The sequence below is a fragment of the Cynocephalus volans genome, chromosome 8 (assembly GCF_027409185.1).
Source record: "Cynocephalus volans isolate mCynVol1 chromosome 8, mCynVol1.pri, whole genome shotgun sequence".
In the NCBI taxonomy this organism is placed as follows: Eukaryota; Metazoa; Chordata; class Mammalia; order Dermoptera; family Cynocephalidae; genus Cynocephalus; species Cynocephalus volans.
Genome location: NC_084467.1, coordinates 18497876 through 18568642, shown reverse-complemented (window position 1 = coordinate 18568642; position 70767 = coordinate 18497876). Strand labels below are relative to the sequence as shown.

The following is a 70767-nucleotide window of genomic DNA, read 5'->3' as shown; positions in this document are numbered from 1 at the left end:
TCGCACACACTGTTCCTTCTGCCTGGTATGCTCTTCCCTCTGCTTTTTGGAAGATCAGCTTCTTCTTGTCCTCTAGTTGCAGCTCAGATAAAGCTCTTTATGAACTTTTGGGGGCCCGCTCTGAGCCCCCAACTCAGGTAACCCCTACTTCCCTTGCCCCCTGTAGCCCCGCACCCTGTTGATTTCCTTCGTGGAGCTTATCATAATACGTATCTTTATTGGGCTGGCCAGTGAGCTCACTTGGGAGACCGTGGTGCTGGTAACACCAAGGTTATGGGTTCAGATCCCCATACCAGCCAGCTGCCAAAAAAAAGTGTTTATATTTTTAAATTTCTTGACTCTCCCACCAGAATGTAGGGTTCGAAAGGGCTTCTTGCTCATTGTTATGTCCCCAGAGCCAGGTACTTAGAAGATGCTCCATAAATAGTTAAATAGATAAAGAGATGAACAAATGAAACCCTGTAATAATGTCATTTACACCCTGTGCTCTATAACCTTCTTTGAAGAGAACAAAAGGGGAGTCTTGCTCTTGCACTGAGGATTGTAAAGCCCCAACCCACAGTGAGCAAGTGGCTGTCTCCCAGGTCAGCAACTACTATGGTTACAAATCATTTCAGGGCTTTCTTCCCCATAACAATTTTTGAGTTTCTGGGGCCGGCCTGTGGCTCAACTGGGAGAGTGTGGTGCTGATAACACCAAGGCCACGGGTTCAGATCCCTATATAGGGATGGCCAGTTGGCTTACTTGAGAGAATGTGGTGCTGACAACACCAGGTCAAGGGTTAAGATCCCCTTACCGGTCATCTTTTGAAAAAAGAAAACAAAAAGGCCGGGCCGTGGCTCACTCGGTAGAGTGCGGTGCTGATAACACCAAGGCCACGGGTTCGGATCCTATATAGGGATGGCCGGTTTGCTCACTGGCTGAGCGTGGTGCTGACAACACCAAGCCAAGGGTTGAGATCCCCTTACCGGTCATCTTTTTAAAGAAAAAAAAAAAAAAACAATTTTTGAGTTTCATTAGAATCTGGGTGTGTACACAAGGGAGGCCATGCGTGGGAATATCCTATGTCTAGCATGCCTCAGTGGACACTGGGGTGGACAGGGCTGGTTCCATCAAACCCATTCACCTCAAAGGTGGGAAAAACAAGTCCCCTAAATGCCAAAGTCACACACACATCAGCCTAGAGTAGACAGCTCAGTAGAGCTGCCTCTTTGTTGAGCCCTGATTCATTCATTCATCTATTCATTCCTTTATTGTTTGTTCATTCATTTGACAGATACTTATTGAGCAACTATTATGTGTCTGGCGTTGTGCTATGAACAGGAGATACAGCAATAGCCAAAGGCTTAGACACTCAAAGGAATTAGGTAAAAGGCCCAGCCTACCCAACGCTGAGCTACTTCAGGATCTCTGCCAAGGGTGAGAGTTGGGCCTGCAGTGAAGGAGAAGAGCTCCAGAGTCTTAGAAGGCAGAGAGAGAGAGAGAGATTTGATTTGGGAAAGGCTAAGGTGGGGGGTTGAACAGAGAGAACTCAAAATGGAGGAACATGTTGATTCTGACTAAGAAGCTAGCTTAGCCGGGCGTAGTGACCCTGCTTGTGTGTCTGCTGGAGCAGTTTGTGCCATCTCAACAGTGTGGGGACCAGTCAACAAAGAAGTCCAAAGGCCACTCATTTATTCTGAAACTCTCATTAAGCACCTGCTATATGCTAGACCCTGTGCTGGGCCCTGGGGTTACCATGGTCAGGGAGACGCAGTCTGTCTTAGTCAGTTCAGGCTGCTATAACAAAATGCCACAGACTAGATAATTTATAAACAACATAAATTTATTTTCTCACAGTTCTGAACGCTGGGAAGTCCAAGATCAAGGCACTGGCAGATTTGGTGTTTGGTGAGGGCCTGGTCTCTACTTCCAAGACAGTGCCTTGTTGCTGCTTTCTCTGGAATGGAGAAATGTGGCCTCAATGGCAGAAGAGATGGAAGGGCAAAAAGGGCCTAGCTAGTTCCCTCCAGCCATTTTTTTTTTTTTTTTTAAATTTTATTTTGTCGATATACATTGTGCCCTCCAGCCATTTTATAAAATCACTAATCCCATCCACGAAGGCAGGGCCCGCGTGGCCTAATCCCCTCCTAAAGGCCCACCTCTTTTTTTTTTTTTTTTTTTTTAAGATGACGGGTAAAGGGATCTTAACCCTTGACTTGGTGTTGTCAGCACCACGCTCTCCCAGCTGAGCCACAGGCCCGGCCCTAGGCCCACCCCCTAATACCATTGCACTGTGGATTAAGTTTCAACATGAATTTTAGAGGGGACACAAACATTCAAGCCATAACACAGTCCCATCCCTAAAAGTCCTCAGTACTGGTAGGGGCACACAGATGACAGGCCATTACAGTCCCAAGATCATGGCCACCTCAAGGCAACACAGATCAGCAAGAAAATCCACTAGCAGAGGCTCCCTGACTCCTCCTGTCTATACCAGCAATGTCGAGGGGACATTAGAACATAATAGACACACCACAGACCTGGGTCTGATCCCAGCTCCACCTCTAGATCAGCATGTGACCTTCAGCTAGTGACTTATTTTTTCTGAACCTTAGTTCACTCACCTGTGAAATAGGGATAATAATAGTACCCACTTGTGTGGTGCTGTCAGAATTGGATGAAATAAGCTGCAAAGCTCTTGGAGTATAGTAGGCACTTAAGAAACAGTAAGCCAAAAGCCGGCTTCTTTTTAGGGTAGGAACTGTGTGCGGTTTGGTCATGACACCTACCTTGGTGTCACAGATTGGGCTGCCACCAGTGAATTCCTTAGTCTGACTTTTCCAAGTCTAATTCATTTAACTCCCCTCCCGCTTCTGCTCAGCCCCAGGCCTGGACTTGCCTGGTTCTCTCCAGCTCAAAACTGGGAGCCCCACCCCCCCAACCCCACCCTGCGCTGCCTCCAGCAGCTTTAAATAGGTCCTCTCAAGCTGCTGGATCCAGTTCTGGGTGTGTATAGGCCATGGTTCCAAGGGCAGAACTTTCCAAGCTCCAATCCCCCAGGGCCAGCCCCAACTGGATGTCTCTACACCTGGCTCCTCTAGCTTGGTCCTTCCAGTGTCTTGCTCTGCCACCATGTTGAGAGCTCTAAAACACATCTGCAGGGGTCACTCCCCTGCTCAACAACCCTGGAAGACTCCCCATCCCCCTCAGGATCAAGTCCAAGCTTCTGAGCTTGACATTCATCACCATTTACTCTCTGGCTCCAGTTTTGGCTTTACCTCTCCACTCACGCAGCCGTGCTCCTGCCCCCTGAACATTACACCTCCTTGCCTTTGCACATGCTGTCCCCACACTTCCTGGCCTGGTATACTCTCCTTCCTAGCTCAGCTGGAATGGCAAGAGTCTCTGTGACACCTTCCCTGATGACCCTCTCGAAAGGCCCCTCGCTGCCTCCCAGGAGGAATGAACTGCCCTGTCCTTCAAGCTTCCAACATTCTTTGTACCCAACTCTGAATCAGCACCTGGCACCTTGCACTGTAATTAGGTGTTCATATGCCTGACCCACCTCCATCTCAGATAGCACCCCCTCACACCACCCTCTCATCCTACTTTATCTTTCTTCAGAGCAGTTTGTATTCCACTTATTCATGGTCTGCCTCTCCCCAACACTGGAACGTATAACCACCGAGAGCAGGGGACTTTGTTTTATTCATCTTTTTGTATCTCCGGTGACTTAAAACAGAGCCAGGGACCATAGGGTGTCACTCGATAAATATTTGTTGAGAGAATGAATGAATGAATGAATGAATGAGTGAATGAGGTGAGAGGGAGATGGTCAGGGCTATTTTAGGAAACTCAGTTGGATCCAGGGTGAAAGATGGCCTGGAGGAAGATGAGGTGGGGACTTGGAGAGGACATTGGGTGAGGGGGGCCAGAGCAGGGGCGGGGTGATGTCCAGTTAGAGAAAGTTCCTTGCGAGAGGCCCCAGGTACCAGGATAGGTCTGGGGGCAGGAGAACCAAGTTCAAGTTCTCTCCTCTACTCCACAGCTGAGTGCTCCTGGGTGAGTGCCTTCAGCTCTCTGGGCCTGCTTCTGCATTAACAAAACAAGGAATGTTTAAACAAAGCCTACTTCGCAGTGTGCCTTGAAGACAGACCAGGATGAGAGGTACCTAAGGGCCATATGGAGCAGCCTCAGGGGACAACAGCGCACTGAACACTGATCTCCTGCTGGCTCCTCATTAGCTGTGCCTCTTGGGCACATGCTCTGTCTACAGAGGCCTCAGGTTCATCCCTGTGGCTTGCTGGGGCCAGGGCCAGGGTACACTTGATGGACTGCCTCCACTGACTCAAAGCATGACTGGGTGACCCCAGGATCATCTGCCTTCTGCTTCTCACTGAGGAGTCTGCTCACAGAGGTCAGGCCATGGCCATCTGCCTCAGTCAGAGGAGGCTGAGCCAGAAGGACACTTGGGCCATTGGGTCCAAGCCCTTCATTTTACAGATGGGAAGTTGAGCCCAGAGAGGTTGAAGGATTTGTCTACAGATACTCAGCCATTTGGCTTCAAAGTCAGTTCCAGAGCCCAGGTTTCTTCATTCCCAGTCCAAGCTCTTTCCATTCCACCCACTCAAATGGCTGATACTTGTTGATCAGTAACAAGCCTGTTCCTCTTCCACAATATTATAGGTGCCTCCATGGGCTGGATACTGTGCTGGGCACGTTGCACAACATGCCTCTTTTAATGCTCACCATGGCCTTTACAATCATCACTCCTGTTTCACAAAGAAACTGAGGCTCAGAGAGGGTGAGTGATTTGTCCAAGGTCACACAGCAACGTAAAAGCAGGTCCAGGATTCAAGTTCATGTCCTGTCTTGGAAGCCTCTACTCACTGTGGCCCCCCGACCCAGGAGAAGCTCACCATCCAGGAAGGAGCAGATATGGTAATAAATACCTGTAACAAAATGTGAACAATGTTATTACAGACATAGTCTGAAGCTGATATATGAGTTTTCTGTGGTACCTCATTTGTACCTCACAACGGTCCTTAACAAGGTACACATTGGTATCCCCACTTCAATGATGAGCAAACTGAGGCTCAGAAAGGCAAATTCCCCTGCCCAGAGTCCCATAAACCCTTTCTGTCTGTCTGTCTCCAGTGCTCATGCTCCACCCACATGAAAAAATCCTGTTTCTCTAAAGTCCTGTACAAATGTTGGTTTGTTCAGTCAGTGCACATTTATTGCATTCCTCCTATGTGCCAACCCCTGTCGTATAGTGGGAATGGCAGTGAACAGGACATGGCCCTAGCCTCCACCTCCAGCCAGTAAAGAGGTGGATTTGGGGTATATTAGGGCTCTGTCCCCATGTCCTCTAGGTGACATTGATGGGGGACCTTTTAGCAAAGGCCCAGCCTTCCCCCATTAAAGTGCCCATAGGAAAGACTGAGGGAGGGAAGCTGTGACAGCTTCAGGTCCCCAGGGCCGCCTTGTCCTCTGAGCCTGGCTCTGACTCACCGCCCTGCACCTGGCAGTGGCCTCAGGCAGCTACGCTGGAAATAGACAGGGAGGGACAGGAGGTGGCACCTGCACTCTTGGCTGCCGTTCCCACCCTCCCTGCCAGGAAGCAGAGAGCCCACCTGAAATTGCTGGGCTTGGGGATACTCCTGGGAGCTGAAGCCCCCAGCCTACCTGGAAGACTGTTCCAGTATCAATGAGGATTACAATAAAAATCATGAGAATATCTCACTCGTGGTTCTTGAGCACTTGCTGTGTGCCAGACACTGGCCTAAGTAAGTGCTTTGCATGTCTTAATTATCTCATTGAACTCTCACAGCTCCCCAGGAAGCAGTACTGTGATTAAGCCTACTTTACAGATGAGGGATTGAGACTCAGAGAAGCAAAGTAACTTGCCCAAGACCACACAGCCCCTGGATTAGGCAACATGGACCCACCCCAAACTCCCCACCCAATCCCAGCTCAAGTGGCTCATTCCAGGTTATACATGCCAGCTTTGTCCCCATCTGTCCCTCCCACATCACCTTCCCTCTTTGCCAAGGTGAGGTCTCCTTTCTTACCAGAAATCAAACCATCATCCTCCTTTCCTCCCTCCCTGTCTCAACCCTGCCCAGCTTTCAGCCCAAGTCTGATCATGTTGCCTCCCCATCTAAAACCTGCAGAGGTTCCCCACTGCCCTCAAGATAAAATGTACTCAAGGCTCTTCGTGTACTGCCCACTTCTCCAGGCTCGTCACTCACCCATCTCTGCTTGGGTAAGTCAGGACACCTCCAGGGCCTCAGTTTCCTGATGGGAACAATAACACCACACAGTGATGAGGATAAACGGGGCTGACCCACATGAAGTAGCCAGCAGGGCACTTGGCATCTGGATGGCGTTCACTAAATCTTCCTGCCCTGCTACTAGCTCTGAGCCAGATGCTGGGCAGTGTCGTGGTGTGTGAAAGTCTCTGCTTTCAGCCAGGCTGGGATCAAGGGCTTCATGGTGGGCTGCCCAAGGGCTGTCAGTGTTACTGGAATCCATCATTTCAAGAAATTCTGAAAAGCCTCAGGGTAGCAGTAACTGGAACTTAAAAAAAAAGGCAAAGGAAACCAACTTTCATGACTTTTTATCTTTACCACAATCTAGAAGGTAGATATGTCTACACTATAGAAAGGAAAACTGAGGTCAGAAGGGTAAAGATTCACCAAGGATATCAGGGCCAGGGCCAGATCTGGCACCAGCTCTGGCAGGCTCCAAAGCCCGTGCTCCTTCCTCTCCTGCACCCAGCGTCCCCAGCCTGGAGGATGGACAGTGTTTGCTCAGGAGAGGAGGTACCGGCATGTTGAGGGGCAGGAGAAGTGGAGATAAAGAGCTGGAAAGGAGACCTTGAGGCAGGACAGGTTCCAGAACTCCGGGCAGACGTGAGTGTGTGAGTGGAGGTGAAGAGCTTGGGTGAGGCCATCTATGACAAGCAGAAATGCCTGGACTTGATTCTCAGAGACTTTCAAGTCCAAACCCTTTGCACACCCCCACTTCCCAGATGGGGAAACTGAGGACCTATGCCTTACCCAGGCCTCCATAATGCAGAGGACAGTGAACGGCTGGAAGAGGGTTGAAGGAAGAGAGGAGGCGGCCCAGGTTGGGCAGCAGCGACCACCTCTCCCCGCATGCCCTACCCCTCTCAGGACCATTCCCCCACCCCCAGGCTTGGCCTGGTCACCTGATTTACAGGTGGCAGTGACTCAGGCTGGAGTCCTGCTCTGGTGGCCCTGGCCGCTGGGCCACAGCGGCGCTCGGGGCCTCTCAGCTGTGATGTCAGTGAGCCCTTCCTTCCTCCCGCATCTGCTTGAAAAGGTCACCTATTTTAAACTCTTTCTCACCCCACCCTGCCCTTCCCCCCAAAAGAGGATGAGTTTTTCTAACCTGTGTCAACAGCTCAGTTTAATATCCAAACATCTTTCTATTCTGATGCCCAGCCTCCACCATCAGAAAACCCCAGCCCCATCAGATCCCCCCAGGTTGCAAGAATCCACCCTAGAAGCTTTTAATTTAATAAATATTCCTGAGCATCTGCTGCAAGCCAAACTCTGTCCTGGGCCCCCAAGGGATAGATCCCTGCCTTCTTGGAGCTTTCAGTTTAATATAGGCAAACAGACAACAAACAAACAAGTTAATAAATACAGTAACAAGATAATTTCTTTCTTTAAAAAAAAAAAAAAAGATGACTGGTAAGGGGATCTTAACCCTTGACTTGGTGTTGTCAGCACCACGCTCTCCCAAGTGAGCTAACCGTCCATCGCTATATAGGGATCCGAACCCATGGCCTTGGTGTTACCAGCACCACACTCTCCCAAGTGAGCCACGGGCTGGCCCCGTAACAAGATAATTTCTAATGGTGGCCACTGCCCTAAAGAAAATAAAACAGGGCAAGGAGATAGTGACTGAATGGCTACTTTACAATGGGTGGTCAAGGAAGCCTTCTTGGAGTAAGTGACAAAGATTTTGGGAAGAGCACTTTAAAGAGAGGGAACAGGAGGTGCAAAGGCCTTGAGGTGGGAATGGAAAGGTAGGTTAGAGCAGTGGTTCTCAAAGTGGGGTTCTCTAACCAGCAGCATCATCATCACCTGGGAACTTGCTAGAAATGTAAATTCTCAGGACCTACCCCAGACTTACTCCTGCTGCCTCCTGACTGACCCTGGTGCTTCTCCACGTGGCCCTTACTGAGATGTGTGTCCCCACACATGTCCTTTTGGGAACTGTAAGTAATAAAGCTTTTTTCAATGGCATTGACCCAAAGATTTTGTTGTGGTTTCCACAGAAAGGAATGGGCATGTGGGGTAGGCAAGTTTGAGCAAGTTCAGGATTGGATAATTTGAATAAAGTCAGCAGGCTCTGGGCTGTACAGGTGGTCTCTAAGAAGAGAGAGGGTTGGGGGTGTGTTTTGCCCTGGGTCCCTCCTCCCTGCTGGGCTGGGTTGACCAGTTGAGTCCCTCTACCTAAGGCCACACCTCCTATCTGGGAGCTACAGCATCAGGCTAGTGGTGCCCAGGGTTTCCCACTATAACTATTCCCCGGGGTGCCCCTCCATCCCTTAATCCTGCCAACCCCTTTATAGACAAGTCCCTTCACTTAACTCTCTTTTTCCTGTTGGCCCCTTGAGTGCCCCTTTTCCTGCTGGAACCTTGACTGATGCACGGAGCCAGTTTCCCTATTTTTATCAAGGTGCTTTCTCTCTCTGTTCCTCACTGCAGCTGCAAAAAGGAGGTCCCCAGATCCCAAAGGATAGACTAGACTTGGGGATCATCTCCAGAGGTGTGGATGGGACCTCAGTTGGGAGGAAAGGAGTCTTGGCAGAACTTCCTGCCCTAGCTGAGCCCCACAGGTAGCATGCCCTAATCCTCCTCTTGAACTTTGCAAGATCAAGGTCTTGTCTGTCCCACCCCTTTCCACCAGCCCAAGTGTCTAGGCTCTGGGACTCTGACTCACACAAGTACACCCATCCAAAACCAACGAACACAATAGAAACCAGCACATTCATTGATCCTGAGAGAGACAGAGGCTGAGCAGCAGGAATTCTGAGGTTAGCTGGTCAGGAGGTTCTCTTTCAGGAATTAGTAGTAATAATAAGAACAGTGACCAGATACTGAGCACCCACTATGTGCCAGGCACTGTGCTAGAATTGTCACTCATTTGTTCAGCAAATATTTATTAAGGGTCTACTCTATGCCAGCTACCATTCTAGATGCTGGGATACAGCCACGAACACAACAGACAAAAATGCTACCTTCTTGGAGCTAAGATTCCATACAAGCCTTAGGAAGTGAGCATCTGGAGCCCTAGTTAGTTGTGAATAAGAATATTGAGGTCCAGAAACTTGCCAAGGGCACCAGCTGGTAAGTGGCTAAGTCAGGATTTGAACCCGGACCTGCCAGCCTTCTCAGCCATAGCTATCACCTTAGGAAACTACAGGAGGATCAGGAGGCAGCTTGGGAAAAGCCAAACCCAATCCTCAAGAGAGAGAGGACCTGGGAGGAGAGGGCCTTGAGTTCGGGGGAGGAGGTGCAAGGTTCCCGCATGCATTCCAGATGCCTGCCATGACTAAAGTGCAGGGTCAGGGGCTCGCAGTGACACAGCTGGGGAAGGACGCTCTGTGAACGATGCTCCTAGTTATTCCTTGTTTGTAATTTCCTTCTTGACGTAAAATTTCTGAGTCATGGTCTTAGAACTTGTCTAGATTTCACAATTCACATAGATGATTGCAGACACTATCGCATCTCATGCCAGTGCATTTTCAACAGTCATTATCCCCCCACCCCCCGCACCCCCACCCCACCCCCGCCTCTGGGACATCAGGGATTTATTTTGGAAGATTGGAGGGAGCAAGGCAGGGAAAGGTGAGCACAAGACCTCATGCGTGACTCAAGGAGCAGTCATGCCAAGGGTCTGCAATGCTCTAAACAAACCAGAGTTCCCTCTCCCCAAACACAGGCAGACATCCATTTCATTGAGCATCTACTATGGGCAGTCAGTGGACCAGGCAAAGCTGGGCAATGATTAAAACCATGGTCCTGTATTGGCTGAATTCAAAGTCTAGCTCTGCCACATTCTGGTTTTGCAACCTCAGGCAAGTCAATTCTCTTCAAGAGAATTTCTCTGAGCCTCAATTTCCTTTTTTATAAAATGGTAAATAATGGTTAAAAAAATTGTAAAATGGTAAAATATTAGTGTCTCCTTTACGGAGTTGCTATGAGAATTAAATAAAGCAACATATCTAAATGCTTAGAAGAGCACACATTGGTGTGCAGAACATGTTAACAGTTGCTACCACCATCAAACTCAAGTGGAGAAACAAACATGCACATTACATATGTGCATTCATAATAATAATTCAATTGTAATAAAAATGAGTGCTAACAGTAATCAGTTTTATCCTTCACGCTAGCTCTTCAGCATTGCCACAGCACCCTCACTTTGCATTAATTTGTTTGGTGCTCACCTCACTGAGGTCTCAGTTCAAATATGGCCTCTTCAGAGGATCCTCTCCAACTGCCTGATCTAATCAGAAACACACTCTGTCTCACCACCCTCTTTCTTTACTTTTGGCTGCTGGCGGGTACTGGGATCCGATCCCATGACCTTGGGGTTATAAGGCTGTGCTCTAACCAACGTGAACTAACCAGCCAGCCCCTTCCTCCTTATTTTCATCATAGAACTTATTGTCCTCTGACATTTTCTCGTTGACTTATTTGATCACCTGTTTATTATTGGCCTCTCCCACAAAAACGTAGCTTTCCATGAGAGAGGCATTCTGACATCCATCCTGATCCCTCCTCGATTCCCAAGCTGAGCACACTGCCCAGCATACAGTAGGTGCTTTCAGAATATTTGTAGAAAGAACAACTAATAAATTAGAGCGTCTCAGGAGCCCTCTTTATGCACCAGTATCTCCTTTTAACAGAGGAAAGTGGCTGAGGCTCCAAGAGGTGAGATGTCCTGTGTTTCGCCTCAGGCCCACCTTTCTTAGTCACTGAGTTGGGCCCTCTTTGCATCTGACCCATGCCCCACAGAGTGACGCCATTGAGGTGATGTTCACCAGGTGCAGGAATCAGAGCTATCTGCCCCCCACCCAACTCCTGGTACCATACGGTGCAGAAACAGAATCTGGCTTCAGCAGGAGGCCTGGTTCCAGAATCTGACACTGACACTGATTCTCCAGGTGACTGCAAATGAGCCTCCTCTCCTTGCTTGGCCATAGTCTCCCATCTAGAAAGTGAAAGGAGTAGAATAGATTGTGGGATTTTTTTTTTTTTTTTTAAAGATGACCGGTAAGGGGATCTCAACCCTTGGCTTGGTGTTGTCAGCACCACGCTCAGCCAGTGAGCCAACCGGCCATCCCTACATAGGATCCGAACCCGTGGCCTTGGTGTTATCAGCACCACACTCTCCCGAGTGAGCCACAGGCCGGCCCGATTGTGGGATTTTTTTAAAACTGAGATGTAATTCACATACCATATAAGATCAGAGGTTTTTGAACTTTATTTTGTCACAGATTTATTTCCCCCAAATTAAATTTGATAGGAAGACCGAGGCTGCCCTGAGGAGTGGAGGGCGTGGCTTGGAACTGAGGGTACCCCTCTCTTCCTCCATGTTCCACCTGCCCCACCCTTGGGGTCCCTGAGGCACTTCCACAGAATCCCAGGGCTTGGAGGAACCCAGTTTGAAAACCAATGGACAGGAGTCACTCTTTAGGGTTCCTTCTAAGGTGCAGGAGCCCCAGGGAGTGATGAGGGGCCTCTGCTCTTCCAACTTGCAGTTGAGTGTTGTCGTTTGAGCTGCAGTCCAGCTGCCTCCTGAGGGTCATGAGAAAGAAGGCAAGGGCAGGCTCAGGGCACAGGAAGTGGAGCCGGCCAGCTGGGAGGCAGTCACAGGCGCTGGTACCGTGGCCTCCTGGATAGGCTGGTGACATCACAACCCCAGGAAGCAGCTGCCCAAATGGCCCTTGCTGTCTCTCATTCCTCCTCTGGGAAAATCAGCCACCAGCTGTTGCAGTCCTCTTCTTACTGGCTTGATTTCCCTAGAGTGTCCCCTCCTGATCCATCTTCTTCAGCAGTAGTAGTCACTTCCTGTCTTTGGCAACCTACTATGTGCCAGAACTGTGCTATCCTTTACAGCACAATTCATAATTGCATGCATCCTCTTCTATCATTTAATTTAATCATCATATCAACATGAAGTAGGGACCAGTATTGTCCCCATTTTACAGAAAATGAGAGGTTCAGTGGGGCAAGACAGGTGGCACAAGTTCACCCAGCTGGTAAAGGCCAGAGCCATGATTTGAACCTGGTTCTCACTCTACCGTCCATGCTCTTTTCACGAATTATCACATTGTCATATTCAAAGCAAGATAACACCAGCTGGAGATTTCTTCATATGTGGCAACATGAGATTGTAAATTTCAAACACAGTTTCTTTATTAATGGGATTCCTGACCTACTGCCTGGTACTCTACAAATGGTAGCTATTATGACTCTCCCCGTTTACAAAGGTGGAAACTGAGGCTCTGGGAGCAAAATCAATTGTTCAAGACCACAGAACAGGTAGGTGCCAAAGCCAGGTCTATAAGCCCCAAAGTCAAAGCTGTTTCCCTTAAGCCCTGAATCTCTTAGCCAGAATTATCCTACTTTCTCCCTGAATTAGTCTCCTAGGACTGCTATAACAAACTTGGTGGCTTAAAATGACAGCAACTTATTTTCTCACAGTTCTGGAGGCCAGCAGTCCAAAATCAAGGTGTTGGCAGTGTTGGTTCCTTCTGGAAGCTCTGAGGGAGAATCTGTTTCATGTCTCTATTCTAGCTTCTAGTGGCTGCCAGCAATTCTTGGTATGCCTTGCCTGGGGTCTTCATAACTCCAGTCTCGGCCTCCATTTTCATTTGTACTTCTCTCTGTGCCTCTGTGTCTTAAATCTTACTTTCCTTTCTCTTATAAAAACACCAGTCCTTGTGTTTAGGGCCCACCCTAAATACAAGATGATCTCATTTCAAGATCCTTACTTACATCCATAAATACCCTATTTCCAAATAAGGTCACATTCACAGATACTGAAGGTTAGAACTTGGAAATATCTTTTGGGGAACACAGTTCAACCCACGTTGTCACCACGACCACTCTAGTTCAGTAAATCTTCATTGAGTGTGAACAGTGTGCCAGCCAGGGACACAATAGTCACATTGCATCAATGCAGCCCACAGTCTAGTGGGAGAAGCTGGCAAGGCACAGGTAATGATGAGGTGGTTTTTAAACTAATTGTAGAAATAAAGAATGTGAACTCACAAAGGAGAGGGCAAGTAATACTGCCTGGGGTGGGGTAAAGCAGGGAGCGTGGTGTGTTCTTCATCTGTAAAATGGGAATACTAATAGCATTTGCCTCACAGAGTTATTATGAGGTTTAAGTGAAATCATCCAATGATTCATTCAACAAATTTATCGACTATCTTCTATGCACTGGGCACATAATGTACAGCAAGGGGTAGCAAAATGCCTGGCACCAAGAAAGCACTTAATAAATGCCAGTTTCTGTTCTCTTTCCCCTAATTCATAAGATATGTAAAAGTTCAGGACAGAAATACAAGAGAGGTCACAAGACAGGACAGGCTAAAGGTCAAGTAAAGAGCACGATATCGATATCTGTGTTTAAAGATCCTCGAGGATGTGGCCAGGTGGGTCTGTGAATGCTCCTGGAGGAAGCAGGCTTTGAATCAGACCCTGGAGGACAGATAAGAAAGGAAAGAAGACTCCACGTAGCAATGGTGGTATGAATGAAAGAACGGGCTGAGGCAATCACACGATAAGAAAAATAGGTTTGGGCCAGACGGACACCCTTTCTGAAGGATTATGGACTTTTGCAGGGCAAATGAAGCATCAGTGAAAGTTGAGGTTTTCTAAATCTAAAACAAAAATATCGAGGGTAAGTACAGATGAGAATGTACTTAACCGTATCACAAGCATTTGCATTTCTTTAAATTTTGCTCCAACTTTGGTATCACTTTTGATGCACGGAATTTCCTATAGGAAATAGTTCCATATATTTCTACTATTTTTAACTTGTCTGCTTCTCCTATTCAACATGGCTCCTGAAGACAGGGGCTGTATTTTATCACTAATCCATACTTGGTACTTGGTATGTAGTAAGCACTCAATAAACATTTCACTGAATGAATAAATTGCTTTCATATTTAAATTTTACGTAAGAGCATGAAATTTTGAATGCTGTGCCAAAGTTCATGTTTCCTGGCTTGGGGCAGGTATAGTATCAATATGTACAACCAAAGCCAGGCAGGATTGTTTAGCTAGAGACAGCTACTAGAATGACCAGCCCAGAATCTAGTCAGACAGAGCCATACAGAGGCCTTGCTATACTAAACTTACGAACCCACAGGCTGTGCTATGAACCCATGAAGCTGTGTTGCTTTAAACTCGGGTCAGCCAACCAAAGGTGGATGCAAAAGACTTTCTTTAAACAAGCCAGCAGCTTGAAGCTTGAAATAGAACAGAAAGGGAATTCACAGGACTCAACCATGTGTTCTATTTGGAGCCCTTGAGACCTGAGGATGCTGGCTAACCTAACTCTGCCTTGAGATAAGAAACGGCAGCTTCTTTAAGGTTTATTTTGTTTTTGGAGCCACCAGATCCAGTGGGAGGATCATATCTTGAAATAGAAGCATCTCGAAAGGCCTGTGAATCATTTCTCAGTACTGGCCTGCAAGGTTTCATATCCTGTTCTCTGAGTTACCTTGGGTGCTACGCGCGTGTGCGTGTGTGTGTGTGTGTGTGTGTGTGTGTTTGTATTGTTTTCAGGATTGTTTGCTTAGGATTTGGTTTTGAAACTTTTACTTTCTTTTAATAGCTTTCTTTTTTTTTTTTAAGCTGGAATTTTTCAAATGGTTTTTGAGAGAAAGTTCAAACCCTGGAATGACTAAGTCTCTGGAAGAATTTGGACTTTGTGAGGGGAATTTGTTTGTATGTGCTATGAATCACCCAGTTGCTGATTTCTGCAGCAAGAGGAACTTTCAGAAAGCTTCTGTATCAATTCTTTCATTGTACACATGGGGAAACTGAGTCTCAGGGATGGAAAGGGGTTTAGTTGAGGTCCCATGGCATATCAGTGGAAGTAATGGGACTGGAATCAGGGCTGACACCTGCAGCCAGCTTCAGGTTTTCAAGAAGCTCTCAGGCACCCAGCCTCCATTTAGGCAGACACATTTGCAAAATTAGTAGGGGAACAGAAAGAGCAAGAGAGTCTAAGGAGCCAAAATCCACCAAGCATACATATAGAAAGGATGGGGAAGGAAATGCTTGAAGGTATTTTACATGCATTAGCTAATTTAATCCTCCCCAGGATCCTATCAGGCAGTGGTTCTCAACCAGGGTTAATTTTGTCCCCAGGGGACATTTGGCATGGCCTGGAGACATTTTGTTTATCATAACTTGAGTCGGGGTTGCTACTAGCATCTCCTAGGTAGAAGCCAAGGATGCCGTTAAACATCTTACAATGCACAAGCCAGCCCCCCACAACAAAGCACTATCCAGCCCAAAATGTCAGTAGTGTGGGGGCTGAGAAACTGTGACGTATGGAGGGCACTGTTATATATCTCTCAGTTTAACAGCCAAGAAGGCTGAGGCTCAGAATGTACAGCCGCTAACTTGCCATGTGGTCTTGGGCAAGTTAATCTCTCCGTGCCTCAGTTTCCCCATCTATAAAATGAAGATAACAGTACTTCTCTCTATAGTTATAATGATTAAATAAATTAATATTTGTAAAACACTTGGAACAGTGCCTGGCACACAGTAAATGTTATATGAATGTTTGCTAAAATATACATAAATAAATAAACAAATAAGCTTGCTCAGGATACACAGAAAGTAAGTGGAAGAACTGTAATGAAAGTCCAGGTGAAAAAAATCTAAGGCTATTTAAGGGCACAGGGGGCTGAAAGGCCCTGTGAGCAGGTGAGGCATGCGGCTGTCCACGTGGTGTCCTATGTCCCCTAGGCCATGAGCTTTTCCTTCTCAGACACCTGAAATGCAACTTCATCTTTTTAGGTTAAAGTTGATTTGCGCTGTTAAACATGAATCTTCTTGGCAAGTCTGACACAGTAAGTCACCATCAGTCATTAAACAGGATAAATTAGTTTTTCAGCTCTCTCCCAACGAATAGGCAGACTGCAGGTTACATGGAAGTGGAAGTCGAGCCTGAGGCTGGCAAGCTTAGTGTTCAGAGGCAGGCTTAGGGTAGTGCTGATAGGTATGTAGTGACCGCAGTAGTCCTAGGCCATCAGTCATGCCCACACCAGCCAGCACCATCTAAAACAGGCTTCCAGTCTGGCCCAACCCCTTGCCTGGCCCCAACTTGCACCCGACTTTCGAATCTGCTCCTGGCCCTCCCAACTTCAGCTCTGATGGCCCTTTTACCCAGTCTGGGACCTATTCCCTGCTTTTTCACTTTGGCCCTCTAATCCTGTCCTCATCCAGAGGTTGGATTCCTCCACTGACTGCTGAGACCTGCCAACTTTCTGCATGATTGTCTTGTATAGTCCCTAAGGCCTAACATCTCAGCCTAGCCCTCTCAGCAAGCACCTGGGCTCCGCAAAGGAAAGCAGGCAGAAGGGTGTTATGAGAGTGGAGGGAAGGGGCTGGCTGGTTAGCTCAATTGGATAGAACCCAGTGTTATGACACCAAGGTCACAGGTTTAGATCCCCATCCAGCCAGCTGCCAAAAAAAAAAAAAAAAAAAAGCAGAGGGAAGAAAAGTCAAAGCAAGAGTTGCTCATATCTCTGCTCTGCATGGGACCCACCTTATAAGCCTATTCATCATAACATTAGGTGCCATTTATGGAGCATTTTAAGATACATGTCTTACATACGTACAACAGCTGTTCCCCAGTCCCCCATCCCTGGAGACCTAAGAGGTCCCCATATAAACTGTATTAGTTTTCTATTGCTGTTGTAACAAATGACTACAAACTTAGTGGCTTGAAACAACACAAGTTTATTATTTTATAGTTATGTAGGTTAGAAGTCCAACCTGTTCTCACTGGGCTAAAATCAAGGTGTCAGCAGGGCTGGGTTCTTTTCTTTCTTTCTTTCTTTTTTTTTTTTATAAAGATGACCGGTAAGGGGATCTTAACCCTTGACTTGGTGTTGTCAGCACCACGCTCTCCCAAGTGAGCGAACTGGCCGTCCCTATATAGGGAACAGAACCCATAGCCTTGGTGTTATCAGCACCACACTCTCCCAAGTGAGCCACGGGCTGGCCCTATGGGCTGGGTTCCTTTCTGGAGGCTCTAGAAGATAATCTATTTCCTTGCTTTTTCTAGCTTCTAGAGGCTGCCAACATTCCTTGGTTTATGGTCCCTTCCTCCATTCTCAAAGCCAGCAACACAGCATCTCTCTGACCCTGTTTGCATTGTCACATCACTTTCTCTGACTCTCTTCTTCTGTCTGTCTCTCTCTTCCACCTTTAAAGACCCTAGTGATTATATTGCACCTACCCAGATAACCTTGCTATTTTTTTTTTTTTTTTTTTTTTGTCTTTTTCGTGACCGGCACTCAGCCAGTGAGTGCACCGGCCAGTCCTATATAGGATCCGAACCCGCGGCGGGAGCGTCGCCGCGCTCCCAGCGCTGCACTCTCCCAAGTGCGCCACGATAACCTTGCTATTTTAATGTTGCTGATTAACAACCTTAATTCCCTCTGCAACCTTCATCCCATTTGCCATGTAACATAACGTATTCACAGGTTCGAGGGATTAGGTCATAGACATCTTGGGGGGTACTATTATTCTGTCTACCACAGTAACCAACAGGGAGTGACGGGAACCATGACAACCCAGAGAGCAGGTGTTCCTTCTAAAGGGGGCAACTACTACTCAGCTCTAGCTGATGTCATCATGCATGATATAGGTTCAGTGTGGCTGTCTGCCAATATTTGTAATGAAGCTGGAAAAATCAGATTTTCAGGTGACGCTTTCCAATTTTGAAGTCGTTGTGCAAGCCAAAAAAAAAAAAAAATCTCATGGGCTAGATTTGGCCTGAAGCCACCCAGGTGTGACCTCTGGGTGCACCTCCACCCCATCACTGGCCATGGTGAGATGATGAGATGTTCTCAGACGTTTACAGGCTCTGCAGGCTCTGGGGGATGAGGAACCAGCTGGGCCTGGAGGTGGGAAGGAATGTGGTCAGGAGCAGAGCGGGCACTGGAGGGGGCGCCTCAGGGGAAAGTTCAGAGGGAGAAGGGACCAACCATCTCCCTAAGGGACCAACCATCACCTGCAGGAAGCAGTGGTGCATCAAAGGGTACAGGAAATCAGACTGAGACCGACCTGACGAAATCAACGAGAGTAAGGTGAGCTTTATGCCTCGTGGCTTCAGAACAAATCAAGCACACCCTTTCTGATTTCAAAAGGTACCAGTTCTTCCCCTTCCCCCCAAACAAGCAACCTTGGCTGTGAGGAGAGGACTGGCAGGCTGGGGGATGACAGGGCTGCGGGTGAGAAGGAAGCTTTTCACCTTTGCTCTTTTGTGCTTTTTGAATTTTGAACCAGGTGAAAGTATTACCTATTGAAGACATTAAGTTGAAATCCTTTTATTCATTTAAAATATTTTGAAATACCACAGTTTACATTAGAGGTAAAAACACAAATGCAGCTGTCACAAGGACTCTACTGCACTTCCATGAAGATAGTATGTGTGGTCTCATTGCAGGATGGTTTAGAAATGGTGGCATATTCATAAATTTGGCTAATCACTCTGGACCAATCACCTTTCATCTAAACTGATGGCCGCTTTTCTTTATCTTCACATGCTAGGACTTGAATAAGCCAGGCTGGTATCTACTTGAGTTCTATTCTAGTCCATTCTGAATGGCACAAAGCTAAGGCTGTGCATTAGGCCTACCCCTTCTACACTGTGTGACCTTGAACAAATTACTTAACCTCCCTATGCCTCAGTTTTCTCATCTGTAAAATGAGAAGGATAATAATACCTATTTTATTGGGTTGTCATGAAAATTAATGAGTTAATGTGTGTAAAGCACTTGAAAGCACAAAATCGAGGCCCATAAATGCTGCCTCTTCTTATTAACTATTTTCACTGTTCTCTTAACCTTGTTTATTTTGAGTGGGGGAATTATTATTATTATTATTATTATTTTGGAAAATGCTGGATTAAATTTATTTTATTTATTTATTTATTTATTTATTTTTTTAATTTTATTTTGTCGATATACATTGTGGCTGATTATTGCTCCCCATCACCAAAACCTCCCTCCCTCCTCCCTCCCCCCCTCCCCCCCAACAATGTCCTTTCTGTTTGCTTGTCTATCAACTTCAAGTAATTGTGGTTGTTATATCTTCTTCCCCCCCCCAGTTTTTTTTTTTTTGTGTGTGTGTGTGTGTGTGTGTGTGTGTGAATTTATATATTAATTTTTAGCTCCCACCAATAAGTGAGAACATGTGGTATTTCTCTTTCTGTGCCTGACTTGTTTCACTTAATATAATTCTCTCAAGGTCCATCCATGTTGTTGCAAATGGCAGTATTTCATTCGTTTTTATAGCTGAGTAGTATTCCATTGTGTAGATGTACCACATTTTCCGTATCCACTCATCTGATGATGGACATTTGGGCTGGTTCCAACTCTTGGCTATTGTAAAGAGTGCTGCGATAAACATTGGGAAACAGGTATAACTTCGACTTGATGATTTCCATTCCTCTGGGTATATTCCCAACAGTGGGATAGCTGGGTCGTATGGTAGATCTATCTGCAATTGTTTGAGGAACCTCCATACCATTTTCCATAGAGACTGCACCATTTTGCAGTCCCACCAACAATGTATGAGAGTTCCTTTTTCTCCGCAGCCTCGCCAGCATTTATCGTTCATAGTCTTTTGGATTTTAGCCATCCTAACTGGGGTTAGATGGTATCTCAATGTGGTTTTTTTTTTTTTTATTTTATTTTGTCGATATACATTGTGGCTGATTATTGCTCCCCATCACCAAAACCTCCCTCCCTTCTCCCTCCCCCCCTCCCCCCCAACAATGTCCTTTCTGTTCGCTTGTCGTATCAACTGCAAATAATTGTGGTTGTTATATCTTCTTCCCCGCCCCCCCGGTTTGTGTGTGTGTGTGTGTGTGTGTGTGTGTGTGTGTGTGTGTGTGTGAATTTATATATTAATTTTTAGCTCCCACCAATAAGTGAGAACATGTGGTATTTCTCTTTCTGTGCCTGACTTGTTTCACTTAATATAATTCTCTCAAGGTCCATCCATGTTGTTGCAAATGGCAGTATTTCATTCCTTTTTATAGCTGAGTAGTATTCCATTGTGTAGATGTACCACATTTTCCGTATCCACTCATCTGATGATGGGCATTTGGGCTGGTTCCAACTCTTGGCTATTGTAAAGAGTGCTGCGATGAACATTGGGGAACAGGTATACCTTCGACTTGATGATTTCCAATCCTCTGGGTATATTCCCAACAGTGGGATGGCTGGGTCGTATGGTAGATCTATTTGCAATTGTTTAAGGAACCTCCATACCATTTTCCATAGAGGCTGCACCATTTTGCAGTCCCACCAACAATGTATGAGAGTTCCTTTTTCTCCGCAGCCTCGCCAGCATTTATCGTTCATAGTCTTTTGGATTTTAGCCATCCTAACTGGGGTTAGATGGTATCTCAATGTGGTTTTGATTTGCATTTCCCGGATGCTGAGTGATGTTGAGCATTTTTTCATATGTCTGTTGGCCATTTGTATATCTTCCTTAGAGAAATGCCTATTTAGCTCTTTTGCCCATTTTTTAATTGGGTTGCTTGTTTTCTTCTTGTAAAGTTGTTTGAGTTCCTTATATATTCTGGATATTAATCCTTTGTCAGATATATATTTTGCAAATATTTATTGAGTGGGGGAATTATTAAAACCGTAACATCTTAAGACATGCAATGTAGGTGATCTCAAATGAAGTGAATTTAAACTCTGTTCCCCCAAATCCTTAAAAGCACCCTTTGAGGGGAGTATCATTGTCTCCATTTCATAGATAGGGAAACTGAGGCTTGGAGAAGGTAAGGAGTTGCCAAGGATACTGAGTTTGGAGATAGGGACTTGAGCCAGGTTTTCTAGACTCCAGATTCCACAGCTTTCAACCTGAGGCTGTCCATGGTATAATTACAAAGTGACAGGACTGAGTGTGGCAGTTGGTTTTTTGGTTTGCTTGGTTTAGGGTCAGCCCCTCCCCCTCACAGACCCAGATCCAGTAGATTCCAGGGTGGGGGTCAGGTCAGGTCTCTGGCTTATATTCTGGCCTCAGCTTTGGAGCCAAGTTCCTCTCTCTCCTGGGAGAGAGACAGGGATGGGGCGAGAGTGTCAGCATGTGGAGATTGCCACAGATGACCCTGGCCTAGTTGCTGCCTGAGCTTTCTCACGAGGAGGCTTTCCCAGCATCCCAAATCTACCCCAGACCCTCTGCTGCCTCCCCCAACTCTTGCCATCTAAGAAGCAGTTGTTGCAGTTTGAAAACATGGATGGTACCAAACTTGTGGGCTAAATGACCCAGAAAGATAGAGGGCACTGCCCAAGCAACTCCCAGGGAGCAGGAGAGCCCAGAGGTCAGGAGCACAGATTTGCACAGTTTTTTTTTTGTTTTGTTTTTTTAAAGATGACCAGTAACCTTAACCCTTGACTTGGTGTTGTCAGCACCACACTCACCCAGTGAGCTAACCGGCCATCCCTATATGGGATCCGAACCTGTGGCCTTGGTGTTATTAGCACCACACTCTCCCAAGTGAGCCACAGGCTGGCCCAGATTTGCAGGTTTAAAAGCTGGCTCCTCCACTTCCTAGCTGAGTGGTCTTGGGGAAGTGGCTTCACCTTCCTGAGGTTTCCACAACTGTGAAATGGAATATAATAGTATCTATCACAAAATTGCTGGGAAAAGTCTTCTTTTCTTTAAAAAAAGGCTTCATTGAGGTACACTTTATATACCATAAAATTCACTCACTCTAAGTATACAATTCAATGATTCTTGGCATATTTATAGAGTTGTGCAACCATCACCATATCAATTTTTGAATATTTTCATCACCCCCAAAATTCCTGTACCACTCCCCTTCTCCTCCCAAGCCCTATACAACCACTAATCTACTTTCTGTCTCTATAGACTTGCTTCTTCTAGAAATTCCATATAAATGGAACTATATATTATATGGTCCTCTGTGTCTTGCTCCTTTCACCCAGCATAATATTTTTGAGGTCCAGCCATGCTGTTACTTGTATCAGTAGTTCATTCCTTTTATAGCTGAATAATATTCCATTGCATGAATATACTACGTCTTGTTGATCTGTTCATCAGTGGAGGGCCTTTGAATCATTTCTGCTTTTTGGCTGTTATAAACAATGCTGCTATGAGCATCCCTGTACAAGTCTTTGGGTAGACATATGTTTTCATTTCTCTTGGGTAGATACCTAGGAGGAGAATTCTTGAGTCATATGATAAATTTATGTTTAACTTTTTAAAAACTGCCAAACTGTTTTCCAAAGTTTTCCATTGCCATCAACAATGTATGAGGGTTTGTCAAAAGAATTAAACGAGATAATTAACATAAAGTGCTTAGCATAGTGCATGGTCATAGTAAATTCTCAATAAATGGTAACTAGTTCTAATGGACAGGTCTAGTTACAGTACCCAGAGTACTGCTGCTTCCTTCCCTGAATAAAGTGACAAAGTGGAACTCATAAAGATGGTCACTCTGAAGTATGTGACCAATCTTTCCTCCCACTCCCAGAAGTATGCTCACATTCTCTGCACTCCTTAGCCTGGCATTCAGAGCTCTCCAGACACCCCAGCTCTCCAGACACCCCAGCTCCATCTACTTATCCATTCTTGGCTAGTATTGACCCCACCTCCTTGCTTCTGCCCAGTCAAGCTGATCAGCGCCTCAGCCCCTCTGCTCCTTCCCTGCCCTCTCCCTCCTGTCCTCCTCCTGCCTTATCTTCGTGTATCAAAATCCCATCTGGCTTCGAGGCTCAGCTAGAGCGTCCTCTCCTCTCTGTCTACCTTGACTTTCTTTAACTAACTACATCAGCCTTGTCCAATCGGTAGCCACTAGCCATGTGTGACTATTGAGCACTTGAAATGTGGCTTGTCCAAACTGAGATATGCTGAATTATAAAACACACACCAGATTTTGATGACTTAGTATGAAAAATAATGTAAAAATAATCTTTTTTTAAAAATTAATTATATGTTGATATAATGTTTTGCATATATTGGGTTGGGTAAAATATATTAATTATATTCACTGTCCTTACTTTTTAAAAATGTGGGTGCTAGAAAATGTTAAATTACGTATGTGGCTCTCATTTGTGGCTTGCATTATAGTCCTATTGGACAGCTTTGATGTAAAGCATCAACATCATAATAGTTACTATTTATTTAGCACCTATTTCTTACATTTTTATATCTGTTATCTGACATAATGCTCACCACAATCCTGTGGAGTGGATATTATGAATATCTCCTTTTCACAGATAAGGAAACTGAAGGAGTGTGTGACCTCCCCAAGGTCACAGCTGGACACTGGCAGATTCAAGATTCAAACCCAAATCCTCTGACTCCAAACCCCATGCTCTTCCAGGGAATTTTGCTGCAAACTATTAAAACACCAAAAGCTTTGGGGGTCCGTCTGGGGTGTCTTTGGCTGAGGTTGGGGTGTCTTTATTTGGGAGTCTGGCTGGGGTGTCTTTGTTCTTTGAATTAGACCAGCTCTGCATGGTAATGAATCATGCTAATCAGAAATCCTGACTGAATGCTTCTCTTTCATAAATACAAAATGAGAAATCTGATTAATTAATATAAGCAATGAATTTGGAATAAATCAGATGTGGGGATCTGTGGGTGGAATAAAAGGCTGAGGATCACTGATCTAAAAAAAATCTCATTTTACAGGTGGGGAAACTGATGCCTAGAGAGAAGGGGTTTGCCCAGGGTTGTCAGTGACAGGCAGAGCCAAGGGCAAAAGCTGGGTTTCCAGGATCCCAGATTGAGCTTCTCGTGTACTTCACCGGCTTCACGGGGAAGGTCTCAGCCCTCAGCCACCTGGAAGCCCTTTGTCTTGAACCAGCTCCCTTCCTCCCCCAAGCCTGTCCCAAGGACTACAGAGGAGGGGGCCAGGAGACCCAACCCATTTCCCATCAGGGTCCCAAGGCCACCATCCGGTCCTGGGCCAGGAATTCCTTTCAGAGACTGAATTAAACAGGCGAAAATAATTCTGAACACTTGGAGGCCTCCAAGAGCCCCAATTCCTACCCTATCCTGGTCTGGCTGGCCAGGCTTCCCCGTCTCCCCTCTGCCATCTTCCTGGGCTCCCCAGACTCCCTCTGCTCAACTCCCATGTGCGCTCACACGTGAGTGTCGTGTCGGGAGAGGGATGATTCGACACACTGCCCACATCCCAGGTCCCCTCTTCCCAGCCTTCTCCAAACAGGACAAATGGCGACCGAGACGGTGCTAAATCCATCATCCCTTTGAGCCAACCCAGGAGGGCCGCAGCTAGAGGCACAGAGAAGAAGCCACCAAGAAACAAGGGGACACAGAGGGTGCGTCGGAGACAAAGGGAGAGAGAAAAAGAATGAATGTACAGACCGAGATAAAGACACGGTGCGAGAGACAAGAACAGAAATGAGCCAAAGCGACGGAGGGGAAGGTGGAAGAGAAAGGGGGACTCAGGAAAAGGAGAAGAACTGGAAGAAGACAGAGAAATCAGAACTGAGAGAAAACGGGTCGAGGGCGAGTCACAGCGGGGGCGCGATGGGGGAGAGAGACCGAGCCCGGGGCGCGACAGACGCTCGGCTCGCGGGCGGCGCCGGGTTTGGGGCGCGGGGGTCCCGGGGGGCGGACCCTCCTCCCGGCGCCTGGCCCCGCGGCGGCGGTGCGAGCAGCCACATTCCTCCGGGTTTCCCACACGCTCGCCATCAAAGAGTCCCCAAAGCCCCAGCTTTTCCCGCGCCCCTCCCCCGCCAGTGGCTGGAGAAGCTATTTTTCACCCCCTCCTGGTCTTTAATCTGTTGTGGGGAAAGAAAGCGGCTTTTGTTGAACGAGGGGCTGCGCGGGGGGCGGGGAGGGGGCGCCGGCGATTGTGTGTCCCGCAGCTGCGCGCCCGGGACCGCCGGGGGTGGGGGCCGCCGGGGCGCGGGCAGGGCCGGAGTGGGGGCAGCCCGGGCGCGGGGTGCAGGCGGGGAGGGTCGCGGTGGGTGAGGGAGTGGAGAAAAAGGCCACCCGGGTGCTCCAGCCCATTGTCCTCTTGGCCCTGTTCTGCAGCTGGCCCGGCCAGAGATTGGGGAAGATGGACACATACTGAAGGGTCACATATCCAGGGAAGGTCATATGCTCAGGCGGGGGCCACAGCACTCAGGGACACACAGCACACATTCAAGCAGGCTGCACACGCAGGGAGAGACACACACTCTCACCTGGGGCCCAGATCCAGAGAGGGGCAAACAGCACACGTTCAAGGAGGAGCACACTTACTCAGAGACTGCGCCCCGTGCGCACACACACAGCCTGACACCATAAAGGTCTGTGAAACGAAATGAATTTCAAATAAGAGTTCCCCAACTTTTCCCTCCCCTATTTCTTGTTAAGACAGTCCCCCACTCTCCAGCATTTGATTCCTTTCTCCCTCCAGTTGGAGGCCTGGCTCATGCTTTAAAGCATAAGCTCTGGACTTGGGGCAAACCTATACTGCCTCCCACAGCTGTGTGACCTTGGGCAAGTCACCTCACCTCTGTGAGCTTCAATAGATGTGAGGATTGAGGGAGATAATACATGTAAAATGCCTGGCTCATGACTGGCAGTTGGCAAAAAGTTATCCCTCCTAAGCCTGCTGATTCTTGAGTCCCTGTAATGGTTACACTCAGAGACAGCTTTGGCCGGCAGGAGGCTCTCTCTGAGCGTACCCCTGCTTCTGCTTTCTGGCACCCCTGCATTTCTAGCTCTCTGCATAGCTCTGGCCCAGCATGGGGTGGGGAAGCCCTTTCCTCTCTGGCAGGGTCAGCTCTGTCCTCAGCCAGATCCTGCCCCACTCAACCGCACTACTCTCCCAGCCTTTCAACTACTGCTGGGACCTAGGCTAACACAAGACAGTATCTGGGCAGGGTGAACACTGCGTTTTCAAGGCCTGTTTTTTACTTTCATCATTTCTTGCCCTGGACCCCGTCATCTTCTTAAGGCCTTTCCTGAACTCCCATTAGTGGAGGCCCAAATCCAACTGTCAGTATCTGTCTGCAGCAAAGAACATTATGCTTGGGAGTCATACAATCAGAGTCAACCTGCATTTGAGTTTTAAATTGCCTGTCTAAGTGGTCTCCCAAAAGTTATTACTAGAGTGAAACTAAATTCAACAAATCTTTACTCAGTGCCAGACACTATGGGGGATTACTGAGACCAGTAAGGGAGACAAATAAGATTTGAATACAAAGCCGGTGAACTATATGCCCCATAAGGTGGTCGGGAGTGTTCAACGAAACCGTAAATGAAAAGTGCTTTGGAAATAGCAAAACCTGTTCAATGTATTCTTATAATTCTTTTCCTTTTGCTATTTGTTAAGTCAGAGTTAAATTCCCACATAACCTACTAACGCTCTACAAAATCTAGACGTTCCAAACTTTTCCCTTAACAGAGAATGAGGCAGTGGCTGTCCCTGTCTGTCTTTGGCAGCCTAGAAATGCTAGAGGGAGCTAGTCCTTTTGTGTCTGGACACTGTGTGCAGCTTGAATGTCTGTCTCTGTCTTTGTGTGTATCAACATTGGAGGCACAGGCCTGCATTCAAATCCTGTTTGTTGTCTGGAAAATGATAATAATAATACCTACCTGAAAAACTCTAGGGTAGTTTATACAAGACAGAATTTATAAAGCACCCAGCACATGATAGGTCCTCAGAAAACAAATTCCCTCCCTGCTTCCCTGTGGTTGCCTACCCCTCCACCCCAAATACCAAGCCAACCCTTGGACATCCCATCGTTATCACCTACCTGCTGAAGTAAGGGGTTAGTTAACTTCAGGGTGGTGTGACTGGACCAAGCTTTGCTGGCTTTGGACTGGAAAAGGGAGAGAAGAGGGAACTAAAGCTGACTCCTAAAACAGGAGTAGCCATGAACATCCCTTAAAGCATGGACAAGGAAGAATTTTTTGACGGGTGGGGAAAGCTATAAATTTCCAATGCTTTCTGAGTTTCTCTGTGTAGAAAACACTGTGTTCCCCTAATATCCCCAACACCTCAGTCTCTGACTTTCTACTTACTGGATCCACCACACCCCCACCCGCACCCCGGCTTTTCTCTCTCTGGTGGAATAAAACCCTCTCAGGTTCAAGCTGCCTTCCCAGGAGGTCCTTCGCAAGTACAGAAGAAAAGCATAGGTGCAGAAGGACACAAGCTTTGAAGACAGGCAGACCTAGATGCAAATCTTTCATCGGCTGCTCAGTATCTATGTGACCTTGGGCAAGCACATTAACCTCTCTGAGACTCTGTCTCATTGTTTATAAAATGGGTTAATGAGAAAATAGAAGGCAAATAGGACTTGTCAAACAGGACTCCATGGATGATGGTCAGGGTAATGTCACTGAGTGCTTCTGAGCTGTAGAGTAACACATCTTTGAGGCCCCTGAAATCCCCATCCCTCTAAGTACTCATGCCTTAGATCCAGATGCTTCCCACATTCTCCTTCTCAGTATTTTCCACATTCCTGAGAACAGCCTCAGCAGAAACCAGTAAACTCACCTGGCACTGCCTATTCTACTCAACAGGGGCTACATCACATCATAGCACATAAAAATAACTAATTGCTTCCCACAGCACTTTCCCTCCCTTGTCCCCTTTGATCCTCCCAGCTGTGAGGTAGATGGATATTATTTTCCTCCCGATTTTATAGAGGAGACAACTGAGGCAGAGTAAGGGTAGGTCTTCGGGACAAGGATTTGAGCCTTGATTCTGAATCCCCTGTGCTTTCTTTCTGTCTCGTGAGTCTCAATTAGTACTTTGGGATCCAGCCTCACCAAGGGGAGAAGAAGAAGGGGTATATTCTATGTGCATGGCTGAAAAGTCCTCAGCACACCTTAACAGGCACCTTGTGAGCAAACAAGTACATATTAGGAAATGCAGCATCTGGGAACGTTCTGAGACCACAGGAGACCACCCTAATGTTAATGAGAATTAGGGGGCAGAATGGACAGGGAGTCAAATGAGGTGGAGGCCGGGGTCCTAGCTACATGTCAGTCACTGACATCCCAAGTAACCTTGGGCAAGTTTCTGATGTTCCCTCTCGGTCCCCCCTTCTTCAACATATGATAAGATAGAAACTCAGTGTAGGCAAAAACACATCTGCAATCCTCATCATCATTACTGTGGCTTTGAAAACAACAGCTCAGAGACCCCCACTACCACCACTTTAAAAATTTTTAAAGACAAAACAATATAACTTAATAGTTCTGCCAACTCCTCAAAAAATCAGAGCACAACACTGATTTTTTTTTTTCTTTTTTCTTTTCTTTTTTTTTTTTTTTTTTTAATTTTGGCAGAGGAAGATTCTGTTCCTGGAAATGCTTACAAAATGATTCCTGACACTGGGAGGAGATAGTTAAAAAAAAAAAGAAGAAGAAGAAAAAGGAAAATTATATACATATATAGAAATACATAGATAAAGGAAGAAGACGGAAAGAAAAGGAATAAACAAAAGAAAGAACTAAAAGAGAAAGTTAAAAAAAAAAAAAAAAAGACTTTAAAGGGCCCCAATTCAAGGAACGTTATCAAGTTCTTAGCATCTGCAATTCACAAGGCGCTCGCCCATCGGGGCGGTGCAGACCCCGCCCCTTTCTCGGGTGTCGGGCGCTCATTGGTGGGGGAGGCAGTCGCCGGCCGGTGACTGCCCGAGGAAAGGTTGCCTGGGACACGCATCCCTGTGTGAACGCATGACGTCCCACCCTGGCGCCAGGCTGTCTGGGGCTGAGTCTTAGATCAACACAGCTGTGGGACCGGGACCCACAGCTGGGCAAAGGAGCGGATTCCTCAACAAAAAATAGGATTGTGAGAAAAGTTCTGAAACAAAAACAGCGCAGACAAAAGCCTTAATGACATCCTTTCATAAAAATAAAAAATGCAAGAGGGGGGAAAACGCTGGTAAAAGGAGCAGAACTGGGAACAGAAAGTTCAGAGGCATTTGGAATAAGAGGCTGAGGCCCCGCCACCGCTAAACAAGTTGCAGAAGGTCTGAGCTAGCCCGTCCAGTCCGCTGTTGGGAAAAAGAAGTCTCTTGGGTTTAAAATCTATTCGGTGTTCCCAACCATGGCCTGCTTCTTTCAGAATTAGAATCTTAGATTGGAGAGGACCCTTAAAAGTCATTTGCTTTCCCCCACCCCTTCATACAGCCCCCCCCCCCTTTTTTTTTAACAGAAAATAAGGCCCAGGAAGGAAGGAAATTCATCCAAGGGCACACTGCAAGTTATTGGCATGGACCGGACAGAGTTCTGCTTGCTAATCCCACCGCGTCTTTCTGCCTTATGTCACACAGCCCATGGGTATTTCAGCCTGGAAGCATCCTGGAAAATAATAAATGTGAAGGTGCTTTTCAAACCATAAGCCTGAGGCATCAGTGGTAGTAATGGAGAAGGGAAAAGGGGAGAAGAGAATCTGGGTGGATGGATCATGTACCACACATACCTGGCCCCATGCTGGGCCCCAAGGCACCAAGGAGACTGAAAGATCAGTTGGAGAGAGCATGTTAAGTGCCTTGCGAGAAGAGGCCTTCGATAATTATTTGTCGAATGAATGAGGTAGGTCCACTTAGCTCCATTTTACAGATGGGAAAATTGAGCACAGAGACTTGATTTACCCAAAGTTCACACAAGTAGTAAAAGAGCAAAATGGGGATTTAAATATAAGTCTGCCTGGCCCTAAAGGCTATGATCTTTCTAGAACCTCCTGGGCTTGACTGTTTTGCACAGAAGTCTACATGATAGGAAAAGAAAGAATCGTCTACGAGGGTACTTCAAAAAGTTCATGGAAAGAACCGTATCATCTTTTAATTCTATTTTTCCAGAGCCACCATGTCCCCTGCCCATGACCAAACAGCTGGCACTTGACTTCTATAGCATATATAGACTGGCTTGTCTACTCACAGATTATTTTCTCCCTCTTTCTTATAGGAAAGAGGCTGTCCTTGAAAACATTAATATTCTAGGAAGAAATCTTCTTGGGACCCAGAGCCCTGTGGTATGATGGAAAAGAATGAGGCTTCAGGACTGGCTCTGCTCTTACTTATGGTGTGATATTGGACACTTTATATCCCCTCTTTGGGCCTTTTGCCATCCCACACTTGTCTGTCCAAATTTCACAAAGCTTTAAGGCCGGCCCGTGGCTCACTCGGGAGAGTGTGGTGCTGATAACACCAAGGCCATGGGTTCGGATCCCATATAGGGATGGCCGGTTAACTCACTTGGGAGAGAGTGGTGCTGACAACACCAAGTCAAGGGTTAAGATCCCCTTACTGGTCATCTTAAAAAAAGAAAAAAAAAAAGATTACACGACAAATTATTGGTAGAGTTGGCATGTTGAACCCCAAGCTCCTGACTCCAGTCCAGCATCCTTTATAACTATTTGAGTCTCCCCTAATTTTGAGCTCCCATTGTCCTGTTAATCAGTGCCGCACACTATTGAACTCTTGTTTCCTGTGTTAATCTTGTCTCCCCAAATTGTGAGATTCTTGAGAGTAAGAGCCACTGTTTTGTGCGAAGCGACTCCATAAATATTTACTAACTGATTGATTAAGAAAGCAACCATTGGGGGAATCCCACTTGGTCACTTCCAAGATGGAAACTAGCATCTTGGAACTGCAGACTCCCAAAAGTCCTGGGAGGTGACAAGAAGACAAGCAAAGAAAACTGAGCGCAACATCCTGTTGCAATCCAAGGTTTAGCTTGCCTTCTCTACGATCCCTTTCCTGGTCTCTCACATAGGGTTGGAGCTACTTCAGCAGGGCTAAGAATAATCAAGTCCAGGTGGCCTGCCCTTCCATAGCAGAAAGAAACAGACAATAGAGCGATGAAATTAACCATTGTTTTCTGCTCAGAGGTGTGTTGAAAGTGGGGGGGAAAAGGGGAAGCGAGAGTTAAAAGAGATTTGCTGACCCAATGGGGGGCTTCTAAAAGTTTATGTAAAAATCGTTCCTTCTGTTCCCCCGAATTTAAAACCCTGTCCAAAATTCTAATCAAACGCACTTCCAAAACACAACTGGGCATGTATTTTGCTCCTTACGAAGTTCATGGGGTGGAGGGTCCGAGCTCTTTTCTTTCCCAACGCAAAAAAGCATAGTTTCATGCTGCTTTTTTTCTTTTTTTTCCTCTTTTCCCCCGTTGCTCAAATAAAGTGTTTTTTACTCAAACCTTCTTCCCCCCTCCTCCTTCTGCAATCTCAGCGCCTAGCCCAAATCTGTTTTCTTCATTGTAACCTCAGCTTCACCGCAATTAATTTTTTTTCCCTCTGGTCACAAGATAATTCCTGACGCCAGTGAGTCTGGAGGTCAGACGAACAGCAAATTGGGGAACAAGGCGGCACTAATTCCTTACAAGTTTCTCTTGAAAAATCTTTTGCTTGAAAAAGGGGGGGGGGGAAAGCTTCTTTGCTGCTCAGGGATTTATGACCTCGGAGGAGCTGCGGGTTCGAACCAGTGTTAGGCTAAGGGCGGATTGGCACGGGACAGGAGGGGCACTGCCAGGAAAAGGCAGATTCTTAAAGCTAATGGTTTTAAGTGATTTTTTAAATCCTTGCTGGCGAAGAGGCCCGCCTCTCCCCGGTATCAGCGCTTCCTCATTCTTTGAATCCGCGGCTCCGCGGTTTCGGCGTCAGACCAGCCGGAGGAAGCCTGTTTGCAATTTAAGCGGGCTGTGAACGCCCAGGGTCGGAGGGGGCGGGGCCGAGGCGGGCTGTTTTGAATAAAGGGGCGTGCCCTCGATCGGGCTCTATAAGTACGGGCGCCGGCGGGCGTGCACGCGTTGCAAGCTGCTCTAGGACGTGGTTGGGTCTTTGCGTGTTTTCTCGACCTCCGGCTTCACTCCCCGACATGAAGGCGCTGAGCCCGGTGCGCGGCTGCTACGAGGCGGTGTGCTGCCTGTCGGAACGCAGTCTAGCCATCGCGCGGGGCCGCAGCAAGGGCCCGGTGGCCGAGGAGCCGCTGAGCCTGCTGGACGACATGAACCACTGCTACTCGCGCTTGCGGGAACTGGTGCCCGGAGTCCCGCGAGGCACTCAGCTTAGCCAGGTGGAAATCCTGCAGCGCGTCATCGACTACATCCTCGACCTGCAGGTGGTCCTGGCCGAGCCGGCCCCTGGCCCCCCAGACGGCCCGCATCTCCCCATCCAGGTGCGCTTGGGAGCCGGGGCGGAGCTGGGCGTCCGGGTCGGGATGCTGTGGGACCCCCAGATTTCCCGAGTTCTTTGCGTAACTCTCCCCTCTTTTTTTCTCTTAGACAGCCGAACTCGCTCCGGAACTTGTGATCTCCAACGACCAGAGGAGCTTCTGCCACTGACCTGGCCGTCCTGGCACCTCCCGGTGAGTATCTTCCCCTCCCGGAGGTAGGGAGGCGTAAATGGCAAATCCTGGCGTTGGCAGGCTTTTTCGGGGATTATCGCTCTCTCTTTCGCTTTAGGGAAACTAAGGCCTGGAAGGAGCAAGAGACATGCCCATAGTCACATCAAATGAATGGCAGAATCGATTTCCACTTAATGTGTATTTCAGCCTTTAACGCATGTTGTTCCTGCCCTGCCCCAGTGGCCAGAGATCCGGGAAAGTAGGCGTGGGTCCTACTAAATAGGTTTTCTGCTACGAGTCGTAAAGGGAGCTGTGTCTTTGCACCCTCCCAACTAGTGTCAGTTCTTAGGGGAAGGGTTAGTGCGGGCTCCGCCTGTGGTCCTTTGGCGCCAACTGGGTGGGGGCAGCGTGGGGCGCGGAGTTATCAGCTGGAGGTAGAGACCAAGTTTCCTCCCTGGCGCCGGCCAGTCTGCCTCGGCGCGCTCGGCGGAAACTGACGGCTCCCTGGTCTTCTTTCCTCCCCCGCCCAGAACACAGGTGCTGGCGCCCGTTCCGCCTGGGACCCCGGGACCCTCTCCGGCCGGAAGCCCGAGGGCATGGATGGGCCCCAACCTCGCCCGGCCCATTTGACTTCCCCAAACCCCTTCCTGGAGGCTGGATCTGGAGCCCAGGAGCAAAGGACTGTGAACTGGGGTGGCCCGAAGAGCCAGAGCTAGTTCTGGTCACCAGCTGGGCAACATCACCCTGTCTGCACCCCATTCCCAAGTTTTAAAGACAGTCTCTTCAGAGTGTGGAGGTGGGGGAGTGGCTGCTCTCCAAACTCTGCCAAGGCAGTGGTAGAGCTGGTCTTCTGGTCTTTTTGGAGAACGGCTCTGTTGCCCTAATTATGAACTCTATAATAGAGTATATAGCTTTTGTACCTTTTTTGCAGGAAGGTGACTTTCTGTAACCATGCGATGTATATTAAACTTTTTATAAAAGTTAACATTTTGCATAATAAACGATTTGTAGACACTTGTGTATATAATTTGATCAGACGGCTGTCTCTGCATTCTCTACTACTTTTCTCACATGGCTGAATTTAGGGGGAAGTATCTTTCTTGGAGCTTGGAAGTAAACTCCTTAAGAGGGAGATAGAAAACTCCCACCTGAAACGGGTGGGGGCAAAGGGTGGAAAGGGCTTGTGATGGGAGCCCTATATCAATTGAGAGTTGCATGCATTAAAAAGATGCTGGCCCTGACCCCTCATTTTACAGTTGAGGGAAGAATGGTGCAAGCTCACCCAGCAAGTTGGGGGCTCAGGCAAGTTGAGACCACAGTTCTCAGGTCCTTGGAGACCTAGCAGTGGCTGTGCTCTTCAATGTGATTAATTATTCATGATGCCTTTCTAGCAGCGGATGTGGTTAAGAGTGGACCCTTGAGTTTGTCTCACCTGGTGCCCAGACTTGGGTGGCAGTTGATAGACCCATTTCAGACATGAATGAACTGATCGCTTGGACCTGGTTTCATTTCCTTCACTCTCTGGTTTGGCTTCCTTGTTGTCTTCCAAAGTTGGAAGAAGAGAGGAGAGGGGTCTCTTTCCTCAAATCCAAAGCCACTTTGACAAGGATTTGGAAACTGGTTGGGAAGTACTGGTACTAATTCCTCTAACACTAGGTAGTTGTAGACTCTGATCCTGAGCTGGGAATTTGAGGAAGAGTCCCCACAGCCCTTCATCCCTTCTGGTGTTCCTACATCACCTCCATTGGGAACCGACTCTATAAGCATCTTTATTCCTATTTTAGAGATAGGGTAATGGGTCTGAACCAGGTTCTCTCACAGCCCATCGAGAGGTAGAGATAGGATCTGAACCTTAACTACAGTGACTGGTGGACAGAAACAGGTCTGGGACTGGCCATTCTATGGGCCAGGCCTGGGAGTGGGGCAGAGGGCAAGACCCCAACCCATGCTGTCCGCCACCTAGTGGCTCCCCGGGTGGGCTCCATCAGGAGCCAGGCCTCAGCTGTTTATATGATCTCATCTGTGTATTGACCCCTGGCATAAGTTACTTACATATTTCATAACAGATCATATCATCACCCTGCCTTGACCCTGGTGAGAGCTTTATGGGGTGAGCATGGGCATGGAGGGAGGGCAACCTCTGTCTTTGCCAACCATCCTCCTATCTTAACTAGTGGTTGTTAACCTGTTTGGGTCCCAGTGTCCTCTCATGATCTGACAAAAGGTATGTACACTCTTCAGAAAATACACACACAGAGATATACACCTTTGCAGACCAACAACAGATCTCCAATCCCCCTGGAAACCCTCAGTCCCCAGGTGAGAAACCCTTGCCCCAAACCAAGTGCAAAACCCCAGCTGGGTTTATGTTGGATTGTTTTTTAGGTGTGCTGTGCTGGCTCTGGAAACAGCCACACATGGGTGCACAACTCCCAGCTCTGCCACATACTAGCTATATAACTGCAGGCTAGAGACTTTGCTTCTCTTGAGCCTCAGTTTCTGTACTTGTGAAAGGGAGCTGATCTTGAGGAAGCAGTTCTGTGGTGCCACATTACACCATGAATTGCAATGGAGCCAGGCACTGAACTCAATGTCCTGTACCTTTTTCCACCACAGCATGCTGCCTCCTGCTAGCTCAGGAGCTGCAGGTTGTGGCAGCCTAGAAAGATCTGCAGCGCTCACTTACCATGTGACAATGAGCAAGCCACTTCACCTCTCTGAGCCTCTCTCCTTTCTCCTGCCCTGCTGCCTCCCTGGATGGAAGATAATGGTGGGAAAGTTCTTTGAAATGCATCACACACCTACGAGGTATTATTAAGCTAATTCCAAGGAAATTGCCTGTCAGGACTTCCAGGACTGAGCTGTTCAGGTGGCCGGGACAAAAGCTTAGGCCAGCACGCCAATCCATTAGTCATTGGAGAGTGAAAGCAATTTGGCCCTAGGTCAGAAAACTCTCAGAGAGGACAGTCTTTCGTCATAATCACTTATCAAGTGCCTACCAGGTGCCAAACTCTTACTTTATCTTAATTTTTTTCTAATCTTCATCACAACCCAGCAAGGTGGGTACCATTGTTCCTGTCTTACAGAGAAAACAGAGTCAGAGAGGCTGAATAACTTGATCCAGGTTACACAGCAAGGAAGTGGCAGAGCAGAGTTTAGGAATCCCAGCTTCCTCTAGTTCAAAGCCTATGTTCCCGCCTCTACTTGTGATCGGCTCTTTTCCCTCTCCATTCCCTGAACCTGACACATATTTAGACCCCAGTGGGTGCTTGTTGAATGAAAGACCTAAGGCCACCCCAGGTCTCCCCCATTCATCTGCGAAAAGGGGATGACGGTACCTGCTTTCCAGGTTTGTGGTTCGGATAAAAGACAACGTGCCTAAAGTGTCTACCAGGCTCCCTGTATTACAAAATTCACTGTTAACTCAGCGTCTTATGCTCATAATCGCATGCCACCTTCCCAACAGCTCTGAAATAGACATTTGGGAGCTAATAATAATAATAATAACAATAACAAAACAACAACAACAACAACAACAATAATAATAATAAAGCTCGGAACAGGCGAAGTAACTTGTCCGTGGCCACACAGCTCCTAAGTAACAGAGCGGGGATTCAAATTCATGCATGTGACACCAGAAACGGTGCCCTTTCGAGAAGGCTAGTTATGGCTTTCTAGCTGTGGATGCGGACAACCTTCAATTATCTGTCTTCCTGGCCTCATCACCTCTCCAGGCCACCACTCTTTTCCGTCCCCCAGGCTACACCCTAAAATCCCGTCGCTCTCTTTCCCGCAGAGCTGCTCCCAAGGTTTCCCTCTGAGCACTCCCGAGCCTCCCAGGAGAGAGCAGCTCCCCACCGGCGGCTTCGCGGCGCCCGGGACGGGGCGGAGCCTCGGCCCACGTGGCTCGGAGCCCGGCTGGGCGGGGCGGAGCCGGCCCGCGCTCCCCCCGCGGGCCCTGGGGGCCGCTCGCAGGTGTTCGCTGGCGCCCGGATGTCTGAGCTCTGGCTCCGCTCTGGCTCCGGCTCCCTCCGCAGCCTGCGGGCGGGGCTCGCAGCCCATCCGGAGCCTCGCGGCGCCCCCGTCGTTCTGCCAGCAGCGCGGCCTCCCAGTTCCCAGCCTCCCCGCCTGGGGGGGCCCCCCACCCAGCCGAGTCGCTGACCCCACTGCTCCCCTGCTGCCCCCAGCTGCGCTCGGGCCGCTGCAGCCCCGGCGCGCCCCCACCCTGCTTCCTGCCTAGGCGGCTTTGCCCGGCCGGCCGGGCGGCCGCCCTGGATCGCACCCCGTTCCTTCCTTCCTTCATTCTTTCAGGCAATTCGCATTCCTCGAGCGCCTGCGACGTGCCCCGCACAAGGCCTCTGCGACCTTCTCAGTGTGGCCCCGGGCCCACCAGGCTCCTTCGGGAAGCCTCTGCCCTCCGCCCCCGTCTCCTCCCCACTACCACCCCCTTCTCTCCCCTGTGATGTCCTATATCACTCACAGAGTTTAGCACTTAATTGTTCTCTGATTATTTCTCTAGTTACGGGTCAGTCGGTGGCAAGGTCAAGGGGTCGCCTAGTGACTGACCCAGACTGAAGGGTCAGACTGTGACCAGAATTGGGGTTCAGCCAGTCAGTGGCAGGGTTTGGGAATAAGCATATGGAGAGGTTGGCAGTAGTCAGCCTGTGGCCTGGATTAAAAGGACGAGGTGCGAGGGTCAATTTGTGGGTAGTGTCAGTGACCAAGGTTAGTGAGTCAGTCTTTGGGTAGAGTCAGTGGACAGTGAAGATCAGAGAAGTAGGTCACCTTGAGACCAGAATTTGAGGTTGCCTTGGACAAGCCAGATAAGGAGGGGGGAGTTCTCTGTAGCCTTCTGAACTCAGACTTCACATCCCTCCATGGCTGGGGACTGACCATAGCCCTGCTCCTTCACCACCCAAGCTGTGGAGCTGTCTTTCCATCTGGGGACATTCCTGTCCTCACCACCCCCCTGCCCTTACTTTGTACCAGATGCTGCAGGCAGAAGCCCTTGCTGAGCCAGACTGTTGTCAAAGGGAGCCCTGGCTGTCAGTAACGCTGGCCAGGGTCGGGAGGCCTTGGGCTTTCTGAGGACCCCACCCTAGAGCCACCCATGTTTAGCAGGGAAGTTGATGCTCTTCTCTGTGCCTTCTGTCATTTGTTTATACATATGCAGACTTCAGGAATGGAAGGGCCCTTAGAGGTCACAAATGTGGCCCAGAGAGGGACAGGAGCCTGCTCAGGGACACATAGCAAGTTAGTAGTCAAGACAGGACTTGAACCCAACCTCCTAGCTTCCTATCCAGGGCTCTTTCCATGATGCTATCCCTAGCCTGAGCAGGGCTTGTTTTTCCCACTTTAGAGATGGGGCAGCTGAGGCCCTGAGAGGCTGAGGGATTCCCCCCACCCTCAGGTCTGGAAAAGTGAAGTCAAGGAACGATGAATCCCCAAAGCATTGTCTCCTTGTCATTGCCCACCCAGTCCCCTCCTTTCCATCCTCATTAGAAGCAAATGGAACAAGGGTGGCCAAGCATGAGTTGGAAGCCAGGCAGGGAGAGAACACTCTGTAAGAAATGCTGGGGAAAAGCTTAGCTGGGTTCTTATGGAAACATATGGAACTCATTACCCTAGATTGAGGTGGTCGCTGGCCAGCTGGCAGTTGGTCAGTTTGGGGCTAAAAGTGTGTGTTGTGTGGTAATAAGGGTATCCAAGACATGGCAGACTCCCCTGAATAACCCACCCACTCACTGATCCAGATTCTTCCTGAACCTTGTTTTGTTTCCAGCCCATGCCATTTCTAGCACCAAAAAAAGGGGATAATGGGGCCGGCCCGTGGCTCACTCGGGAGAGTGCGGTGCTGATAACACCAAGGCTGCGGGTTCGGATCCCATATAGGGATGGCCGGTTGGCTCACTGGCTGAGCGTGGTGCTGACAACACCAAGCCAAGGGTTAAGATCCCCTCACCGGTCATCTTTAAAAAAAAAAAAAAGGGGGGGGGGGATAATGAGGCACTATAGTTTGTGCAGAAATGAGGTGATGGCTTTGGGGACCATCAGGACAGATAACCACACTCCTGCCACCCTGACTCCCTACCCCATCAGGCCTGAGGCTTTGTAGGTCTTATAGTGGATCCAGTGTGTGAAGAGTTGATCCACTGTTCATGATCCCAGCTTCCGTCAAGGGTGGTTCATTCTGGTGAGCCCTGAGGAAAGTGTTCAAAAGAGGCTTTTCACTAGCGCTCAGCATTTTTTTACAGTCTAGGTGGTAACAGGGGCCTTAGGAGCTGCTTCCATTTCACCCCTATGAGGCTCACAGATATTAGGGGACCTGCCAAAGGTCACCCTGGAGTAAAGCCTTGCAAAGGTCACCCTGGAGTAAGAAGCCCGGAGGTCTCCAACATGACCTCCAACCCAGTGCTTTTGATGTGTGCAGCTCTTTTAAAACTTTGTACAAATCAATGCAGCCTACAGAATTGGCCTCTCCCAGCCATAGCAGCAATCCTGGTACTTTCTCTCTGTGAGTCTGGGTATCAGACAGACACTGGTTGAAATCCCAGCTTTGTCGTTTATCAGCTATGCCATCACAGGTAAATTATTTATCCTCTCTGAGCCCTACACGATTGATGTGATGATTAAATTAGATGACATATGTAAAGTACCTGGCTCTTGGTAAGCCCTGGGTGATCCCCACAATGCAGTCTTCTGGGCTTGGTGTCAGATTCCTAACATAATTCCTTCCTCATCTTTCCAGGATAGCAATGCTGTTGGCATAATCCAATCACAGTATCTCAGGACTGCCTGTTCAGCATGTGTGCTCTTCAGAGTCCTTTCACACACACCCAGCAGCACCCAGTCTGCGGGACAGCCGAGTGCCTTGGGGAATAAATAGGAATGAAGGTAGGGAATTAGCCCAGCCCCTCCACTCCCAAGCTCTGCCACTTTGGACAAGCTCCTTCACCTCTCAGAGCCTCAGTTTCTTCCCTGTAGTACTCTGAGACTCCTGGAACCTGTCCATAGAGTGGTGATGAGGATTTACTGAGGAACTGAATGGAAAGGACCTAGAAGCCTGCCAGGCACTCAAGAAGTGACAGCTAGCATTACTATTCCCATTTCACAGATGGAGAAACTGAGTCTCAGAGCAAGGAAGTGACTCAGACAAGGTCATGTGGAAAGACTCCTTCACAGACCTGGGGATAAACAGCCAGATCTTCATGCTTCTGGTCATTGTCTACCTACTATTTTCTCACTGGGATTTGTAATGATTCCATGACAAGTGTGTTTCAGCTGGTGGAGGGACAGAGCTTCACCCCTGTGAGCCTGTCCAGTCTCAGCCTAACCCAGAACCAGCTCACTCATGAAACCATAATTTCCAGAAGAGAAAGGGAGTTGGGGGGAGGGAGATCATGACCCAGAGGCCAGAGACCCAGGAGGCCAGAAGTATTGCAATCCCGGGTGATAGCAGCAGTTTTGTGATCGGTCAGACCTGTGTCCAAATCCTGTCTCTGCCACTTCTTAGCTGTGTGACCATCTACATGAACCCCCTCTCGGAGCCCTAGTTTTTCATCTCTAAAACCCAGTGGTACCTCTGTCATTGGGTTGTTGTAGGAATTAAATAAGACAGTGAATACCTGGCACAGGTGAGCTGCTCACAATTGACAGCCCTTAGAATTCTATCAAGAGGAAGTCGAGAGGGAGCCAGATTCTTCTATATCACCATCCTCATGTGTAAATCTTGTTGTAAATCCTCTGTTGACAATGGTACAGATGTTCTAATATTTGGCTGTTGAAATGCCTGTGTGTTCCCACTCTCTTCCGCTTACTAGCTGTGTGACCTTGGATAAGTGACTTAACTTCCTTTGTTCTCAGTGTGTGCAACTATAAAATGGGGATAATAATAGTCCCTACCACAGATGGTTGTTGTGAGGATTAGTTGACATAGCGAACTCTTAGATTAGTGCTTGGCACATAATAAGAATCCGCTCCCCTCCCCCAAATGCTAGTTGTCATTCATTATCTTAGCACACTATGTGAAGTTGGTGTTCTCATACTTTCTATAGCCATCTGTGTTTTAATATAAAATCATGATGTCTCTCTTTTTTATTTTTTGAGTAAAACCGATATTTCAGGACGATGTATCAGATTTTTATCACATGGCTTTGTGAGACCCGGCACCCAGCCAACTTCTCACACAGTCACACATGTGTGTACATGAGCCCACATGCCTGCAGACACACACACTTTGAAGGCCATGCTACGCTGCGCTGCTTCCCAAATGGACTGAAACAAGCCCTCTTACCTTGAGGAGCCAGCTGCCCACTCTCCTGCCCCCTCATCACGCTCTGCAGAGTGAGGCAGGGAAGGGTGACGGCCTCGCAGCAGCCGCAGCACATTCCTTGGCAAATCTGACCTGGGGGGAAGTCCTGGCTCCAGCTCTTAACCTGAGTGTCAGAGCCTGGGTTCCAGCCCTGGCTCTGTCCCCTCCTTGCTGTGCAACCCTGGGCACATAGCTTCACCTCTCTGAAACTTGGCTTTTCCATTTGTGAAAGGGGGCTAACCATTTCTACCTTTTGGGGTTGTTGTAAGGATTAGGGAAACACATAGAAAGTGCCAGGCACAGAGTTGTTGCTCCATAAATGAGAGTTTCCAAAAGCCTGGCTCATTTTTTTAACTCAGCGAAAACTATCTTTTATATATTCTTTAATAAAACGGTGCTATAGTCTATGTGCCTTACATAATTAACATGCTTTATTCCTTTTAACACATCTGTTCATCCAATAAAAGTGTTTTCCCCTGTAAAATTGCTTTATTTATTTCATATCTTATTCATATTTTACAATGTCTGGGCAAGTCACTGAAGCCCACTGAGCCTTGATTTTTTTATCTCTAAAATAGGAAGGAGCTGGCCAGTTGGCTCAGTTGGTAGACGTGGTGCTGACAACACCACGGTTAAGGGTTCAGATTCCCCGGACTGGCCAGCCACAATAAAATAAAATAAAATGGAAAAAAAAAAAGCCTTCCTGACAAGGCTGTTTTGAGAATTCAACGGCATGGTCTATAGAAAAGCGTTGAACAAATGAGAGGTCTTTTTTCACACCCCTTTCCTTCTCTCTAGGCTGAATTTCTCAAAGACAGGAGGGAGTTTTATTTACCTCTGTATGCCCAGCACTGAATAGGTAATAATAAATTTAGTAATAGGCCGGCCTGTGGCTCACTCGGTAGAGTGCGGTGCTGATAACACCAAGGCCACGGGTTCGGATCCTAATAGGGATGGCCGGTTTGCTCACTGGCTGAGCGTGGTGCTGACAACACCAAGCCAAGGGTTGAGATTCCCTTACCGGTCATCTTTTTAAAAAAATAAATAAATAAAATAAATAAATAAATAAATAAATAAATAAATTTAATAATAACAGTGACAATGATAAAAACTTTCATTTATCGAACACTTACTGTGTGTGAGGCTCTGTGCTAAGTGCCTCGTCATGAAAGGACAAGTGATAGACATTTAAAAGCTTTTGGTTCTTTCTGCTGATTATTTATTTATTTACTTTTGGGCAGCTGGCCAGTAAGGGGCTAAGGGAATCCGAGCCCTTGACCTTGCTCTTATCAGCCCCACTCTCCCAGGGGACCTAACCTGCCAGCCCACCGCTGGTCATTTAAACGGTGAAGGAATTGTTTTACTTTTCCCTTGGGCAAGTTCTACATTCCATACTGCAGACAAATTAAATTTATTCTTGGGCCTTATACATTGTTTGGACAAATCAGTTGGATAACAATAGCAATCCTTAGTTTCCTTATCTTGAAAATGGGGCTAATGATCAACTTGCCTCATATAAAGGTGTCGCATAAATGGGACATAAATGACAATAGCTTTCCATTACTCCTTCCTTTCCTCCCCACCTGCACACGCCCTTCCTTGGAGAAAAAGGTGGTGAGTGTGCAAGATATTAAAGTGGATGGCAGAGAGCTGAGTCCCCTCACCCCTCTGGGCTTTGTTTCTTTTGTGGCAGGCCTTTCTGGAATAATTCCCTGATTCTGAGACCTTCCAAGGCCCAGCTTAAGTCTTGCCTCCTTCAGAAAAACCTCTCTTAGCTGCCATAGCACCAAAGATTTGACCTACACAAATCCCACATGCCCCTGTGATCATGTGTTCCAGATTCCAACGAGATTTAAGTCCTAGAAAGCAGGGTTGTGTGTTAGTGGTTTGATTTCTATTTTTCCAAGCACTTTTTTTTTTTCATCATCATCTCATTTCATCCTTTATAAACCTTTCAAAATCCCCAGTCATAAATGGGGCAGCTGAGGCCCAGAGAGAAGGGCTTTGGATAAGACCACAGAGTGAGTGATAGAACTGTGACCCAAGACATGCCATGAACCTATCTGAGCCCAGATACTCTCTGAGCACCTTCTTTGAACTAGGCTTTGTGCTTGGTGCTTCACTGCAACAATTTCATAAAGCAGGTGTTGTCCCCACTTTGCCAGATGACGAAACTAAGACTCAGGCAGGTAAAATAATTTGCCCAAGTCACACAGTCAGTAAGGGACAGAATCGTGATTTGATCATGGCTAACTGACTCCAAAGTGTGTGCTTTTTATTTAATACCTGGAGGCCTCTCTACCAGCAGCTTTGCTGTTTCAGAGCCTTGAATTTGCTTAAGTAGCCCAACAGGCGGCCTCTCTGAGTCTCTAACGGTAGTGTTGTATCCTAAAGCAAGGAGCGATTACCAGGGCTGACCCCTGTGCCCAACTCAACCCTAGCAGCTGGGGCAAGGGGGCTCACAGAGCAGGGCACACAAGGCCCCTGCTGTAGCACTGATCTGCATGAAGTGCCCTCCTCTCCAAAGCCCATTGTCTCCCCAGGAGACAATACAGATAAAGGACCTAGCCTAGTGGGCTGCCTGCATCAATCTGTAACCATGGAAACCCCTCCGGAGACAATTCCAAAGTCCTCCCTGCTTCCCCCCACCCTGCAGCTGTGGTTCCAGGAACCCAGCCTCCAGCAGGAGAGGAATTGCTGATAATTGCTGCCCCCCAACCACTATGACCACCAAATGGGACACAGCTGGGCCCTCCACCACACACATCCCCCCACCCAGAACCAGCGTGGGGCCTTGGATGGATTTAAGGCCTAAGTCTTATTTCTTTTGTGAGGATCAGCTCCTTGAGGTTCCGCACTGACGAGGTATATCCTTGATTCCAGGGCTGGGCCCAGGGGAAAAAGGACCCAGCAGAATTCTCAGCCACTGAGCAGTCAACCAGATGCCTGGGAAGGGCTCAGGTCTTCAGCATGTGACTTCCCTCTGGTGGCCAGTTGCTGCAATTGTCAGTTGTGGCTCTGGAGAGAAAAATAATGAGCTCTTCCTGTTGGGTTCTTACTGTGTTCCAGAGGCCCACACATCTAACCTGATCTTCACAACCACCGTGGGAGGTGGGGTTTCTTACCCTACTCACATACAGCGGAGTGATCAAGAGAGTCCTGGCTCAAAACCTGCCCTACCATTACCAGCCCTGTGGCCTCGGGCACATTACCTAAATGCTATGAGTCTCAGTTTCTCCATCTGTAAAATGGGAGTGATAACACATACCTCATAGGGATGTAATGAGAATCATATGAGTGAAGGTTTGTAAGCCTTCAGAAAGGTGACCCACACATAGTAAATATGTGTCAGGGCCCTGACACTCCTTAAGCTGTCTGCTTTCAGGCATATCATTGAATTACTCCTGGCCTCAATTCCTTCACCTGTGAAATGGGGCTAATCCTGGCTTTCTCATAGGGCTGTTGTGATCACTGAAATGAATCTGGAGTGTGAATGTGCTTGCTTTTCTATTATGAGCATCATTTTTGATCTGCCTGAGGGGCGAGGAATGATCACAGGGGTAGGGAAGGGTACTAGGGGATGGAAGGTGGGTTAGAAAGTGAGAAGTTATGCTTCTCTTCCCATCGGCCTGGAGAAGGAGGTACATGAGGATTCTGAACCCTGCAATGACCTCTTTGGCCCCACAGGGCCCCTAACTTGGACTTTCCCCTCCTGCATAGCCACAGACAGACTAACAGCGGCTAGAGACTTTCCTGGGAAAGGGTTTTGAGTGATCTCTCAACTATTCCAAACACCTTTCATTGAATTTGGTTCAATAAGCAATTCTTGTGCTTTTATTCTGCAATTGGTGCTGGGCTGGATAGTGGATGTGAAGATAAAGAAAAGGAGCTTAAATCTGGTGAGGAGGGCAGAACATAAAAACAACTATAATTACAATGTAAAAATGATGATAGATGGAGATTCCCAACAGGAGGTAGGGAACAGGGGTCATCCAAAAGATGGATGGGGCTGGCTGATTAGCTCAGTTGGTTAGAGCACAGCCTTGTAACACCAAGATCACGGGTTTGGATCCCCATACCAGACAGCCACAAAAAATAAAAAAGGATGATGTCAGCTATCACCACCCACACTGGGGCCAACACCACTTGGATTACAAACATTGAGTGTCCTGCTTATTTCAAAAGAGTTCCGAGTCTTCTTTTTAAAAGAGGACTGGTAAGGGGATCTTAACCCTTGGTGTTGTCGGCACCATGCTCTCCTGAGTGAGCTAACCAGCCATCCCTATATAGGATCCGAACCCGTAGCCTTGGTGCTATCAGCACCGCACTCTCCCAAATGAGCCATGGGCTGGCCCTTGAGTCTTATTTTTAAACGTTAGCTGGATTCTGGATTTTGCTGTCCTAGGTTTCAAGTCTGTTAGTCTAAAGAGTTAAAATACATCCATTTTTATTGAGTGTTGTTTGAAATCACGTGTGGATATGGGGTACACAGCATTCTCAATGACTTGTTTAGCTGGTTTAAAGAAAGAAAGGAAGAAACTTATGTCTTAGAGTAGGACAGTTTTTCCTGGTGGAAGAGGTGGGGCGAGACATCTCAAGCAGAGAGAATAGCATGGACAAACAGAGAGGTAGTCAAAAGAGTGTGTTTGATCAGAATCGAAGGCCCATGTGTGAAGGGGCTGAAGACCAGAGGGGCCAGGTCAGGGGAAGGGGGATGTGGCCAGGCCATGGTGGGGAGCTACTTGCCAGACCTTAAACTAGACAGTGACAAGGCCAGGTGTGCATTTTAAAGAGATACCATGGGAAAAAGAGAGAATAAATTGATAATTACACGATTGTAGGGGGTACCACCCGAAGCTGCTCTGGGCATCTCTCTTGGGACCTGAGATCGATGACCCTCCTCCAATGTGGGGCCACCTCCATAAGCCCCAACATTTGTGAAAAACATCTCCAGGGTCTGGAAACATCTGGAAAGAATCTGGCCAATTTGGTAGCCCTGGCCTTTTCAGCGGGGCTGCTTCTTTCGCATCCTTTTTCTCCTCGTCCAGCCCATAGTGGGTTATCTTGTTGAGAAGATAGCCTTGTAGGCTTTGGCGCGTGCCAGAGTTCACCTCTAGATGGCAGCCTTAACCTTTAAGCCCCACCAGCTTCCACTCAAAGGTCTGAGAGAAGGGAAAAGGAACTAACAAAAAGGAAGGGCTTACTATGGGCTGGGCCAGGCGCATTTATTTATTGAGACGCACAACCTCCCTCTCAGATGCACATCATTATCTCCATTTTACAGTTGAGAAAACTAAGGCTCAGAGGGGTGAAGTCCCCAGTCCAAAGTCAGATAGGTGGGCACGATGGCAGTTGGCTTCTCCGAGCTTCACACTCCTCACCTGTGAAATGAGACTGACTCACCTCTGGCAACCACTAATCTGCCTTTTGTTGCTATAGATTTACCTATTTTGGACATTTCACATAAATAGAATCACACAATATGTGGCCTTTTGTGTCTGATTTTTTTCACTTAGCATGATGTTTTCAAGGTTCATCCATGTTGTAGCATGTATTGGTACTTCATTCCTTTTTATGGCTGAGTAATATTCCATTGCATGGATTATGCCATTTTGTGTTTATCCATTCATCAGTTAGGTTGTTTCCACTTTTTGGTTATTATGAGATAATGCTGCTGTGAACATTCATGTACACATTTTTGTGTGAACATATGTTTTCAATTCTCCTGGGTATATACCGAGTAGTGGAATTGCTGGGTCATATGGTAACTCTATGTATAACTTTTTGAGAAACGGCCAAACTGTTTTCCAAAGCAGCCACACCAATTTACATTCCTACCAGCAATGTATAAGGGTTTCAATTTCTTCATATCCTGGCCAACAGTTGCTATTGTCCATCCTTTTTATTTATTTATTTATTTATTTATTTATTTTTTATTTTTTTTTTTGTCGTTTTTTCGTGACCGGCACTCAGCCAGTGAGTGCACTGGTCAGTTCTATATAGGATCCGAACCCGCGGCGGGAGCGCCGCCGCGCTCCCAGCGCAGCACTCTACCAAGTGCGCCACGGGCTCGGCCCTTGTCCATCCTTTTTAGTTTTTGGCAGCTGGCCAGTGTGGAGATCCAAACCCTTGACCTTGGTGTTATAAGGTCCTCCTAACCAACCAAACCAACCAGCCAGCACCTTGTCCATCTTTTTGATTTCAGCCATTCTCGTGGATGTGAAGTGGTATCTCATTGTGGTTTTGATTCTCATTTCCCTAATGACTAATGATGCTGAGCATATTTTCATGTGCTTATTGGTCTGTGTGTGTGTATATACATACATATATACACACACACACACACACACACATATATATACACACACATATTTTTTTTTTTTTCTTTTTTTTGAGAAATGTCCATCCAAATCTGCCTTCTCCACAAATTTCGGTGCACACACACACACACACACACACACACACACACACACACAGAGATTAAACACAGAGCCTATTCACGTCCCATCCCAGATTCACTTCAACACCATGACTCTATGAGACAGCCATCATTAACCCCATTTCTCAGATGAAGGAACTGAGGCCCAGAGGAGTGCAATGATATGCCCAAAAGCACACAGCATAGAGAGCCCATGGGCCTCATATTCCAAGAATTTTCCAGTAGCAGAACTTCCCTGAAGCACCACTTATTTCTTTTTATTTTTTTTATAACTTTTTTCTCCAGTTACCAAAGTAATACACGGTTAGTGTAGAATAGGAGAAGCACAAAGAAGGTGGAGCAGAGATTTTTCTCTCTTCTTTCTCACAGCTACGATCTGGTTTCTCCGTGATTTTGGATTCATGTGAACAGGTGACGCACTGGGGAGCCCGGAGCAGCGGTCTGTGCCTTCAGACACTTGTATCAAACATTTTGTATCCTGATAAACAGGACTTAGAGCAGAAGGAATCTGGGGCGTTTTTCAGGAGAAGATACAACAGGGATGAGATACACCAACCGGAATGAAAGTTTGCTTTGGTTTGGGGACTTTTCTAGGGCTGTTTGTGCCTGGCTGAGTCAAGGACTTCCTCACTTACTTACTCTGTGGCCTCAGGCAAGTCACAGCTTCCTCATCCGGAAAATAGTACTAAGCATCCTAACTTATCCAGTTGTGGGGCACACTCTTTCCACCACCAACAATGTCTGCAGCACTGGAACCCCTGGTTCACTGGCAGAACATACCCTCTTTCACATGGGGTTCTGGGGCTGAGTTCTTTGTTCAAATAGCTCCGTGCCTTGGGAGACAGAGATCTGAGTTCAGATCCTGATTTCATCTTTAACCAGACATGTTTCAGTCTCAGTTTCCTTATCTGTCCAAATCGTACTTGTATTATAGAGTAGTTGGGAGGTTTCAACGAAATAATGCATGTAAAGTACATGGCTGGGTGTTACACTGAGGAAGTCCTCAGGACACGTGAGCTATTATCAACATTTACTACAGTCCTACTATGTGCCCGGCACACTCAGGGAGAAAGACACAAAGGTGAAAACAAAGCCTAGGTCCCGCTCCCAAGAAGCTTTCTTGGGTGTCTGACTTCAGACTCTTTGCTCCTGCCACTCCATTCGAGTTTGGCCTTGAAGAATGGATGATATTGGGTCGACCCCGTGCCGCACTCGGGAGAGTGCGGCGCTGGGAGCACAGCAGCGCTCCTGCTGCAGGTTCGGATCCTATATAGGGATGGCTGATGCGCTCACTGGGCGGCCAGTCACAAAACAACGAAAAAAAAAAAAAAAAAAAGAATGGATGATATCTGGGCACATGGAGATGGAGAGGAGGAGGGGCCTGGCAGTTATGGAGTCATATAAGCAAAGCCTGGGAGATGGGAAAGTGTAGGGTATATATGGAAAACTACAAGTATTTAAGTTTGGTTCTGTGTGAGTATCTTTTGCTCCAACTCACACAAACTTTAGCTAAAATATATTAAGTACCTACTATGCACCTAGCACCCATCTAAGGACTTTATATTCAACACCTTATTGAATCCTCACAGTAAATGAACAGGTCATTTTTGCCATCCCCATTTCAAAAATGAGAAAATTAAGGCTCAGAGAGGTCCAGCGATAAGACCAAAATCTCAACACTTGGAACAGATGGGGCAGGACTGAAGCTCAGGGAGGCAGACTTTAAATCTGTGCTCCACACCTCTTGCAGGAATTAGTTCCCAGGCAGTGAAACTCTAAAGCCAGCCCCAGCTGTGCAAAACTCAACCGCAGAGAGCTGGCTCTCAGCCCCCTTGCTGGCTTCCTTCTTTCCTCCCAGCCCCACCCTGCCCCCTCCCTGGCCCTGCGGCCCTGCTTCTTTCCCAAACTTGCTCTGCCACAATTCCTTCCAGGTTCCCTCATCTGTAAAATGGGGATAATAACAGTGCCTATCTCAGAGAGATATTGGAGGATCAGAGGAGACGCTCAAGGTAAAATGCTTAGAGTCCAGCACATAGTAGGTTCTTAATAAATATTAGCAATCATCATCACCATCATTGTTTAATTGTGTCTCCGAAGTCCTGTGAAATAGGCTGAGTGGTAGCATTATTCCTATTTTATGGTTGAGGATGAGATTAAAGGTGAGGCAGCAACTGTCCAGGGTTGCTCAGTTAAGGAAGTAGAGAGTAGGACTTGAATAGGGACCTCCTGACTTTCTGACTTCAGAACCCATTAACTTCTACCATCTTTTTCAGGAGGATGAGTAAATCATAATCAATATTTATTACCCACTTTCTGCATGCCAACCTAGGCCCTAGATGCTGAGGGTTATTCAAAGAGAGATCCAGGGCTGGCTGGTTAGCTCAGTTGGTTAGAGAATGGTGTTCTATAGCACCAAGGTCAAGAGTTCAGATCCCCCTACCAGCCAGCAGCCAAAAAAATAAAAATAAAAAAATAAAATAAAAGCAAAAGAGAGAGAGAGAGAGAGAGAGAGATCCAACTTAGACCCTTGAGGGAGCTTAGAACTTAACAGATATAAGAAAGCAAAACAAGGGCCAGACTGGCTCACTTGGGAGAGCGTGGTGCTGACAACACCAAGTCAAGGGTTAAGATCACCTTACCAGTCATCTTAAAAAAAAAAAAAAAGAAAGAAAGCTAAACAAACAACAAAAAAAGAACTTAACTGATAAATAAGGCATGAAAACAAAGCTTTGTTTGTGAGGCAGAACACACTAAGGGTCAAAAAAGGGCAAGAGGCACTCTGAGAAAAGGGAAGCAGGTAGGGAAGACTTCCTTAAGGAGGTGAGGTTTAAGCTGGGCCTCAAAGGACTAGTGAGACATGTAGACTAGAGTAAAGTGGTCTGTGTACTGGAGATAAGGTCAGAGATGTAAGGATAGCTGCCGGTTCATGAGGCTCCTTATGAACAGGTTTGTGCTGAAAGCTTTAAGTGCATTATCTCATGAGATTTCCCCAGGATCCTGTGAGGTGTTATTAGGGATGAGAAAACCGAGGCTCAGAGAGTTTACAAAACTTGCCTGGGGTCACATGGCAGGGCCTGGGTTTGAACCCAGGGCTGTGGCTACAAAGCCTGGGCTCTTAATGATCATGCATTATTGCCACCTTGTCCTCAATGATTTGATGAGATATTAAACTGGAGACCGACTCTGGAGGGCTTTGAATGCCAAGGCTCATACTTGCATTAAAATCACACAGCACCAGGCAGGAATCTGCAGACCTGGAATCTAGCAGCAGCTTCTAGCAGCTCTGCCACTCACTACGCAAGGTCACAACTTTGAGCTTCCCTAAACTGGAAAGATGAGGAATGTAAGTGGGTTATCAGCAATGAAGGTGAAGGTTTTTGTTTTTGTTTGTGGCTAGCTGGTAGGGAGATCTGAACTGTGACCTTGGTGTTATCAGCACCATGCTCTAACCAAGTGGCCAGTTAATGAAGGTTTTTGAATGAGGGAGGGAGCCTCTTGGGACAAAAGGATTGTTTAGAAGAAAACTGGAGATGTTCAGATATTTACTGTGTTGGGTCCTGGGACTATGAGGGGCAGGACACAACCTGGGAGAATGGGGGAGGAACAAACAAGGGTTCGGGGAGTGGGACTGTCCCAGATTCCATCGCCAGTTCTCAAGTCAGCGAATCTCCCTTTATTACCTGAGAGGCTCTTAGCCTCTCCATCTTTAACCGTAAGCAGAGATCATCATTCCTCTTCCCAGGATTGTTGGGAGTAAATTAAATAAAACAATACGTGTAATAATCTAGCACGGTGCTTGGCATACTGTAGGCGCTCAATAGATGTTAGTTTTCCCTATGAGGAGTTAGAAATTTTAGGCTCCGCCCCTCGACCCCCTGCCAAGAAAGAGAACAGGTTCCTGGCTTTCATTTTAGCGGGAAAGGGGAAATAAACGCATGTATGCTGGCTAAACAGCAGTGCAAACAAAGACCCTGTGGTCTGGGGAACGTACTGCTGGGTCTAAGCCCAGGTCAGGACTCCGCGCCAACATGTTTCCCCCCACGCCCCGGGGATCCGGGCCCATTTCTCAGCGCGCTCTGCGGTGCTGTGGCCGCCCTTGCAAAGTGCGTCCCGGAACCGCCCTCTGTCTCAGTTTGGCGGGTTGCTAGCGCCTGCGGGCGCCGGGCGACAGCAGGTGTGGCTGCGCCTTTAAGGAGCAAAGCTCGTGTTGCAATCGCCGCTGGAGGACGGCTCCTCTCCGCGGGGTGGCGCCTGTACGTGTTGCAGCCAACCGAAGCGCGGCATTTTCCGCGGGAGATCTGAATTTCGCGGCACGCAGTTTGGCGCTAAAAAAAAAAAAAAAGGGAAGAAGAAAAAAAAAGAGGCAGAGAAAGGCTCGGGGACGAGAGAGCGAGCCGAGAGGGAGTCTTCCTCGCCCGTCCGAGCACATCGTGTCTCCGCCGAACTCGCGGGCACCCCCGGACACCCCTCCTCAGAGTGGGCCGGACTCCAGGCACCGAGGCCTTCGGGGGCGCGGGGCCGTCCAGGGTCGCCGCCGCCCTCGGGGCGGGACAGCCTCTGGCAGTGCTGCCGCGGCCGCAGCCTCCCGGCGATTTCCAAGCGGCGATCTCCAAGTGCTGCTCGACTCGGCCGCGGGCCAGGAAGGGAGGGTCCGGCCTTGACCCGCAGGCGTCCATTGGCCGCTTTCCCCGGCCTCCTCGCCATGCCGGGGGCCGTGTGAGCCACTGCAGGCTCCGGAGCGCGCAGGTGCCCGCGGGCGCGCCAGTCCCGGTTGGGGAGGGGGCGCCGCACTCGCCATGCTGCGCGGGCCCCGGGCTCTGGCTCCGGCCGCTGGGCAGCCCCCGAAGGGGGTGCCCGCGATGAGCCCCACCGAGCTGTGGCCGCCCGGCCTCAGCAGTCCCCAGCTCTGCCCGGCTGCCAACACCTACTACTCCTCGCTGTACCCGCAGACGGTGCCTTCTGTCGTGGCGCCGGGCACCTGCCTCGACGCCACCCCCCACGGACCAGAGGGCCAAGCTGTGCGATGCGTGCCGGCAGGCCGGCTGCCGGTAATGCTGGAGACCCCCACGGTTTCCCCCTATGCTTTCCGGGTGTGGGAAAGGAGGGAGGGGCACCTGAGACCCAGTTTTAGTGAAGCAGGTCAAGTATGGGGAGGTAGAAGATGAGCTTTCAGTTTCCATAAAAACCCATTGCCCCCAGTATCTCAGTAGAAGACCCCTTGATTTTCAAACAATCTCATCCACTGTAGTGCAATGGAATGAGCACTGGATTGGGAGTCAGGAGACCCAGCCCATTACCCCCAGTGCACTATGTGATCTTAGGGAAGTCCAAAAGGCACCCAACATTGCTGCCACTCATTCATTCCTGCTATTGTCCAGGGCTTGGCCTGGGGATGCCCTGGTGAATTAAGACAGGGGGATAGGCCTGGTGGGTCTCTCAGGTGCAGTCTGGCTTGGACAGACTCCAAATTGTCCATTAGGCCAATTCCTTGCCAGGTATCTGCCCTAGGTCCTCCCCCAGGCCCACCTTCCCTCCCCTGCTGCAGCCAGTAGCAGACACAAGTGAGGACAAACCCCTGGGCTTCTGTTCAGATTGGCTGTTCCTTCCTCAAGCCCCTAGGCCTGTTGCCAGAGAAGACCCAAAGTGTGGTGGCACCAAGCTGCCGGCCGACCTCAGCACAGGGTGTGTTTGTGGGAGTGGAATTCCTGGAGACCTTGTGAATCGAAACAACCTTAGGGTGGGGGTGGAGTGAGAAAAGCCCTGGGGGGGTGGGGGTAGTTAGGGAGCCTGGTTTCTGGTCCTGACTCTGCCACTGATTCACAGTGTGTCCTTGGACATGTCTTGGCCCCAGTCTGGGTCTCGGTTTCTTTTTCTTAGAAATGCATGTATGCAAGAGGTTGCGGTGAAGCTAGCTCATCTCGGGGTCACTTCCAGCTCCAGGTCCTGCGTTTTGGAAGCAGGCTCCAGGGAGGGGAGATGAGGGTGTTCAGGTATAGGGCTAAGACCTCTGCCCCAGAGGCATCTGGTCACACCTGTGCAGTCAGCAGGCATGGACCCCCATCCATCTCTGGATGCAGGCAGAGTCCCCACTCCCTGCCAATGGAATGAGGCTTTGTCCACGTTCAAGACTTTAACCTTCCCAGAGCCCATTCCTGCACATTATTTTCAACTAGGAGGGCAGGAGGCAGGAGGGCTATTATCCCCATTTTACCAGTCAAGCAGCCAAGGATAACTGGGACTGGGTATCTTGTGTCCAGTATTTTATAGCCTAAAACGTTTTTGCACCTTGTGAAGTAGATGGTATTAGTAGCTCCATGTCACAGGGGGAAACTGAGGCACAGAGCGATGTGACCTGGCCATGGTCATACAGGGAGAAGGCGGGTGATCAGCAGTCTCATCTCTATGCAGCCTTGACTTTCCTCAATACTGCCTGACTTAGGAGCTGGGTGCCCCAAGGGGGCTGGGTGGCGGGCCCAGTCTCTCCACTGGCCAGCTGCTTTCAGACGCTGAGTTTCAGTAACAGCTGTGGTTTTGAACTGCTTTGAACCCTCCCAGAGGAACCCGAGTGCATCTGTCTATACCTCCCTCTGAGGGGCTCAGTGATCTTAGCAAGAATGGTTCTCTTTTACTGAACGCCTCTAAGTGCCAGCACTGCTTGGCACTCCTCACGTTGGTTATCTTGGTCAAGATGCCTGGGATAGGCATCTTGCAGATAAGGAAACTGAGCAGAGAAGTGAAGTCACTTGCCTAGTCAGAAGTTGAGAAGTGGGGAGTCTCCTTGCACTAGACCACCCTAAAGGCCTGCCAGGCCCAAAGCCAACTCTCCTGTCAGTCCCCAGATGCCCAGGGCCCCTCAGCCCCATGAGCAGACCTGCCCCCTGCTTACTCATTTTACAAGGGTGTGACCTGGAGCAGCTCCAAACCCAACCCTGGGTGTGGCCACTTGCTTTGTGGCTAGGCTGCAAAGTGCAGGGTGAGCAGGATTTGTTGGGGAGCTGCTGTTTAAAGGGACCTCAGGTACTGCCCAGGGATGGCAACCAAGTTCAATGGCAGAATGAAGCCCAGAACCGAGGTCTGCTCGCTCCCTGTCCAGTGTTCTTTCCACCACCCTCTGGAGAAGGCTCAGGGGATACTCATTTTTTGAGTCCCTACTCTGTTAAGCACATAGCATTATTCTGTTTCATCCCTGTAGAAACCTGTGAAGGTGGTGGGATTCTGTACAGTTCTCTTTTCCTTTTAATTTGTCCATATTTCCCAAATTTCCTCTGAGAACCATGAAAGGAAATAAATAGTTTAGCAAACAACTGTACAAGGCAGGTCAGATGAGGAAATGGAGACTCAGAGAGGCAAGGCAGGGAATCCCAGGCTGCCTGCTACCAACTGGCAGAGCTGAGATATGAAAGTGGGGCTCAACTCACTACATTTGCTCCTAACTCCCACCATCTAACTTAGGGCTTAGAAGAGACCTGGCTCCACTCTGTGTGACCTTGGGCAAGTCACTTTTGCTTCTCTGAGCCACAGTTGCCTGTAAGGATCTCTGACCCTCTGCACTTCTGGAGCTGCCTAAGGAAGGAGCTGTGCTCTTCTCCCTAGGGGTTGGCACGGTGGGCTTGAATCAAAACCAGGCCTTTAAGATCTAGCCAAAGGGGCTACCTAAGGGGGTCCAGGTTAGAGCCAAGCTGGCCTCTGGGTGTGGTCACAGACCTTTGTTCTACTCAGCTCATCACTGTCTCTTTTCAGCTCACCCTTGAACTTTCCCCTTGCTATACGCACCCCCCCATCACCACGTGAACACTTGCCATGGGCAAAGCGCTTTGCTGCACTGTCTTGCTGGATCCTCAGCAGACAGGGAGAGGACTATTCCCATTTTACAGGTGGCTCAAGAGGTCAACTGACTTCCCACCTCACCCAGCTAAGAAGTATGGAGGCCTAGATGCAAACCCAGGTTGGTCTGACTCCAGGGCCTGAGCTCAGGCTGTCCTTGACCTTCATCTTCCTGGGCTTGGCCTCTGCCACCTCTGTTCTGCAGGCTCAGCCCATCCATAGGCTGACTTTTCTCTGGGCAGTGCCCAAAGGTATCTGGGAGGTGTCTTTAGGTGGGGGACACTCTGCTGCTTAGGGACCCTGGGAGCGCAGGATAAGGGAGAGGGAGAGTGAGAGAAGGGGCGGACTGGTGTGTGTGAAGTGATTTGGGCATAGCCAGACCTTGGCCCAAATTCCAGCAAATCCTGGGGGAATGTGTGTGGGATGGAGCTGAGACAACCTGGTACATGGCTTTGGAGTCAGACAGACCTGGTTTCAAACCCTGGCTCTGCCCTTTGTCTGTGTGACCTTGGGTATACAGTTTAACCTCTGTGAGTCTCCATTTCTTGTCTGCCAAGAAAGATTGCTACTACTGATGTTGCAGGACTGTTATGAGCATGTGATAGGCCCAGCACAGGTATTCTGTTCAAGGTCCTCCCTCTCCTTCACTGCACTACAGATCGTAAGGTTCCTCCTGTTATGTGCTGGTGGTGGAGGTGGATGGGATTGGGGAAACTGGGCTGCCCCACCTCTGCCTCAGGTCAAGCTTGACCTGACCTTCCCTTCCTCTTCTTGCCCTTGGTATTCCTTCCAAGGGATGGATGAAGAAATCCTGGGATGGACAGCCTTGATCAGAATTGATAAAGGCCTTGGAACTCACCAAGCCTCAATTACTTCAGCTGTAAAATGGGAATTTTAGTGTGTTGGGAAGATTCAGAGAGGTGATGAATGTTGGAGCTTGGCTCAGGGCACGTGGAAGTTCTCTGCAAGTGACTGGACTTTTCTTTAGTGATAGGATGGGGTTAGATCCCTAGGATCTAGGATTTCACCAGTTGGGAGAGTAGAGAAGGAATATTGAAGATAGTCTTCAAGAGGAATGAGGAGAGAGGTGTTTGGATCATGTTCGGGTCTGGGTAGGGGAGGATAAGAGGAGCATCATATGCAGGTTCCTCAAATTAGTCCAGGAAGACTTCCTGGAGGAGGCAGGAGTTGGGGGACGGGAACTGACAGTAGGGAGAACTGTTATCGCACCCTACACCTGTCAGCCCAGCTGTGCTCAGCAGCGGTTAGAAGTCTCAGCCCTGCCGAGCATGACCCACTACCAAGTGTTAAAATAGGCCTCTTTGTCCAAGCCACAGTATGCGTGTCTGGGGGACTAGGGCATGGAGGAGAAAGGAAATAAGCTCAGTGACCCCCAGAAAGGTGTGTCAAGGAAGAGGCTGAGATTGGATTTTAGGGAAGGTTCTCTGCGTTTTCTGAATACCCACTGTGTGCTGATCCACAGGCTGAGAAATTTACAGAAGTTGCCTCCTTGAATCTTTACAATAGCCCCTTAAGGTAGGTATTTTCTGCCCCATTTTATAGAGGAGAAAACTGAGGCTCCTAAATGTGGAGCATTTCCCCAAATCACACAGTGAGCCTGTGAAAGAGCAGGAGATTCAAGACCAGGTCTCTGACCTGTGCCCCAATGCCCCAGCTCTGCCCTTCCCAGCCCTAACCAGCAGAGAGGCCCCTTCCGGGCCAGTGCAGCTCTAGGCCTAATTGGGGCTGGGTGGCGGTGAGGTAGAGAGGAGCAGATGGGTCTGTGGTTTGATTTCCCCAGCAGGTGTTTCCCAAGCTTGGCGGGAACAGGGAGGGGGAGCTGGGGGGCCTCAGCTGCTTGCCCTTAAGATACAGGGGAAGGATTTATTGTCTGCCCCTCTCGGCAAAGAAGAATGACAAATGGAGTCTATTCAGGATGCCCTGGGGCCAAGCCGGAGCCCAAACATGGGGGTGGAGGATGTTTGCACTGCTTCCCAATGTGGGCTCCTCCCTGGGGTGTGGCACCGAGCCAGGAAGTCCCCTGGGCCTGGGTGGATGCCCAGACCCACCCTGATAAGGGCCAGCTGTGGGACTGTGATGGGCGCCAGGTCTGGCTGGGCCAGCTGCTTCTGTAGGTGGGCCTTTCCCCAGCCTGATGTGGTTTAGGCCCCACCCACTGCTTCCTCCCTGTATCATCCTCTGCGTGTGGGGGATGGGGGTGGTAGCAGGTGTAGAGGCAGCCTTGGGGCCTGTTAAGGAACTCTGAGCTCAAATGCCTGGGCTGCAGAGGATGGGAGTTTTATTTGCCCCTCAGAAAACAGGACTTCCTCCCCCTGAAAGCTCACTTCTCGGGTCACTGATATTTCCTTATGAAGCACAGCAATGTTTCACCAGGACTGGTGGTAAACTGAGGCACACAGGTGGCTGCTGGTGGCCTCAGCACTTTGGCCCCATGTCAGGGAAAGGCTAAAGGGGGAATGATTCTCAAATTCTGCCTCTCTCTCCCCCCTCTCTCCAAGGCCAAAAGGAAGCTGGTCCTGGAGGGGATTGGGAGGCCTGTAGTCCCTGAATTCCGGACTCCCAAGGGGAAGTGCGTCAGAGTGGATGGCCTCCCCAGCCCCAAAAGTAAGTGGTGCTGATGGGGCATCTGGGGGTGGGGTGGATGGGGCAGAGGGCATCAGCCCTGCCCCAAATCATCAGGAGTAAAATTTATATCACATTTTGCCATTTACAAACATTTCCTGTGTGTTCTCTCACTTGAACCTTCCAGGTAGGTAGGATTATCCCCCTTTTACTGACTAGGTAACTTGAGACTCAGAGAGCTTGAGTGACTTGTCCAAGGTCACACAGCTAGTAAGTAGAATCAGGACTAGAGCCGGACATGTAAGCCTTGTGACTGCTTCTACCACACCATCCACCGCTCTCATGATCTCAACATGATGACCAACATTTTTATTTAGGAGCTTATTATTTTAACTTTTCATATTTAGTGCAATCTGACTTTTTCTAAAAGAGAGGATCCAGCTTAGAGAGAAGCAGCAGCTGACCAAGATCTTCCTCCCACATACAGAGAGCTAAATAAGTGATTCAAAGGGAGGTGAAGCTTTTATCAATCCGGCCTATGCCACCTCAGAGGTTTTTGGTGGGCCCTTCTTAAAGCTAAGTTGGAGGGGATTTCTGTCTCTTGATATTTTCAGTCGGTATTCTGGTTACAGCAGGAGTTTAAGCAATTGTGTTTGGGAGGAACGCTAGTTTTGGGGGTCAGACACCTAATGAAGAAAGTAAGGGGGTCTAGGCAGGGTTCTGACTCTTCTGTGAATACTAGTTGTCTCATCTGTAAAACGAGAGACAGCTAGATCAGGAATGGCAGGAAAGCTTACTCTCCAACTGATTGGTAGAGGCTGTCCAGAGTACTGTATTGAAGGATTCTAAGGCTCAGCAGTGAAAAAGAGTGTGCTCATCAATTAGTAAGGTCCGCCATGCATACAAAACTTGACAAAGCAGCCTGTGTGCCAAGTGCTTGCCATCTGTGTGTTAAAGGATTCTGAAGTCCCCTTCTCAAGGAATCTGAGACTCTAAAACTCAGGTTCCAGAACTAATTTGGCCACTAACTTGCTATATGACTTGCAAGTCACTTGATTGCAAAAGTCGTCTCGTGGTTTAAGATGCTGCAGCTGAGATGTGGTCTTGCAACACTGACCTCATTGAGAAAGGGACCTTTTTCATGCACCTGCACCATTTGAGGTTACTTGACTGATTCCTCTCACACAGAAAGGAAAAGCAAGTGTTTGTCTATAAAAATGTTCTCAAATCCAGGCTTGTCGTTCCCTCCCTTCCCTAATTCCACATTCCTGACATATAGACATATAACTGGCAGGATAGGGTAATGGTTAAGAAGGAAGACTCTGAGCCAAACAGCCTGGATTTGAATACCAGCTTTGCCACGTTCTAGCTGAGTAAGCTAAGCAACTTACTTAACCTGTCTGTGCCTCAGTATAGCCATCTATAAAATGGGGATGGTTGTACACCAACCTTATAGGGTGTTGTAAGGATTAAATTTGTTAGTATATGGAAAGCACTTAGAACAATGACCTGCAAACAGTAAACAGTTTTTGTTACTGGTAGGGCAGTCCTAAGCTGTGGTGGAAAGGTGCTCTAAACCAGCAGTCAGGACACTTGGCTTCTAGTCCTGACACTGCCACCTGACCGTGAGACCTTATGTGAATCACTTTCCTTCTTAGATATCAGGTTCCCCATCTGGACAATGGTGATGAACGATCCCCTGCCTCACAGTGTTCTGTAAACTGGAAAGTGGGTGATGAAGGGTGGTACTTAGTGGGTCCAGGTCAGTGGAGGAGGTTCTGCAGGCTGCCCCTCCCTGAGCTGGGATTGGACACCTTTCCTCCTCAGCCCCCAAGTCCCCTGGGGAGAAGACTCGGTATGACACATCGCTGGGGCTGCTCACCAAGAAGTTTATTTACCTCTTGAGCGAGTCTGAGGATGGGGTCCTAGACCTGAACTGGGCTGCTGAGGTGCTGGATGTGCAGAAGCGGCGCATTTACGATATCACCAATGTGCTGGAGGGCATCCAGCTCATCCGCAAGAAGGCCAAGAACAACATCCAGTGGGTGTGAGTACCTGGGCTGGGGCCGATGGTGCCATCCAATGGGTGCATGTGCTGTGGACAGAGCCAGGGACAACAGCCAATGGGCTTACATGCTGGGGGCAAAGCCAATGTATTTGGAGGAGGGTGAGAGCCCATGTACATGCTGGAGTTATAGTAGGGAGAGCATGTTGGGGTGGGGAGGGGGTGCAGGTGCAGGGTGGAGAACAGTTTCTAGGTGTGAAGGCCCAAGAGGACCCCAGATCCTTCCTCATGAGTCAGGTATCTCAAGATCCCCCTCTTTTAGCTTAGGGAAGTCCCCTGGGAACTGAGTAGGAGTGACCCAGACTCCCTCCAGCTCTGAGATGTGAACTCCTCTCCCCACTTCTACAAGGCCTTAAAGAGCAGATCTATAGCCCCTGGCATGAGCCCTAAGAGAACCCCGAGTGGGAAAGTCAGGACTGAGGTCACTCCAGTTCCCTACCATTTGGAGGAGGCTGAGACATAGGGATGAATAGACTGGGGTGCCCCCCAAAAGTGGCGTTCAAGCCTTGACTTGTTTCTTCTCCCTAGTCCAACCCCCAAACCTCAAGTTCCAATCCCTGGCAGCTCCCTGGGAGCTAGGCATGACCCAGGGGGCACCACTGTAGACCATGTGAATGGCCTTGTCCTGGAGTTTCAACTGCACTGTCTGTGTAGCAGCCCTGGGGTTGGGGTCCCTGGATGTGAACTGAGACTGACACTGATGGCTGCTGTGTTCCCAGAGGCAGGGGAATATTTGAAGACCCCACCCAGCTGGGGAAGCAGCAACAGCTGGGGCAGGAACTGAAGGAACTGAAGAATGTGGAGCAGGCCTTGGACCAGCTCATTCAGAGCTGCTCTCTGAACTTCAAGCACCTGACGGAGGACAAGGCCAACAAGAGATATCCACTTGCTGGTGGGAAGGGTCAGGGAGCAGGGGCCTGCTGCATGCCTGCATCTATCTAGAGTTGATTCAGGCCCTCCCTGCAGGGACTGGCTCACCTTAGGGGTCTGACACATTCGTTTCTTCCTTCCTTGGTGGCTTTTCTCAAGGTTATTAAAGTTACCTTCTCGTTAAAAATAAGACACGTACATTTCTTTAAATCTGAAAAATGTAGGGAAAAAAAAAAAAGAAATAGTGGGCTGCCACCTTAACACAGCTTTTGTTCCTTAACTATACACAGGGTGTGTGTTATTTAAATATAGTTGTGTGCCTGCTGTACACAACATTTTTTTATCCTGCTTTTCTCCACTTAGTACATTACCGTAGACATCTTTCTATGTTGTTACATATCCTTCCTAACTATCTGGTTGACCCACATGGAACTGTGGTACTCATTTAGTACCCTCTTTGTCTTAACGATAGGGTTATGTTCAGATAAACCTATGGTAAGTTGAAAATATCATAAGTAGAAAATGTGCTTTTGACTTAATGATATTTCCAACTTATGATGGATTTGTTAGCATGTAACCCCACTGTAAGTCAAGGAGCATCTGTATATAGAACATTTTCCCATATTTTCACTTATTTCCCTAGGTAGGATTCCTAGGATTGAGATGATGAGATCAAAGAGTATGGACTTTACTAAGGCTCTTTCATACATTTTTCCAGATGGTTTCATGTCATGTCTAATTGGTTTTTGGATCTGACCTTGTGTTTTTGGAAGGATGTTAGGCATTGTGAGAAACGTGAAGAAATAAAACATGTCTTCCTGCCTTCTCAGAGCTAATGATCTAGTTTGAGAGAAGAAGCCTTTGCATACAAAGCTGATATAAGGCAGCATTTTATTTTTAATAATTTATAGCCCCATTTGCTTTCTGAAGGGATCCAAGATAGATTATGATATTGAAAGAACAGGTTATAGTTTTAGTTATTTCTAAGCTGTATAAGGAGTGAGAAAGTGATGTTCAGAGGCTTAGTAGAGTTGGGTGAAGGCCCTGCCTGGCAGGCTGGAGGTTTGAATTTTGACTGGTCACTTTTCTTGACTCTCCTGCCCCTACACTGGCCTATGTAACTTACCAGGACATCCGGGCTGTCAGCAACTTTAAAGAGCAGACGGTGATTGCTGTCAAGGCCCCCCCCCAGACGAGACTGGAAGTGCCCGACAAGATGGAGGTGAGAAGGGAAGCATTTGGTGGATAGCAAGGTTGGGTGGGTCCTAGGCAGGTCTTCAGACTGTCCCTGGCGTTGCCCAGCCCCAAGCTTCCTGGGTCCATTCTAGTACTCATGGCAATACTGGTGGACTCCGAGCTGTGGCAGAAATGGCAGAGGCTGTAAAGGGCAATAGAGATAAGAGTACTGGCCTGGAAAAATCTCTTCCTGCGTCCACCAGCCCTGGATTCCTGCACATATGCACGTGTGCCCACACACAACATCAGTACTCACATAAATCCTTTCATGCTAACCATGTTCTCCTAGGTTACAGACCTGGAAAATTCTTAACACTTCCTATGGGGATTTCAGCGCTCTGACCCCAGCTGACCTCACCAACCTCCTCTTCCTTGCCACCCCATCTGTCTTTGCTTCGGTCACACTGACCTGTCTACAGTTTCCCCACCACACTAAGCTCATCCCCAGTGTAAGACCTTCACACATGCTGTTCCCTCCAGCTGAAATGCTTTTCCCTCTCTGCCTGGTTTATTGCTGTTCATCCTACAGGTCTCAATTCGAACATCACTTCCTCAAGGAAGCCTTCCCTGGTCAGCCCCAGACTTCATAACCATCTGTGCTTTTCCACCACAATTAATATCTATTTGCCAGGATATATTTGGCATGATTAAATCTGTAAGCTTCATAAGAGATGTTCTGCTTACCCTGTATCCCCAGGCCAGGCACATACTAAGGGCTCAAGAAATAATTTGTTTAAAAGAAAAATGAGGGCCGGCCCGTGGCTCACTTGGGAGAGTGTGGTGCTGATAACACCAAGGCCATGGGTTCAGATCCCATATAGGGATGGCTGGTTAACTCACTGGCTGAGCGTGGTGCTGATAACACCAAGTCAAGGGTTAAGATCCCCTTACCGGTCATCTTTTTAAAAAAATAATAATAAATAAATAAAATAAAGGAAAAATGAGGACTGCAGAGAAAATTAAGGCCCCACCTCTCCCTTGAAGGAACTCAGGACCTAGTTGGAAACTGACCCAAGGAAACAGTGATGCTTTCATTTACAGACAGTATATGCTTTGAAAGCATAGGGAAAGGATGGGCAGAGGGAGCATCCCAGGTGGTGACAGTTAAACTGGATCTTAAAGAATGAGTAGGATTTTTGCCAGGTAAAGTACTACATGAGAACAGGCATGAAGACCTGATTATGTGCCAGAATGGCATGTGTGTGGCCAGTTGTGGCTTAAGTTGTGGGTAGGGAAGAGGCAGGGGTGGGAAGGCCCAGTAACAGGACACTTGGTTACACGTAACAGAAAGCCAAGTTCAGCTGGCTTAATCGAGAGGGTGGTTTGGGATGGGAACCAAGTGCCAAGTCCAGGGGGGAGATTTGGCGATTGGAGGCAGGGCTGGATGCAGGGGCTCAAACTGACTTCAAGTCTGTCTCACACTCCCCAACCCTCCCTCTGTTTTTTTCTAACTTACTCTATTCCCAGGTGGGTTCTCCTCCCCTTATGGTGGCAGAGATAGCTTTTATGGTACCAGTTAGCAACCAGTGGAAAGGGAGCTTCCGTTTCCCACAAGCCCGGCAAAAGTCCTGGGCTTAATGCTGGTTGGATGGACTGGAGCCATGTGCCACCCTGAACCAATTATGACACTCTGACTTTCCCAGCTGCACCACAAGCTCACCCACTGGAGTTGGGGGAGGGTGCTGCCCCCCACTCCCTAAATTTCATGACCTGAGAGTGAAGGAAGAATGATTTCCCAAGGGAAGATCAAGGTGTTCTCCCTAAAAGAAGGGGGCTTGGGGGCCAGACAGCAGATGTTTGCCACAGGCCATTTGGGGCAGGCCTCGGTGCCCAGCTCAGAGGTTGAGCTTGCCCACATGGACAGTGGCAGCCACAGTATCCGTCCATGTACACGGACCTGTGGCTAAGTGTCCAGCTTCCCACAGCCATGACCTGGCTTCCCTTCCTCCTCCAGGAGAACCTGCAGATACATCTCAAGAGCACTCAAGGGCCCATCGAAGTATACCTGTGCCCAGAGGAGGTGCAGGAACCAGACAGTCCTGCCAGGGAGCCCCTCCCCTCCACCTCTAGCCTCAGCCCCAGCCTGGACTCTGCCCGGCCCAGCAGCAGCACCAACCCTGGGATCACGGAACCCACAGCATCCTCAGGTAAGGCCCTCTGTCCAGAGGGACAGGAGGTGGGGAGAGCCACTGGCCTCAGTTTCCTCTTCCACATCAATATTTGTTGGATTCCTATGGTCTATCCAGCAGCTGGGGGTACAGTCATCTGCCCCCACATGTGTACATTGCACTTTATGTGGGCACCCCTTGTCTCACTGGGGAGGCTGATGTTGCCCTGAGGCAGAGGAGAACCTGGATTTGAATCCCAGCTCTTCCACTTACCAGCTATGTGACCTAGGAAAAGTTCCTTAACCTCTCTTTGCTTCAACTTCCTCCTCTGTAAGTTCACCATAGTAAATAGTATCTAACTCATAGGTTGTTGTGAGGATTAATAAGTTAATGCAGGTAAGCACCAGTCTAGCACTATTAGCCTACTAATAATGTCATTAGTAACTGCCGCTACCACTAATAATGCTACTCATATGACGACTACTAATAGCAAAGCTCCTGGCACTCAGTAAGCCCACAGTAAATGGAAACTATATGGTTTTTGAAGAGGGCTCAAAACCTTCTTGGGAGATAATATCTAAGGTTTTTTGAACCCTGACTGTGTACCAGGTATATCCAATATCACATTACTCCTCAGTAATTCTTGAGGTTTTATTATTCCCAGTTTAGAGATAAATAAACTAAGAGAGGTGATACGACTTCCCCAAGGTCTCCCAGCTGGGAGGCAACGCAGATGTGTCTTGAACCTTTGTCTACACACTCCTAGCCCAGTGCCCTCTCCCAAGGCACAGAACAAATCAAGGAAAGGGTTCCTGGATGGAGGGGCAACCCCTGCTGGGAGGTGGATAGTACAGCTAAAAGCTGGCTACCCCTGGCAGGAAGTAGTGTGGGAATGTTGCCAGGGAGCACAGAGGCAAGAGAAATCCCTGAGAGCTTTACAAAGAGGGGTGGGAGTCTGGAAGGAGTAGAAATGGAAGACTTTTGTAAAGGCACCTCCTCCAGAATAGATTTTGCCCTTAACTGGGATCACGCATCAGATTAGAGTGGCAGGATTCTTCAAGGCCACGTAGGCCAGTGGTCCACTTTTTGTTTTCTTAGGAGAATTCCCTTAAGTAGAACCCTAGTGTTTAAACAAAAGCAGAGCTAGAACTGGTCTGATGGGAGAGGCTTGGGGGAAGGGGTGATTCTGCAAAACACAAGTTGGATTCCATTTCTGTAACTCAGAGGTTGACAGACTACTGCCTGCAGGCCAAATCTGGCCTGTTTTTATATGGCCCATAAGCTAAGAATAGTTTTTACATTTGTAAAGAGTTGGGAGCGGAGAGAAGGCAACTGTGTGACAGAGACCACAAGAGTCCTGCAAAGCCTAAAGTACTGTTTGGCCCTTTACAGAAATTTGCTGACCCCTGATCTAATTTAACACTTCATTTTACACATGAATAAACTGAGGCCCAGAGAGGGTAAGTGGCTTCCCTCAGGTCACACAGCAAGTTGATGGCAGAGCTGGGACAAGAGCCCAGAGTCCCGATTCTTCTCTAGTGATCTCTCCTGTATCTGTTGGCCTCCTTCTAGGACTAAGGCTTCTCCCTATGCCAGCCATCTGTAGTTCTGGGCACCTCCCCGGTGCCTATCTCCTGCCCCAGACCTGTGCCCCACCCTGTCATCCCCCTTCCTCCTGCTCTGCCTTTTCACTCAACTGTCAACATATGCACAGCTCTGCAAAGTTAGAACCCAGCTGCACTTCAGTTGTCCTCTGAGACCTTGGGTGGAGGTGGCAGACCTCAGTGTAAGCAAGGGCAGTTTTGCCTGTTTTTCTATGGCCCATTAATTTCACAGATCAAGAGCCTGAGGCCCAGAGAAGAGCAAAGGCTTACACAGCAGTCAGTGGTGGGGCCAGCTCGCACGCCATGGCCACACCCACCACCCAGGCCACATGGTCTCATAGTGTTGTCCTTGCTGAAAGGGAAGAGGAGAACATTGAACACACGTTGCATGTTCTGGCTTAAAGAGTGGAGTCATTTTTAGGTTTAAGTGCCAGAGGCCATGCCCAAAGAGGAGGCCACTACAGTCTTGCAACCCAGGTCTTTGCCCCAGTTCTGGCATCACCAGGGGAATTGCTAACCCTTTGTGGCCTCAGTTTCCCTCATCTGTAATGGAAGGGGGTTGAATAAGAGTTGCCTCTAACACTGTCCCCCAGGCTCTGGCATTCCAAGGTAAACCTAAATGTAGCTGATGGCACAGGATTTGAAATTGGGAGACTTGGGTTTGAGCCTGTACCTCACCTCTTGGTGACTGGGGGTGAGTCACTCTAACCATTCCGAGCCTTGGTTCTCACATCTCCAAAGTGTGGACACCTAACAGTTCTGTCACGAATATTGAGTAGGTTGCAGGAGATGATACAACACGAATGTGATTTTTTTAAAAAGCTTATGTGAAACAAGCACCTACTCTGCCAGGCCTGGTGCGGATTTAGAGATACAAAATCAGTAAGAGCCATCCAGAGCACGGTCAGGGACAGATATGACAAAGGGCAGTTCCATTCTGGACGTGATCAAGGGCAGGAGAGAGAGGAAGGTCCAGCTGTAATAGAGATTTCCACACATGTTATCTCAGTTACTGCTTCCAGCAACTCAGTGAGGTAGATACTTATTTTTCCCTGCGAGAAAACAGACTCCTACAGCTGGTGAGAGGTAGGGCTGGGGTCTGAGATCACATCCTGCTTGCCCCCACGTCAGGCCCCTTGCAGCCACACCAGTCATGTGCTAAGTGGGTCTGAATTTTTTTTATTCAAATATATTTAATTGACCTCTTTGAGCCTCAGTTTCCTCATCTGTAAATAGGGGTAACAGCATTGTCTCCCTCAGGTCCACTTGAGTGTCAGAGGAGGGGAAACATGTCTCTCCTTGAGAGCGGGTCCAGGCTCCCCATAAGCCCTCGTTAAATGACAGCTATCCTTATTATTAACAAGGGCAGCACGCAGACCCCACGTGTGGGGTTTCGGCAGACCAGTTCTTTTCATGCGCTTATCACTTAATCCTCTCAACAACGCTTTGAGGTAGGTGTAATTATCATTCCTCCTTTAGAGGTGAGGAAACCGAGGCTTGTAAACATTGTCACTTGCCCACGGTTATACAGCCAGAAAGAGGTTGGTCAGGCAGTTGAGCATACCAGTGCAGTTGTTTTCAAAGCAATGTTTGGTTGGGATTGAAGGAATGACTCAGATGGTGGGTGGGATTCTGAGCATCAGGATATATTTGGCCGGTGATTTTTGGTACCCCATTCCCTGTGCCTGTGTAGGAAATCCCCTTCTTACCTCTAAGTGGAAATTAGCTTGGTGTGCTGAAGAATAGCCAATGGCCAGTGTGGTCAGAAAGGTTGAGTGTGGTGGGAGAAGGAGGAAAAAGGCAGGAGGGGCCAGATCACGCAGGGCCTCCTCAACCTTCGTTGGAACTTGGATTTTATTCTAAGCCATTGGGAAACTATTAAGGTTTTTAAGTTAGAGCACAGACTGCCAGGGGCAAGAGTTAAAGCAAGGTGACCGGTGAAGAGGCTCGTGCAGTGATCCAGGAGAGAGAGGACAGGGCGAGGACCTGCATCACAGCAGTGGGACCCAAGAGAAATGGGCAGCTTGGAGAATTCATTTGGTTGTGGAGATGACCACACTTGCTCCTCAACTGCCAATTTGGCTATTTTTTCTTTTATTGCTTGTGTCTTGGTGTCATATCTAAGAAATCATTGCCAAATCCAATATCATGAATATCTTGCTCTATGTTTTCTTCTAAGAGCTTGATGGTTTTAGGTCTTACATTTATTTTTATTTATTTATTTATTTTTTATTCTTTAAAGATGACCGGTAAGAGGATCTTAACCCTTGACTTGGTGTTGTCAGCACCACGCTCACCCAGTGAGGGAACCGGCCATCCGTATATGGGATCCAAACCCGGGGCCTTGGTGTTATTAGCACCGCACTCTCCCGAGTGAGCCACGGGCCAGTCCTAGGTCTTACATTTAGATCTTTGATCCATTTTGAGTTAATTTTTGTATATGGTGTTATGTAAGGGTACGACTTCATTCTTTTGCATGTGGATATATAGTTTTCCTAGCGCCATTTGTTGAAAGGACTTTCCTTTGTGGGGGTGGGGGGTTAAAGATATGAGTTATACAGTATATATGTATATTAGTGAGAATAATCTAGTAGAGTGAGAGAAATTGATGATGCAGGAAAAAGAGGAAATAATTTTGGGACAAGGGCCCTGAAGGTGAAAAGGGGTAGGGTTGGGTGCAGAAGCTGCAGGGTGGACTTTGAGAGCAAAACATTCCTTCCACTGTCAGAGGAGAGAGGAGGGAAGACAGTGTGGGATAATGGGGGAGGCTGCTGGAGTTCGAGCCAGGAAAGGGCAGGTGTCCCTATGCCACTTGGCAGATTGAGGAGAAAGGAGAAGGGTGCACAGTCAGTTGTCCAGAGGACGGGAAGACTGTCCTTGTGTGCTGAGGTCCAGCCTCAGCCCTGGAGGGGTTTGGGCACCAGGGCCAGGCCTGATCCTTGTCTATTTGTCTCCAGCACCAGGAACAACTTCCCAGCAGGCCCAGCCACCGCCACCATCATCCCTTGTCCCCTTGGAGGCCACTGACAGCATGCTGGAGCTGCCGCATCCACTTCTGCAGCAGACTGAGGACCAGCTCCTGACCCCAACCCTGACGTGCAGCTCCCCTCTGATCAGCTTTTCGCCACCCTTGGACCAGGACGACTACCTCTGGGGCTTGGATGGGGGTGAGGGTATCAGCGACCTCTTTGACTCCTATGACCTTGGGGACTTGTTGATTAATTGAGTGTCCTTGCCTGTCCCCAGCAGCCCCACGCCTGTCTCTACCTCCTCACAGACAGACTGACAGGCCCTCTGCTCACACAGGGACATTGGACACACAGTGCTACCCTCAGCATGTGGGGGTCTCCTCCTTTCCTTTCCCATCTCCCCGCTGGTGGAAGCTGTCCAAGGAGATGTGGAGGATATGGGAAAGGAGCATATCAGGGGTTGGGTCCTGTCCTTCCTAATGGAGGTTGGGCCTGAGAAGGCCCATCCAGTTTTCTGACCTCTGACCTCTCATGTAAAGAACCACAAGTGAGGTGACCAGGTCCAGGGAAAGGCCCTGCCACCACCCTTTGAGAGGTAATTAGGACCCTCGATTTATCAAGAAGCACTTAATGCCTTTGTATTTATTTCAGGTTGAGCTGTGTTTGTTTGTCCACCCTGAGTTTTAGCAGGGAAATTGTTCTAGTTTCTAGCAAGACTTCTCCTCACACAGGCCCATCACTGTCCACTGTCCCAGGGCAGGTCTGGGCTCCCAAGGCCTGGCCAACTCCCTGTTTCCCCACAGTGGCAGGGGCTGGGTCTCTGAGGAGCTGTCCAGTCTGCCGGAACGCTAATTGCACTTAGGCCTTGTAATTCTAGCAGGCTGCAGGCCCTCTGACCTCTCCCCTTGTTCTCAGCCTGATGTCTCCAGCAGAGGCGCCAGCTTGGATTCCTGGTCTTCCCTGTCCCTGCGTTGGTTCCAGGGGGCAATAGGGCGGGCAGAACTGAGGCTCCTGTGGAAACAGGAGCAGCCAGTTAAGGAGACCCCCTTCCTGTGGAATTTCTTACCTCTCCTCCCCTTAGAATGTAAAAATGATCCTCCAGGGAATCAGCAGAGAAGAGCTCCTGAGGAAAACAGACAGGAATGTGGAGGCTGTCATGGCTGCCACAGACACCTTCCTCAGAGTTTCTGCCTCGGCCTGGTGCAGGGGCTGTTTGACCCCAAGGACCTGGGAGGCAGAGGCAGAGGCCACTCCATCAGAGAGAAGGGTGAGATTAAAGAAACTGCTGAAAGCATCCCCCCAGTAGCTGCTGGAATTGTCCCCTGCTTCCCTAGGAGGATTATTTTTTGCCATGTTTCTTGAAGGGGATGATTCTTTAAGGACCTCCCCTTCCCTCCACCTTTCTTTTCACAGACACCCCACCCCCACCCCCTCCAATGACAGAACTGACCAGGGCTTAGTGGCATGTTTGTTCCTTTTGTCACTAGAATGCTGAAGGGGTGACCGGCAGGGGTCTTCACTGCAGACCTTTGCAGCTAATGGGGAGATGGGCTTATGTTACCTCTTCAGGCTTGGGGTCCTGAGAAGGTCTTTCAAGCTTCACCCCATTCCTCCAGAGGCTTGACCATCCCACATTGTCTCCGTAGCCCAGCTGGGGACAGAGGGGTCAGCTTTTCTCTACCATCCACCCTGGGATGGGGGGATGCTCTGGGCTGACCCAAGGCCATGCCTTCTGGAGAGAGGCAGCTGGGGTGGTGGTCTGAGAGGCCTACCACCCACCCTCAGGGAGCTAGGTTTCCTCAGGGACTCAGCTGGGCAGCACTTTTTTTTTTTTTTTTTTTTTTCAAGTTTGTAGCATTAAGTTGGTTTAAAATATGAAGTTATCTTTGTTGGATTGCTCTTGAGGTGACTGACTGGCATCTGAAGTTTGAGAGGTGGGCTTATTTAGGCGGGGGGTCCCATGTGAGCTAATGCTCAGCTGGGGACAGTTGTGCCTCATCATTTGCTCAACTTCCTGGGACCCCCAAGTTAGCCCCCTCCCAGGAAGGGTCAGCAGATCACAGATGCCCCACTCTATAAGCAAGGTTAATTTTTTGGGGGGGGGGTGGCCGACATGGGGAACTGAACCCTTGACTTTGGTATTACAAGGCTGCACTCTA

General features: G+C 48.5%; 2 protein-coding genes across 3 annotated transcripts; both read left to right on the top strand.

The window, feature by feature from the left end:
- The first annotated feature begins 32084 nt into the window (after window positions 1-32084).
- On the top strand, window positions 32085-33546 carry ID3 (inhibitor of DNA binding 3). 2 transcript variants are annotated; one of them, XM_063106765.1, is made up of 3 exons: window positions 32085-32431; window positions 32538-32620; window positions 33137-33546. In XM_063106765.1, exons 1-2 carry the CDS (start codon window positions 32132-32134, stop codon window positions 32595-32597), a joined length of 360 nt encoding a protein of 119 aa, XP_062962835.1. In that variant the 5' UTR covers window positions 32085-32131; the 3' UTR covers window positions 32598-32620; window positions 33137-33546. The 2 variants fall into 2 exon arrangements, with proteins under 2 accessions (XP_062962835.1, XP_062962834.1); XM_063106764.1 differs by having other exon boundaries at window positions 33130-33546.
- An 18599-nt stretch (window positions 33547-52145) lies between these two features.
- Window positions 52146-68865, top strand: E2F2 (E2F transcription factor 2). The gene is made up of 7 exons (XM_063106972.1): window positions 52146-52397; window positions 57693-57798; window positions 59584-59803; window positions 60541-60699; window positions 61799-61913; window positions 63882-64103; window positions 68626-68865. Exons 1-7 carry the CDS (start codon window positions 52146-52148, stop codon window positions 68863-68865), a joined length of 1314 nt encoding a protein of 437 aa, XP_062963042.1.
- Window positions 68866-70767: the final 1902 nt, after the last annotated feature.

Bases quoted from the DNA above. Each gene is read 5' to 3' on its own strand.
- ID3 (XM_063106765.1), top strand. From the start codon at position 32,132: ATGAAGGCGCTGAGCCCGGTGCGCGGCTGCTACGAGGCGGTGTGCTGC. The intron at 32,432-32,537 runs GTGCGCTTGGGA...TTTTTCTCTTAG, and splicing joins GCCCGCATCTCCCCATCCAG to ACAGCCGAACTCGCTCCGGA.
- E2F2 (XM_063106972.1), top strand. From the start codon at position 52,146: ATGCTGCGCGGGCCCCGGGCTCTGGCTCCGGCCGCTGGGCAGCCCCCG. The intron at 57,799-59,583 runs GTAAGTGGTGCT...TTTCCTCCTCAG, and splicing joins TGGCCTCCCCAGCCCCAAAA to CCCCCAAGTCCCCTGGGGAG. The intron at 59,804-60,540 runs GTGAGTACCTGG...CTGTGTTCCCAG, and splicing joins AAGAACAACATCCAGTGGGT to AGGCAGGGGAATATTTGAAG.